We start from the raw sequence: 66,878 nt of genomic DNA, 5'->3' as shown, positions 1-66,878 counted from the left end.
GTGGCCGGTTTGCAGGGAGAGCCATATGAGGCGAGACTGAGGGAACTGGGTCTTTTCAGCCTGGAGAAGAGGAGACTCCAAGGGGATCTGTTGGCGACATACAGGAACGTGAGGGGATGTCACACGGAGGCGGATAGAGACCTGTTTTCCCCTGCAGAGGAAGGCAGGATGCATTCCAATGGAGCAGAGCTCAGTGAACCAAGGTCCAGTTTGGATGCCAGGAAGTACTTTCTGTCAGGCCTCCCAGGGTATGGAATGGGCTTCCACGGGAGATGGTTGAGGCCTCATCAGTGAGGTTGTTTAAGGATAGGGTGTATGTGCACATGGTGGGTATGTCATGAGCAGAGCCAGCCAGTGTGGGAAGCCCCTTCTGACTCGCTTTGTTTCTATATTTCTATGTTTTGGGGGAAACATGGCATGTGGTTACTGAGTACATTAGAAGTACAACAGTACCAGCAGCTCACGGCTCTCTCTGTGGAGTAACTTGTTAAGAATAGACAAATAATACTCAATAATCGAAACATAGAATCAGAGCAAGTCAGAAGGGTCCTCCCAGGCCATCTAGTCTGACCCCTGGCTCCAGCTGGCTCCGCTCACGACATGCCCACCATGTGCATGTCCAGCCTATCTCTGAACACCCGCACCGATGGGGCCTCAACGACCTCTCGTGGAAGCCCATTCCACACCCTCGGGGTCCTAACTGTCAGGAGGTGCTTCCTGGCATCTAAATGGAACCTGGGTTCCCTGAGCTTTGCTCCGTTGGAGTACATCCTGCCTTCCTCTGCAGGGGAGAACAGGTCTCTACCCGCCTCCGTGTGACACCACCTCACATACCTGTATGTCGCCAGCTATCTAAAACCCAATACATGAATTTTACTGTTACTTACCTGTTTGGAACTAAATATATACACATGGGGTTGTTTGTTTGCTGGACGGAGATTAGAAACAGGTGTTATATACTTGCATTTCTATAATATTTTTGAAACTGTAAAATAAAGATTCAAAAAATCAAGAGATGTGTAGCACCAAAACTTCCTGCATCTATTTCCCCTGAAATTGGCAGCAACAATTTATTCCAGAGGTGAAATTGAACTTGCAGCTACCCCTATTCACTTTTGCTGGGGGAGAGAATTAAAGACATTTTTAAATTTCTGTGATAGCCATTGGGGAATACAAAGCCTTAGATTTTATCACCTTGAGTTCAGTACTGAGTCAAACTGGATGGACTCCAAATTGTCTTCTTTGATTATTTCCAAAGCAGGCAGAGCTGAATCAAGCCATTTTCTATATCATTAAATGCAGGTCTGCGTCAAAGTAGTAGATTAGCGCAGATCTCAACCATTTGACACTAGTAAGAACGCATGTTTGCTCGGGCTGGGGAGAATTTCATTCAGTTCAGATATTGATTTTAAAAAAACACCAAATTTGCATTTCCTCATTCAACATGCAAACCGGAATGCATTCGGCACTTCATATTTTAAGATGCAGTTTTCCAAACTAAAACACCATACAAAATGTAAAGGAAAACTGCACACAAAAATTAGGTATTAGTGAAAGGAATATACAAATTTATATATAATATAGCAAAGAAAACCACTTGCAAAAATTGTGCATGTTAAGGATAATGGCATACAAGAATCTCTACACATTTCCAAGTGAACGTTTGAAAGGGCTGCTCCCAGAGCCTGGGGAGTCACGCCCGGGAAATCCAATGGAGTTCCATCCCCAAACAATTCCTCATACATCCTTCGGGAAGAGGCTGAACGCATGACTGACATCTACAGGCTAGAACAAGAGATGAATGCAGGGGGAAAGGGGAACATATGGAGGAAAGCCCTTTGGCAGGATTCTCCCTTCCATCATCCTTAAGATACCCGTCCTTTTCTACAGATGCCTACTTCTTAGCATACCACTTACTCTTCCCCTCCTCTATCCTTGACTGTATGCTGCAGTCCCTCTGCCTCCTAGCCGAGACTGCTTTTGCCCAGTTTCCTTTTCCTTTGCCTCTGCATAAACTTTTATAAAGCTCTTGTCCTTTCTGCACTGAAGCAGTTTGATTTGCTCTTTTACTGAGCAGTCAGAATGTTTGCAAATATCCCCTAGGACATCACACCAGTTGAGCCAATGGCTACTGGGTGGGATCCAGTCAACAGCATTTTAGTTGCATGTGTGATCAAAGAAGTTCAGGCTCCATGTAAAGGACTTTATTGGGGTGGGCAGGGTGGATTCAATATTTTTTTAAATAAGCTTTATTCAAAATTATAATCCTAAAAACAAAGAAAAACTGAAAACAACATCAATCATCAGAAACATCAGGCCTGCTGGGTTAGCCCCCATATTTTTTTTCCATTTATGATAACTTAGAAACATATTTAAATCTATACGAAGTCCTGTTTCTCTAGCCAATAATAAAAAGAGTTCCAAGTTTGATCGAAATCAGTATCTTCTTTCTCCTTCAATGACAAAGTCAATCTATCCATTTCTGCACCGTCCAAGATCTTTTTTAGAATCAGTTCGTCGGTGGGTGGTTCTTCACTTTTCCAGGGTTGAGCAAATGCAATCCTCGCCGTAGTAATTACATGTAAAATCAAATACATTTCTTGTTTACTAATATCAGCAGGTATAATGCCTAATAAGAAGACTTCAGGTTTAAAAGATAAAGGTTTTTGTAACATTTCCTCAAGCCATTTATGTATTTTAATTCAATACTTTTTCATGTTATGATTCAATATTTCTTGAATTGCTGCTTTCTTGAATTCGTCTGGTGTAACTGTGAAATTCAAAGGAAAGTTAGAAAATGGATGCATTACAAGCACAGTTACAAAGGACATATATTTATACACATATTTATGGAAAGGATAATTTTTAGATAAAAACCTGTCCCTTCAAGCTCACTGAAATGGGATCTGCCTTTTTCTTACAAGGCTTCTGTGCTTCTTCCCCAGCACAGCTTACACCTGTTTAGACTTAATCCATTTAAAAAATGGAGTTTACGATCTAGTTTGCTTTCTGAAATGTGAATGAAGTTTTCTACAATTCAGCAAAAAAAAATGTCCAGACAACTTTGTGTGTGGTAATAACCACTGTTATGACTTTTTAAAGGGCTGAAAAACCTCAACCCTTTCAGAAGTCGTAATAGCGGTGAGTCCAAGTACAAGAGATCAGGCCACAAGACTGTCGTAAGTGAAGCAGGGCACCCAGCCACCCTAGGTTATAATCTGCTGCGTCAGCCTGGGTACCTGGCCATTGGGAGGCTTCTCTGGAGGATCGTCAAAGCAAGGGGGCACCAACTGCCCCCCACATTGGTCAGGGAAAAGCACCTGCAAGGGCTTGCCTCCCCTACTTTCCACCAGAAGCTACATTCAGCAGCAACTGTTTGTAGTCCAAGACCTGGAGCAAACAAGGTGCAAGTGCATTGTGGCCTAAGGAACAGGCATGGCCAATGGAGTTCCCCAGCAATGGAAGGTCAGGCTGGCTTGGACTGGACATAAATGCCCACCTGTAGTTTGCCCTGTTGGCTTTGAAGCACTGGTCTCCCTCTTCCCCTCCACTACTCCCCTTCCCTTGTGTATCATCTATTTTGAGTCTGTAATCCTTATGCTGGGCTCTCTCTCTTTTAAATTGAAGTTATACGAAAACAAGCAGAGCTGGATCAGATGAAGGGTCCTCCCAGTCCAGGATTCTGCTCGTGAAGGGGCTAAACAGCTGCCCACTGGGAACCCACAAGCAAGACTCGATTGCATCCTCCTCTCATGTTCCCCAGCAAGGGGGCTACCTGGGCACACTGACCCTGATGCTGGAGGAAGCATAGAGCCATGCGGGTTAGTGGCCTTCGAGAGCCTTCCCCTCCTTGAAGCTAAGTAGACAGTGATGATCTGAAAAGCAGGATAAAATAGAGTAAGTAAAGGCTTGTTGAAATGGTATAAGCAATATCTGAATACTCTCAAAGTAATATCTGGTTACTGTTAAAAATGGAGATCGAACTTCTGCATGCAGAAAAAACATGTGTGTGACTTCCGAACAACGACTGATCTCCCAGTAAGCACTGGATGGAGGAGGGAAGCAATCTAAGCATCCCGGGTGTGCAGTGAACAGGACTCTTCCCTCTTCATCAAACTCACAACGAAACCCTGGAAATACAGCTCTTTTATTGAAACTTAACAGGTTACAGAACGGTTAGACTCAAAAGGTTTCTCCCCTTGAGATGTGAGAGAAGCGCCTGCCCATATGGAGAGCTGAATCCAAACTCAAACTCCCCCTCTTCCCCTTCCTTTCAGAAAAGCTCCTGACTTCACCCTCAGGGTGGCTCTTGCTACTGGATGGCAGGGAAATGGGAGACTTCATAACTGGTCTGCTTGCATTTCCCAGTGGTGCCTGACTGGCTCAAGGAGGTCTTCTGGCATCTGCTTCCCATCCCACCCTGAAAAACCTTCTGCCCTTTCCAAGGAAGGCAGATTCTCCTGTTCTGCCTGAGAAACTTTGCTAGGTAACCTTGAAGCTGCCAAGCTCCCCCATCCCCACTTGCTCCTCTGCCTTCTCCCCTGTATCAGATGAATCTATCTGAATAGATAGCAATGTGCAAGACACCCCCCACCCACCCACCCACCCAAAACCTGAAGCTGACTCTTTGGTCCAATTCCACCTGGTCCCACCCTTAGTGTGACCAAGAAAAGAAATAGGAGAGGGAGAGAGAAGGGAGTTTGAAACCTTTGGGCAGCCTGCAAGAGAAAACGGTTAGGGGAGGCTGTGCTTTGCGTGCTAGGAAACTTCCTTGTAGGTGCAGAAAAACCATTCTTTCACAAAGGGCTGTCTCAGCTGGCAACACATGCAACACATTCTGAAATTGATCACACAAGAAAAGCAATCTATCCCCTTGCCTGAGCAGGATTTGGTCGAGGTGATATGTTTGTGGTTAAAAAGCAAACAAACAAGTTTCCATTGCAATAAGCAGGCCTAAAGGTTAAGAATCAGAAAGTGTTCTAAAACTACCATCCCAGAATGAGGCCTTTTTGTGGTCCCTCTGAATTTGTTTGCATAGCAATAGACTTGGGGCAATAAGAAATTTGCTGCCCAACCATACATTACATTTTCTGCATTGCAGTCAAGCATATAGGGAGTCAGTTACTGCATGTTTGTACCTCAGTCTCAATTAAAAGGGACACAGGATCAGGGAAATTACAGGTTAGTTAACTTAGTACCTGATTCAGGTAAATTGGCCAAAAGCATAATTAGATATAAAATGAGTAAGCATATGGAAGGACAAGCCCTGCTGAGAAAGGAATCAACATGGCTTCTGCAGAGTTAAGTCCTCTCATCAATCTTTTGGAGTTCTTCGAAAGTTTTAATAAGAATGTGGAAAAGGGTGGAACTTGAACTTCCAAAGGGTTTACTTGGATTTCCCAAAGCCCCTCGTCAAAGATTAAGGTTGGGACAAACTCTAGCAGCATCCATCCCTCTAGTTTTCATGGACTTCCTCTCCTGCTCAGCCCAGTCTTACAAAGAAAGTTGAGATAAGAGGAAGTCTGTGAACATTCTCTGAACAAAGGTTGTGCAACCTGCAATCTTCTTCTGCATCAGGTGCAGGAACACAAAGGCCAATGCAGGTGGCATGGAAGAGGGAGGCTGCTTGCCAGTGGTCACACAGGGCTCCCTTCCTGATGAGCCGTGTCAGGTGCAGTAGCCCAAATGTCTGTGATGCTTGGTGTGGACGAGGGACACTGCTAGCATTCTCCTGGAGCTTGATGCACAGTGAGCATCCTGGAAGCACTGGAAGCACATGCCGGGAACTCAGTCCCAGAGCCACTTCGAAGCAGGCCAGTGTCCAGGGAATCTGGTAGATTCCCACCCACAAATGGATTCCTCACTCATTCTTACCAACGTCTCCTGAACAAGCACAGTAGTCATGGAACAAAAGGAAATATCCTATTTCAGGTAGCTGAGGTGCCTGTATTGGAACTTACTAATTAGTGCTCCGCAAATAAGAATAAACAGTGAGATGGCCAAGTTTGTTGATGACACTACATTATTTAAGGTGAGCCAGTGTGGTGTAGTGGTGAAGAGCGTGGGACTGGGACTCAGAGGATCTGGGTTCTAGTCCCCGCTCAGCCATGGAGCCAGCTGGGTGACTTTGGGCCAGTCACACACTCTCAGCCCAACCCACCTCACAGGGTTGTTGTTGTGGGGATAAGATGGAGGAGGAGATGTAAGCTGCCTTGAGCCCTTTGTAGGAAAAAGGTAGGATATAAATCAATCAATCAATCAATCAATCAATGTGATTAAAATACTGTTTCTGGAAAAGTCCAGAAAGAAATCTCCCAGTTGGGAGAATGGGCATCAAAAAAGCAAATCTATTTCTCATTTCTGTGTAAGCAAGGGCAGAGAGCTCCACACTGGGGCAAAAATTTAAAAAATACAAAATCCCACCTTGAAACATAATCTCGTGGTGTCTGAACTAATGGTGACCAACTAAGAAAGAGTTCTTGGCATTGTGGTGGACAGCCAGATGGAGACAGCAACTTGATGTGCAGCAACTATATAAAAGACGATCACCCAATCATTGGACATAGTTAGGAAATAAATGGAAAAGAAACTTCCTCTCATGCTTGTACTGCTCTCCAGACCCCAGAACCCCCAGCTTCTCAGCCCCAGTGACAAAGCATCAGCACACAAGCAAATTAAGCCACTGTGTGAGAAGATGGTGAATGCTATTTACTAACCTATCTACCTACCTATATCCAGCTAATCATCCAAAACATATAGATTATCAGCTGGAAAAAGACACAGCAAAGGGAGTAAAATCCCAGAAGGGGAACCTGTGTAAACTTGCAATTGGGAGCTAAATCCCAGGGAGGAAACCCAGCAGCCATGTTGAGTTCTTACAGCCTTCCTCAAACAGAGTCCATGTTTAAACTAAATCCAAGGTTAGAAACAGAAAGAAAAGCAATACCAAAGAGCTACTGTCTAGGTCTAGCTAGTGGAAAAGACTGCTTATAAATGCAAAGAAAAGGCTAGCTTCACTTTGGGCCAGTGTAGGCTCAAATTTTTAGGACTTATAGAGATTCTCCCAAACTGTAGTTCAGAAAAAGAGCCATCCCAAGCCTGAGAGTCCAGGTTATTTATTTTAACATATGCACACACACAGGATCACCACATGCCTTCACAAATCACCTGGCCATTGTCTGTTGTCCCCTCCAGTGACCCACTTTGCTCTCCACTGAATGCAGTATCTTCACTTCCAGGGAGAACAAAACACACACATTACAGTTCGCTAGAAGCTAGGGAAGATCAGGCGTTCAGCCACAGCCCTCTTTGCCTTTCAGACAAGAGCCTCTGTTCAGACTGGTCGCAGCAACAGTGGGGCTCATCTGCTTAGAACTATATAAGGAGACGGGCTTGCAAGGGGCCTCGTTCTCTCCGTGTTAGGAGTCCCATTGACAAAGTAGCTGGACACAAGCAAGTTAAGCAGCTGTGTGAGTTTGGCAACAGGGCAAGGAGGCCAGGGCAGAGAACTCTGTCCTTGCTTCTGGTAGTAAGCAACTCTAAACTGTAAATAAGTAACAAAAGGTAAATGCTGCGATAAAGGCAAACTCTGTGCTAGGAATAACCAGGAAAGGAATAGAAATAAAATGTCAGTATCATACAACCCTTATAATTTGTGGTGCAAACACACTTAGAACTAATTGTGTAAAGTTGTCTCCACCTAAAAAAGGTCATGGTAGTGTTGGGAAGGGGGAAACTAATTTGATCAGGGTCAGCTCCCCTGTGACAATGACTCAGCCATCCTGAGATAGTTATATAATAGGACGGCATATAAAAGCTTTTAATAACAAATAAATAAATGACTATAATGTCTAGGCCTGTTTAGCCAAAGCAAAGGTGAGTAAGGGGAGCCATAACTGAAGCTCTGCAAAATAATGCGTGGTGTGTGGGATTCATTTTTCATAGCAATCAAGCTTACTTCTGTACAGTGGAAACCACATGTGATAATTGTATGCCTGGGGAGCCCACCCTCTGCACGAACCTCATATGTGTCTGAAACAGTTTATAAACTCTTTGCACATTTAAAGTTTAAATCTGCTTTCTTGGTGATAATTTCCTGATGTGAAAGAAAACATATACTGGCTGTTGTATATATTCAATTCCTCTTTTAAATTCTCTAGAAGTGTTTATACATCATCCAAAAAGGGTGAGATACTCTCATATATAAAAAAAATTCTTAATGCAACTTTGCTGTTTTGATTAACATGAGCAGTGACTTCCTGCTCTACTTTATTCAAGGTGGGTTAGATTTGGTTTTGTAATTAGTACATCCCCACAAAACACCTACTGCTCTTCTTTAATCATCCTACAAACAAGAATAGTTGGTAATAGACTAGAACTGAATGATTTCAAGAAATCTGAGCAAAATGATGATGGAAAACCCAGATTCACACAGAACACACTTAACCTCAAAAGGTGCATCCAAGATCTTAGTTTTCTGAAGCCAAAGTTAAGAACTTCCCTATTGCATCAGAGCAGGTAAGTCAGTGGAATATCTGAGGGATTATGACACATCCAGGACATATTCTTGCTGGAGTGGACCAAGAGAGAAGGAGAGAGGTCAGAGTTAAAAGTTGGAAAAATGCTGGGGAGGGTCATTGACACTTAGGATCTATTTTACTAAAGATACTGCAGCTGGTATTTTATTTAACATTATCTATTTTCCAATTGTGTTTCACAACTATTAGTTTATACCAAACACATACATTGTAATTTGACTGATGAATGGCAGCTTTTTGGAGTTGCCACTCAATTTTAAAGCATCTGTAGGATGTATCATGTTTTGAAATTCTGCTAGATAAGGATTTCAAATTCCTTTTATTTCATTGGAAGGATTTCAGCATGAACTTTTCCATCTCCCACTTGGAAATGATAAATTGTAAAACAGACATGGGCAGCATGTGACCCTCCAGGAGCTATTAGTCTCCAGTTCACATCTTCCTTGACTTCTCTAGTTGGAACTAAGGGGAACTGGATGGCCACAGGTTCCTCACCCTTTAAAATGTTTCATTTTTGCTGCCTTATGCCTATGATGTTCTGTGGAATCTAAAAGCCAAAAATGTTATTTTAGCATAGTTAATATTTAGAAAACTCTCTAATGACATGATTTTGCCAGATCCATCTTGCAGCAGATGACTCACACTGCTTGCCTTCCACACCACTGTAAGTAGCTCATAATGTATTGCAAGCAAAATTTACTTTGTCTGTGTGAGAAAAAAGGCCAATAAGCATTGCATTCAGTGGTATTTGACACATGCCCCTTCTGGGGCTTGGGTGCATCTTAATTTACGCGTAAGTTTCTGTGTTGATTAAGCCGCAAGTGCGTAACACTTCCTTTATGTTCTCCTGCCATGGCTGATGAAATAGTCTACGCTGATCTGAACCTCCCTGAGACTCAGCTGGCAAAATCCAGAAGTAAGTGTGGTTTTCTTTAATATTTTGAAATAAATAAATGAAATTATCTCATGCTCTCTTGTATGGTTTAAAGGCCAGATTAATGTAACTCAGCTGAGGAAGAAATACAGGGATGCAGCCTGAGTTTGTCATGGTGCTCTTAGTGAAGGAACTTCCATTGCTTAGAGATTGTAAAGGTACTTTTGAAGAAATTGCAAAGATTTTTTTAAAAAATCTTCTTAATTCCATCCACACCATCTCTAGAATCTAGATATGAGAAATGATATCTAAAAGATCAAACAAATAAGCATGAACAACTCCAAAAGAAGGTAAATATTGGAGACACCCTGTAAAGGTTTACTTTAAAGACAGCTTTAGATCTTTACTGCATACAGGATGAGACTGTGTTTGGGAGAACATGAGGAGTAAACTCTATTCCACTGGAAACTGGTTGAATAAGATATTTTATTTATGGAACAAGAATATTCCCGAATAAAAGCATTTCCTAACATTACATTCTGGAAAGTGTGAGATAGTTTTGAGATGTATGAAAGTATTTTACGGTTTGCTTAGAGAGCACCACAGCGGCCTCTATTTAATTTAAAGATTTATACCTAGCTTTCTAAGATAGTTTCCAACAGGTTTGAACCATAACCACCTCCCTCCCAAGAAGTACTAACAGCCCTTGTTTTAGTTTGGGGAAAGTGTTCCCCAACGCTTTAGCTAGCAATTGATGTGGCCGCAAGCAAATGTACCAGAAAAGAATAAACCAAGTCCAGTGCAAATGTAATAAAGATCAGGAAAAAAAATAGGAAAGGCAGTGAAAGATCCCTAATGCCAGGTGGTCTCAGAACTGGCTGACTGGCATTGCTAGCAGATATGGTCAGAGGCAACCCACCGATGTAGGAGAGGGCCCCACAGAGAGTGCTTTTCTGAGGGCTCCTCAGGTCTGGAGCCAGCCCTGTGAAGACACACAATGTCTTAAGCTTGCTGAAGCCAAGCAGATCAGAAGTCTGGACAGTGCCTAGATAGTATATCTCGTACATTCCGCTTTGTTTCAGGGGAGAAAAGCAGTGAATAAGATTTAAATAGAAAACACTCAGGGATTTAGCTTATATGCTTAATTAGTTGCAGGGCTGGGATTCTTTGCTTTAGGCTACCAAGTAGCTTCGGCTGCAATTGAAAATCTAATTTTAATTATCTGACAACATATGTAAAAACATGTGCACCTAAGGGTGTGAACAGACTAGAATTAGATCTTATCCCCTCTCTAACCCCAGATCACATTCAGTTTTTTCTTGCCTTTATGATGTAAATGGCAGACATACACACCACTGAATCCACTAGTTGAAGTATCTTTTTTTTCCTCCAACCATGTTCTAGCAGTCTGCCTTTTAAAAAAAATGCTAATGCATGTTTATTGAAATAATCATCTGTCCCATTAGTACCCTTTTGGAAAGAATTACGATTCAACTTTGGGAACATTGTGTGGGTAGGTTCACATTTAACAGCAGCCCATTGTGGTTATTTACCATGATGGGTTGGTTGAACCTACATGCAAGGACTGTTCCCTCCTCCTCTTGCAGGGGCAACAAGTTCCCTCACCCTGCAATTATGTGCTGATTGCAGCTTGCCATGGCTGTCCCTTTATTTGTTTTGCCCCCAAGATCACAAAAGCCGGTAGGAACTGATTCTTATAACCCCTTAAGAGGCAGGAATAAGCTGCTGTCCAGTGGCATCTTGGAGGGACTTCCCATGCCTGCTCATTTCTCTTTTTATTTTTGTTCCTGTGAAGGCATACTTTTTTATTTTCTCTTATCTGTCCTCATTATTCATACAGGACTTGTTCCCTGAAGTGCAATGAGGAGCAATTTCCAGCTGTGGCTGGGACAATGCACAAGTTTGACCTCAGGGAAAAAACCCTAGCAGATCAGCACGCTCCCAGCAGCTCCTCTTGCAAATATTACAGTTGTGCTCACTTAAGAGCTCATCAGGGTTTGCTCCAAATTATTCTGATGCACCTCAATTACGTCAGATGAATCCAGACATGGATGCTTTTCAAAACAGAGCAAGGATTAATTTTCTATAGCACCTGCTTGTTTAAACAGATTGTTGTTTAATTTATAGCCCATTGCAACTACATTATCAAATGAGACAATAATGGCAAATTATTTGATGTGAACCCTCCTTTTACGTTATATGGGTTTGACCAGGTTTCCACAGATGCCCAAGATGGCACCAGATTGCTCTGAGAGTTGGAGGTGTAGGACAGCTTGTCCTGCTGCTGGCTGTTGTGGTGCTTAGTGTTTTGGGTAAGTTAACACAGCTACATGTGGCTTCAAATATACATTTAACTACATGCTTGGGCTACCAAAATGCATGCTATATGATTCTTAAATGTGGAGAGATGAGCTTGCCCTTGATAAATAAAAAAACAGCCAGTATATTCCTAAGTGTCTTCGTCTTTTGACAACACCCCAGGAAACATTTTTATTAGGCAATATGACCCCAAATATATTTAAGATTGAGGCTTGCGTTCAATCTAGGGTACTACCTGATAAGAGACCTAGCAAAGCATAAGGTATCCCCAGTTTGAATCTTGTCTCTTCCCTGTTAGTAGCTTTCAACAAGCTACTTTTTCTTAGCCTTGGCCCTCAAATCTGAAATATGGGACTGTGAAGAACCTGGTGCTGGGGTGGGACCTGGATGTTAGGGCAAACCCACATTTATCCCATGGGGCAGCATATAAGTTGTCTAATAAATAAATAAAATAAATAAATAAATAAATCCCCCAATATGAAGGATCTCTCAGTTCATTTCTGCTGCCACCATTAAACACCCTTGTATTTAATATACTTCTGTCCCCTTCAATCATTGATTATCAGACATGAGACAAAACAGATCAGAGGTGTCAGAGAAGTAAGGATGTGTAATATTTTGTTAAAAAGAAAGCACAAGTATTTCATTAATCCCGTTGCTACTTTTAAATAAGGTATCTGTGCAGTTGCCACAAGCCCCAGTTCTTATTCCTAACCAAAGTTAAACAAGCATCTCCCTAACCCTCAAATGCCTCCTCAGCAAGCTCACAGGTATAAAATGAGAACATGAAAAGTCAATTCTGGCAGGATTTGGCTTCCACCTGGACTCTTGAATATTGTTCAGGAGGTTTCCCTTGAAGCTTCCATACCACCCACACAAGCTGACAGTCAGGCTTCCACTCTTTCTCCTAAAGGTTGCTCCAGGAGTCATCTTCTTTCCCCCAGAAAACCCTTCTAGAATTCTGCCTCACATGCCTGCAGCTTCGCAGGTACACTTCTTCAGGCTTCCTTTCACAAAGGCCCTTCCCCAGGCACCCCCCTGCTTTATACCCATTCTAGTCAGATCCCTCCAGCCAATCAGCTCTGGGGTGGCCAGCATGCCACCAGCCTATCACTGTGTCAACTTTCAGCCAATAGGCATCTTTAGAATGCTGAGCACTTCCCCAATCAGATGGTGCCTGTTTCAATCCTGCCTTCGCATAGAAAAGGGGGAGCTTATCTTCATTTTTGCCTTTTGGTAGAAAGAGGAATTACAACTCGGCCAGCACTCCAGGTGCAGGTCTCCTCAGGAATAAGCCTACATTTTTCTTCTCGCTTTAATTCCTTCAGACTGTTAGTGGTCGACAGTGTTTTTTTTTGTGGGGGGAAAAAAGGTGCTGGAACTCACATCGCTGCCGGCAGTAAGCACTCAGCGCGCGACGACACACACCAATCCCAAGCCAAGCAGCGTCCCAAGCTGGGCGGCGCAGACACAAAAACGGCCCACAGGCACTACATTAATGAAGTTTGCTGCTGACCTGCTATGCCGACAGGTGATTCAAAATCACTTCGTAAAATCCATTGGAAAAAAAGGTGCCGGTGCCTATACAGCTTGGGCCCAGGCTATCTCAAAAACCATATTTTTCTGTATGAGCCTGCATGGGCTCTAAGATTTTCAAGGGAGGCCCTTTTTTTCGTCTCACCACCCTCAGTGGCACCCTTGGCAGGAATGCAGGAGAGGGCCTTTTCAGTAGCTGCCCCAAGGCTGTGCAATTCCCTACTGAAGGAGATTTATTTATTTACTCACTTACTTATTTAAATATTAGGTTGGCACCTTCCCTGCTATGTTTTTGTAAGCAGGCAGGCTTTTGCGAATGCCTTGCAAGTTTTCCCTGGCATGGTTTTACTGTTTATATTTTTGTAGTGTTTTTAATCTGGGTAGTGATTCAATTTTAATATTTAATTGAATTTATTATATTTTAAATTTTTGTATACTGTTGAATGTTTTGATTGTATGAATTTTAATGTTGTGAGCTGCCTTGAGTCCCAGTCACTGGGAATAGGTGCGATATAAATAAATAGATATAATAATAAAATAGTCCCTGATAACCACAATGAGGTATTCACTGACCTCGAGCCAGACATCCTGGAATGTGAAGTCAAATGGGCGTTAGGAAGTCTGAGCAACAACAAAGCTAGTGGAGGTGACAGTATTCCAGCTGAGCTATTCAAAATTTTAAAAGACGATGCAGTAAAAGTGCTACACTCAATCTGCCAGCAAATTTGGAAAACTCAACAGTGGCCACAGGATTGGAAAAGGTCAGTTTACATTCCCATCCCAAAGAAGGGCAATGCCAAAGAATGTTCAAACTACTGCACCCTTGCACTCATTTCACATGCGAGCAAAGTTATGCTCAAAATCCTACAAGCTAGGCTCCAGCAGTATGTGAACCGAGAACTACCAGAAGTACAGGCAGGATTTCGAAGAGGGAGAGGAACTAGAGATCAAATTGCCAACATACGCTGGATCATGGAAAAAGCTAGGGAGTTCCAGAAAAACATCTGCTTCATTGACTATGCTAAAGTCTTTGATTGTGTGGATCACAACAAACTGTGGCAAGTTCTTAAAGAGATGGGAGTACCAGACCATCTTATTTGTCTTGTGAGAAACCTATATGCGGGTCAAGAAGCAACAGTGAGAACTGGACACGGAACCACTGATTGGTTCAAAATTGAGAAAGGAGTTCGGCAAGGCCGTATACTGACGCCCTGCCTATTTAAATTATATGCAGAGCACATCATGAGAAAGGCGGGGCTAGATGAATCACCAGTTGGAATTAAGATTGCTGGGAGAAATATCAACAACCTCAGATATGCAGATGATGGAGAATGGAAGAAAGTGAAGAGGAACTAAAGAGCCTCTTGATGTGGGTAAAGGAGGAGAGTGCAAAAGTTGGCTTGAAACTCAACATTAAGAAAACTAAGATCATGGCATCTGGTCCTCTCACTTCCTGGCAAATAGATCGGGGAGAAATGGAGGTAGTGACAGATTTTATTTTCCTGGGCTCCAAGATCACCGCAGATGGGGACCGCAACCAAGAAATTAAAAGACACTCCTTGGGAGGAAAGCTATGGCAAATCTAGACAGCATACTAAAAAGCAGAGACATCACCCTGCCAACAAAAGTGCATATAGTCAAGGCTATTGTTTTCCCAGTTGCAATGTATGGCTCTGAAAGCTGGACCATAAGGAAGGCTGAGCGCTGAAGAATTGAGGCCTTTGAATTGTGGTGCTGGAGGAGACTCCTGAGAGTCCCTTGGACCGCAAGGCGATCAAATCAGTCAGTCCAAGAGGAGATCAACCCTGACTGCTCTTTAGAAGGCCAGATCCTGAAGATGAAACTCAAGTACTTTGGCCACCTAATGAGAAGGAAGGACTCCCTGGAGAAGAGCCTAATGCTGGGAACAATAGATGGCAAAAGAAGGAGGGGACGGCAGAGGATGAGGTGGCTAGATGGAGTCACTGAAGCAGTTGGTGTGAGCTTAAGTGGACTCCGGGGGACAGTGGAGGACAGGAAGTCCTGGAGGAATGTTGTCCATGGGGTCGCGATGAGTCGGGAACGACTTCACAACTAACAACAACAACAAAGACATGGAAACTTCAGAACTGGGATCATACTGGCAATTATGCCACACCTGTGACTTCTTGCTCAGTGGCACACTTGTGATTTCCCATGATGGTGTATTACATCCTGTATTACATGTGTTGTGCTGCACTTGTACATGTTTGCAAAAGTATCAGTATAAACGTAACCAAAGAGAAAACAGAAAATCTTTTCTACCCAACTCTATTCATCTGCTCTATGTATTTTCAGTTTTGTTGCAGAATTATTTTCATCCACATAAAGAACTTTTCCTTCCTGCTCTTTTGCGATATAACCTCTAGGTGGAGTTGTGCCATAGCAGAATGATACAGTTGCATAAGAGCAAAAATACTTTTTTTCCAGTTTCAAAAATAATACTCCATTTAACCATGTTAGTACCCCCTGCCCCACAGTACCCTTAAAAAAACAAGCAGACCTGCAGGGTTACATCACAGACTATGGAACTTGGAGGCAACCGTGAGCAGGGAAAGATAAGTGCAAAAGAAATGCTTCATGTAGAAAGGCTCATGGTTTCTCTGAATGGAGAGCAGACTGCTTTGTTGGGAGCTTATTTAGAAATTCTCAGTGCTTCCAGATGAGCTCTCTAATATGCAATTACCCTGCTTCATTCACATAACTTTACTGGGGATGATGATCCAGAAGCCATCTTACATTTTTAGCCCTCCCGTGGTATCCGGAATTTTTTTCTTTTTTCCTTATCTGAAAAACAAGTTAAGGAAGGGGGAAAAACGGAAGAACAGCAAATGCCTTTAGATTGTTAGCACTCAGATTCCCCTGTTTTGAAGTCAGGTGACTTCTTACACACAGAGAATATACATTGGAAAAAAGAAAGAAAAGATGGCTGTGATTTGCATATGTTAATTTTTGAGTATAGAATGAAATTTCATTCATTCATTCATTAGTTCATAACCCCAGGCAACATTTTTAAGAAATTTCTGTTTGCGACCCGATTTGGGGTGTTTGTGAGCCCAGGTACCACTGTAGTAACTAAGGTTGTGATGAAGCTCCCCGGGGTCCATCCCTCTTTATTTCATGTACTTCTCCTGCTTGGCCCTTTCTTGGAAAGTGAGCCAAGCTGAAAGAAAATTTGAGCACACTCATGGAGGTCTAATTGTGCACCAAGCAGCTTCTTCTATGTTTGCTGGAGTATGTTTCCCTCTATGATTCATGGCTGTGAGGGCTTGGGCCAGAGTATGCAGAGCTTAGCTCAGAGAAGCCAAGAAATCACATACCTCCCCTGAAAATAGATTCCTCACACATCCCCAGTAGTAACCATCTTTTATGTCTATGTTGTCCTGTGAAGTTTTTCATAGTCAGACTACAATGCCTCAGACTGCTTCAGAGATATATCTTAGTGAGGCCACTACCCAAAGACGTGGAAATGGAACTGCCTGCAATGCTAGCTTGGAGAACATGGTGCATTGCTTAAAATATCATTTGTGTCAGGCAGAATCCAGACAACTGGAAGGTAAGTGTCTTCTCCTACAAGTGTCTTCTCCTAGTCAGTTATTGCTGGAAGCTAAATGCACCAAAGATCTGATTCAGCGCCACTTTCTAACCTTGGCACTGCCATCCATGCTGACATCTGTGGGAGAGGGGATAATGCTGCCTGAGCATCAGACCAAAACTTAGATATTTATTTCCAGCAATAGCACACAAATGCATGTGGAAACTTGCACACAGAGATAAGAGAGAGCCAATGTGCTCAACTGTTTGTTGCAACAGCTGATGATCAGGTGCATTCATTTTTATTTGTTCCTGAGACTGAAACTGCTTTGGCTGCAATTTATGTTGATGTATTTGAGGTCTAAACCACCTTGGGAGCTGTTGTGCCCATACAAAAGGTAAGTAATTAACTGGAAGTTGTTGATAGATGAATTCTTCCTGTATTTTTGTTCTATGCCCTGGCTCTAGCCATGGGCCTTCCTGCACAAGAGTTGCATCATGTAGGGGTAATATTTATTTTTTATTCATTTGTTTGGGTATTTTTATCCCATCCAATTACAACACGTCTCTGGGTGGCTTACACCAGTACAGTACAGTACAGAATATTCCAGAAGAATTACCAGGTGTGTAACATGCATTACCTGCTACTGCTAGGAAAAGGCTCTGCAGATTTGGAAGTCTGTAGAACCTGCAATCCCATGAATTCCTCCCCCACCCCTTTTTGTCCCTTTGTTCTGTCCTTCCAGAGGAAAACACTGGTCCTTCCAGTGAAACTGAGTGCAAACTGTGCCCCAGAAAATGGCAGCCCCATGGAAAGAAGTGCTACAAGGCTTTTGATCAGACACAAAGGACTTGGAACGAGAGCAAGGAGGAGTGCGCTAAGAAAGGCGCTCAGATGCTAGTGTTACATGACAAAAAAGAGGAGGTAAGAAAACCAGTAAAAGGTCTGGACAATGCAGAAGAGGATGAGATACCTGGCACAAGAAAGGACTTCATGGTTACTTTCAGTAAAAAATAACAGTTCCTATGGCCTGTAAATCAGAGCATCCATCCCTTCTTCTCAGGATACTTGCAGACGGAAGGTCCCAAGAACTAGGTATTGTGAAGTTCCCCCTTTTTTCACTTGAATGGATTTTCTTTGTTAAGGAAGGAAAGGAAGAAGGTGGTAGGAAAATTCAGGGGATTTGCAAGTACAAGATGGCCCCATCTGAGTGCCCCCATAAACTTCTTTGAACTCGGTAGAAATATGGCATCATCAGAGTCTTGTTGAAAGCCCCCAGACAAGCACTACACAATTTTAATCAAGATGTGGTTGGTTTGCACAACAAGTATTAAGAGCTTCTCTACGCAACTCTTTCAACTCGCCACTTAACCAAAGCTTCTGCTTCCAGATGTTTTGCAGGATTAAGACTGAGTTCTGTACAGATTTTTTTGGCATTTTTGTGAGCTTTGTGTGTGTTCCACCATCCAACTAACAGATGGCACTGTGGTACAGCACAGTTGCATAAACACACATGTGTTTCATGGCACCGTTTCTAAAATGCCAGACTTTTCTCACTCTAAAGGAAGACATGGGCAGGGTTACAGAGCATGGGAAGGGGCCCAGAAGGTGTGCCATAGTGTTGTGCACCCAACAGCTGCTGTGCGTGAGGAATGTTGACAGCATAAGAAATGCTTCTGGGTGAAAAGGTGCCATAAGTAGCACTTTCTTCAGTGGTTATTTTTGTGCAGCAGGGAGGGAGAGGCTGCAAGGGGAGAGCCCGTTCGTCTGACTCAGTGCAGCAGCCGTCGCCCTCTCTTCTAGCGCTGGACACCATTTCCTCAGACACACCTCTGTACCTTTGTGTGGGCAGAAAACACTTCTTCCCACACACAGGGATTCGCACCCATACCAAGAGAGGTGTCATTTCCTTCCATGGCAGGTGTATAATTTCCACATCTGGGGCTTGTCTGAACCAACTGATTTACTTATTCAGCATTCTTCTTATGTCAACGTGTTTCAATCATGAAAGTGCATTCTTGCGTATCTGCATTCTTTTAAAAGAGGGACAACACTGGGGTTCTCCAAGTGAGGGGGGTGGCCAACGGTTTTGCAATGCAACATGGTATCGTCATGGTTGGAGTGCTGGGCTGGGACCCAGGAGATCTGGTTCTAGTCCCCACTCAGCCATGAAGCTCACTGGGTGACTTTGGGCCAGCCACCCATGTTCAGTCTAGCCTACCTCACAAGGAGGGTGTGAGGATACAGTGAGAGGAAGAGTTCTTTCTCTCTCTCTCTCTCTCTCTCTCTCTCTCTCTCTCTCTAGATAGATAGATAGATAGATAGATAGATAGATAGATATAAAAGCCACCTTGGGTTCCTCAGAAGAACAAGAAGACAGGATGTAAGTGTGAGAATATGAATAACACCAACAGAATTACAGTATTTCTGGAAAATTCAGCAAAGTTCTTATGGGTTGGACTACCTTACTTGGGAGGAGGCTGAGGTGTGTGGATGTCTATTCTTATTTCATTGAACTATCATCTCTCCATCAGCATGGAGCTTCTTTGGCTTCCTGCACTTCCATTAAAACCCAGGGGACGACATAAGGAGGTGATTCTTCCACAAGGGCTCTTTTGGATCATGATACATGGGCAGCCTGGGAAATTGCAGATCAATGGAGACATGTGATCAAACAAGTGCATGCACATGCAGTATCCTACAGCCACCTTGCCACAAGCTCAAAAGCAGCACAAACAGAAATTCAAAATAATGTATAACATGCTCTATGAGTATGGAAGACATTTTTCGAAATTGGAGGAGCCGTTTTGGTGTAGCACTAGGGCTGCCTCTTTCTCAGAGCTGAGTACAACACTGTTCCCCTCACACCTGCAGTATGGAGGGGGCAAAATGGGGGCCAGGTGGCCAACACACAGTGCATTGACCATTTGTGTAGGGCAGCACGACCCCTTGGAAAAAGAGGCAGAAGCTGTCAGGCAGCTCCCATCAATGAGAATCCACTCAAGAATTGCCAGTGAGAAGCTGTTGAGGTATTTCTCCTTTGACTGGAGAACCTTGGCTAAATTGTCCTCTCAATTTCTCTTCCCACAAACAGGGTGGAGAATTCCGAGCGGCCTTTTGTATGCAACTCTAATTAAAGCTTTCTTGCCTGAGTTAATATTTATCACAGTGGATGAGTATCAGATGTGTGCCCCATATAAGCTAGTCTGCTGCCCCCAAGTGGAGTGGAAGATACTGGCCTAAAGGTTCAACATTCTAGTCAGGTTCAGGCAGTAAAATGGCTTCAGATGTTCCCCAAGAAGGATGTTTAGTAAAATCTTGCTATGATACATTTTACAGGAATACATTATAAATAAATTAAAGCCTAAGAACTCTGTCTGGATTGGGCTTCAGTTCAGCTCAAAGGAGAAGACATGGATGTGGGTGGATGGCTCTCCCTTAATGAAATACCAGTGAGTACTCTCAGAATTTATGCATTTGGAAAATGATTACAGAAATGGAAGTTTAGTATTTTAATCATGTAGTATTTTAATCATGCAGGCTATTTTTCATTAATACAGTGCTCACTGCTTTGTATTTAGATGAAAAGAGCATTTCAGTTTTGGGATCCAATGACCTAAAATTGCATGGAAAGTGTATTTGTGGGTAGTATCTTAGCTTCAGCTACCTGCCTGAAGAGAAAGCCCAAGATTTTATGCTTTTTTAAAAAACAAAGTTGTTCCGTCCATCAACAATGAATTTGCTTAGCACATCAAAGTGACATATTTAATCTTATGCCCTGCATAAAGACAATACTATGCACATAATAAACAAGTAAATTATCATTAGTGTCCACAACAGTAGTTCCCAATTTCTTGAGTTTCTGGCCAATTTAGACATTGTCAGCATGTATGTGAAGTTTAAGAATTTTTGTCCCAGTGTACTTCATTTTGCATTTACAATCCCATTGGCTTGGGATTGATGGATACCTTCATGGAACATGACTGAATAAATGACAGAACCATAAACACACAATAGGACTTATCACTAAACCAATCCAGATTTAAAGAAAGAAAATGCAACATCCAAAAACTTTTGTGTCTCTGGATATGTTGTTTAACATACCAAAGGGCCTAATTTAAGGTGTTAATTTTGATATACAAAGCCTTAAACAGCTTAGGGCCTGAATGTTTGGAGGAACATCTCTTTCCATACACAGCTGCCCAAACTCTAGGATCTTCCACTGAGGTCCTTCTTTGGGAGCCCTCTCTGAGCTTGGAAGAGTGGCTACCTGGAGAAGGGCCTTCTCTGTTGTGGCACCCCAGCTTTGGAACCTGCTCCCTGGAGAGGTGAGCCTGGTGCCAACACTTTATTTTTTTGGTGCCAGGCCAAAACGTTTTTATTCACCCAGTATTCTAAGGGCTGATTGTTTTATTATATAATTGGAATTATTCAATTGTAATTTTTATTGTGCTTTAATTTGCTGTTATGCTTCTGGTTTGCAAGCCATCTTTAGGTCTGTTTTGAATAAATACAGGATAGAAATGTTTTAAATAAAGAAATACATTATAGAAATGGGGAAGCAAGGAAACGACCTCAGTGCATCCAGCTACTAGTTCCTCTGATCAATCTAGCTAGCTGAATGTTCTGTTCCACAGGTTGCATGAACTTGTAGAAGATAAAAGCCAACAATGTGGAACCTTCAAGACTCAGCTGGGGACTGACCTCTGCTCAACTAGGCTGACGTGGATTTGCCAGAAGGAAGCTCTAATAATATAGAAAATGGCCGAGCTGTTTTGTGTTCATGTAACTGAAAGCTGTATGGGCTGCACTTGTCATTTAGGAACTCTAATTTTTAAAAAGATGTGTCAGTTCTAGAGAGTTCTGGAAAGCTCTGGAGCCTGGATAATTCTTTGAACAATCATGCTTTGCCAGGAAGATGGATAAAAAATTACATTCAACAGGCTATCCCTGACAGAGTTAGTTTAAAAGATCTTTGAAGGAAATTCTGTGAACTGGCTGATTTCTGCCCCTGTAGGATTCTGCTTTTAATTTTTAGGCATTTTTAGTGCCTACTGAAAGTATATTTTAGTTCTTTTAGAGAAATCATCTTGTATTTGTAAGAAATGATTATCTTGTTAACCAGTCGACTCAGAAAAGGTGGAATTGAGCATTCACTACTTCTGTGCTTTTGGCTGCAGTAAATATAAAACCATATTGTACCACATGACATGCAACTATGCAGTTGAATAATAAATACACCATGCAGGCATATCCAAACTGCGACTGAATCATAAGCATAAGAAAAGAGGGGAAGCAGGTGTTTTACTGGCGTTGTGCTAAAATCCCCACCCCACCCCATCTCCCCCCGATCATGCTCCGTGCATTTAATAGAAAGAAAATTGTGCTTGAAAAATAATTCAGAAAAATTCTTATGACTTGGATTCACGTTCTTGTGCTTCCTTTGCATAGGAGAAGATGTGAGGAATGCGCACAATTGCTCTGTCTTTTATTGCAATCATCTTGCTAGCAGCCTTTCACTTTCCCAAGTTCCTACATTCCAATGGAAGTCCAGGGGGAAACACAGTGTAGTAATTTCCTCCATGTCCTGCACTCTGGCATGATCCAGAAGAGACCCTGGCCTTCCTCTGTGTAGCCACCCTTCAGGTCCTTGAAGAATGTTATCATATCTCCTCTCAGTCATTTTTTCACCAGACTAAGCATGCCCAGTTCTTTCAATCTCTCCTCATAGGAGTTTGTTTCCAGACCTTGGTCATCCCTGTCGCTCTCCTCTGAGCTGCCTCCAGCTTGTCTGCATCCTTTCTGAAGTGTGTTTTTCCAGAACTGGGCACAAGATGGGGCTGAGCTAGTGCCAAACAGAGAGGAACCAGTACCTCACGTGATCCACAAGCTGTACTTCCACTAATGCAAATAGCATTTGGGGTTTTTTTTTTTTTTGCAGCCATATCACACTACTGACACCTATTCAGCTTGTGATCTCCAGCAATGCCAAGGTCCTTCTTGCTTGTAGTATTCTTGAGCCAAGTATCCTCCATCATGCAATCGTGCATTTGATTCTCTTTCCCTAGGTACAGAGCTCGGTACTTGTTTCTATTATATTTCATTCTGTTGCTTTGAGTCCAGCACTCCAGCCTACAACAATCAATTTGACACATTGACATAAGCATCTTTTGCACCGTCTCGTCCAAATCATTAATGAAAGTGACATAGAGCCCTGGACACAGGACGGAGCCCTGTGATATCCTGCAGATGCTTTCTCCCATGAAAAGGTAACTATTGATACTCAAAGCTACTCTTTGCACCGATTTTGACACCAAATGTGGATCCGCCTAACAGGTCTTCTACCTTGCCCATTTTTAGCTAGTTTGCTGATCAGAACATGACGAGGTACTTTGTCAACATCTTTACCAGTGTCAAGATATGTTATGCCCACAGCATCCCTTCAGTTCATGAGTTGTACTCAAAGTGCATACAATGGAAGAAAGTGGTATAGAGAATTGATGCAGATTTTCAAGCAGTTTTTTTTAACAAATCCCAAACTGATCTAGAACTTGGATGGAACAGACACATGACTGAATGCATGTGAAACTGAAATGGACCATCACCAATCCCTGTATTATCAGGGAAGTAAGCTGTGAATAAAGATGGAGGTAGCATTTATATGCTGTCGAAATTGCAGCAGACACGAGCTGTGCGTTACAGTTGCATGACATTGGAATCATGTTCATCCCCCTGCACATAAAGGTCTGTTTTGCTGCAAATCCAGTTCTTCTTGGTCTTGCACCATGAGGACATGATGGCGTTGTCACTCAGGTAGGCACAGTCTCCTCCTTCATCAATGGGAAACCTGTAACAAATTGACAAATCAAGTTGATGTAGCCACAGCGGACTCAAGGTGTGTAGGCAACTGTCATGACTGTTTTTGCAAGAGGATGCTTTAACTCTCGGCTCATATATCATTGTTATGCAGGTTTTATTTAGGTTTTATTGTTATATTGTCTTATCATGTGTTGTGTTGTAAACCACTTAGAGAGTGCCATGGGACTATTAGAGCAGTATACAAATTTAATAATGAAAGAATGAATGAATGTTGGGAAGCGGAGGCTGCCAATGACGCAGCTCACATTAATTCCATCCCATACCAAGACAGATTCTCAATTGGAGAAGTCCATCATACAGTGGAAAAGTCCATGCATTGCACAGAGAAGGGCTCAAGGTCACCCCAGGCATCTCCTGATCATTCATTCATTCATTCATTCATTCATTCATTCATTCATTCATTCTCCCAAAGCCAAATAGAAGGCAACTGTCAGAATTGTGGCAAAATGTGCATTTTTTTCTCTACAGTGCAAGCTGCTGGACAAGCTAACCAAGTTTATTCCATCACTCGGTGCGTTTCATAGACAGGAGCAGCTGAGCTGTGTCAGAGAATTGGAATGGTCCTAGCTTATATGAAGCACGGGGAGTGATGCACACAAATGTAATTGTCCAGCTTATTCAGAGAAAGGCAATGCACACTTGCACTGATTTCTGGCACCAACATATTCTGAAGTGTATAGCTGATTATATCTGGAGTATATGAGGCACAGAATCATAGAATAGTAGAGATGGAAGGAGCCAGAAGGCCATCGGGTCCAACCCCCTGCTGTTGACAGACAGTAAGTTGCAGTTAGATGACTGTCCAGATGCTTTTTGAATGTCTCCAGAAGGGAGAGCCCACAACTTCCCCAGGTAATAGGTTCCATTGTTGTACTGCTCCGACAGTGAGGAAATTCTTCCTGGTGTCTAGTCTGAATCTGCTTTCTTTTAACTCAAGGCTCTTATTCCGTGTCCTGCACTCTGGAATGAATGAGAAGAGACCTTGTCCTTCCTTCTTGTGAGAGCCTTTAGGTACTTGTGGAGTGCTGCCGTATCTCCACTCAGCCTTCCCTTCCTGAGGCTGAACATGCCCAGTTCTCTCCACCTTTCCTCACAGGGCTTTGCCTCCAGTCCCTGAATCATCCTTGTTGCCCTCCTCTGTACACTTTGTTTCTTTGAAGCATCTTTTTAAAACCTAGGTGCCCAAAACTGGACACAGTACTCCAGGTGATGTCTGACCAGCACTGAACTAATACTTCTTGTGTTCTGGAAGTGATGTTTCTGTTAATGCATTCCAAAATAGTATTTGATCTTTTTGCAGCTGCATCACATTGTTGGCTCCTAATTACCTTGTGATCTACAACCCCAAGAGGGCATCTCATTTGCACTATTGTTGAGCCAAGTGTTCCCCATCTTGCAGCAGTGCATTTGGTTCCTTGTTCCTAAGGGGAGGACTTGGCATTTGCCCCTACTGAATTTTGTTCTATTGTTCTCTGCCCAGTGCTCTAAACTATTGAGATCATCCTGTGTTTTATCTCTGTCTTCCAGGGCATTTGCTATCCCAGCCAGCTTTGTGTCATCTGCAAATTATCTTTCCTTATACATCCTCATCTAAACCATTAATAAAACTATCGAAGATACTGGTCCCAGGCAGAACCCTGCAGCACCCTACTTGTCACCTCTCCCTAGTTTGACTCCAATTTTGCAGCCAGTTGTGGATCCACTAGACACACATGGCCTGCTGCATATTGAGTTGTTCAGTCAGCTCCTGCCAAAGAATGAAAAAGAAAGAACTCACCTGTCGTTGAATGCTTTCCCATTAGCCCATGTCCAAGGCTTGCTTGCATCCTTGCTAAGGCCAATCCAGTGATAAATCGAACCCTTATAACGCAGGAGGAATTTCTACAGAGTGAATAACAAGTTTAGATTAATAGTGTCTCCTTACTAATGTAACTTGATTTGTACCGGAAAGAAGATACTACCTGTAGGACTTGGATACTACTTCAAATTAAAGGGGCACTAGCAGGATAAGGAGAGTGCAGAGAAGGTGATGTATGTATGTATGTATGTTCTGCCTCTGCTTTCACAGGAGAGAATACAAAACAGATACCTGTTCCTGATCTTAAATATTCCAGAAGGGGGACTGAGACATAAAGGCAGATTGTAGTGACAAAAGATGAAATTCTCAACCTTACTAATGAACTGAAAGTAAATGACTCATGGGGCCCAGATGGTGTCCATCCTAGAGTTCTTGAAGAACTCAAATACGAAATGGCTGACCTTCTCACCAAAATATTTACTATGCCCCTAAAATTAGAAACTGGTGAATGGCCAATATAATACCAATTTTTAAAAAGGGATCTATGGGAATCTGGGGAATTACAGGTAGGGATATGGAAGGAATCCATCAAATTCCCTGGGCTCAGCTCCCCGGAATCTGGTCTGCTTTGACACATCTGAGAGTCCAAGTTCCTCACAGGTGCGCCCAGCATTTGTGCCGCATAGAATCATAGAATAGAAGAGTTGGAAGGGGCCATGAAGGCCATTGCGTCCAGCCCCCTGCTGGTGCAGCACTTGCCAGGAATCCCGCCTTGCACGGATGCTGCACAAGCAGTGTCCCTCTTTCACAGCAGGTGCAGCAGCCTTAGACACAGACACGCAGTGCATCCCAGGAATGGCGCCCTGTGCGAATTCTGCACATGCAGTGTCCCTCTTCCACACCACGTCTGCATACGGCAGTCGCTGAGGAGCTGGGCAGGAGGAGGTCTTGCACCCCTCCTGCTTGAGGGGTCCTGTGGGCAGCTGGTGCGGCACGGTGCGTATGGAGTGCAACTAGATGGACCCTGGGTCTGATCCAGCAGGACTTTCCTCATGTTTTTATATTCTTCATTTAACTGTGAAGATAAGTGAATTGTAAGTTCTCAATTTATTTCTAGATTTTAGGTGCCTTCCTTGCATTCCTGTTATTTGTAGTGTGTGTGAGAGAGAGGGGCGGGAAGGGGGGAGTTTCCAGCTTCTTGTGCCAAGAACTGTTTAATTCTACAAAATCATCAGTATTTTTATATTTATACCCCAAGGAAGAATCCAAACAGTAATCTGTGCTAACCTTCTTGTCCCTCTCCTCTGGAAACCAACACTGGTGCAATGCCAACAGTACTTGCTAGCACAATGGGGTGACGTGCTGTGCCATGTAGCCACTACTGATGTTATGCAGCTGTCAGTTTCACTACTGCTGCATTCACCGTGCTTGTGCATTTGCATGAGCATCACTCGACCCTTCTCCAGATGACCCCAGGAACACACACTCATGACCTCAGAAATCTTCCTTTTCCTCGGCATTCTGTTGCTTAGTGTGACTTGAACTGCACTGCATGCCGGCTTCAGCAGAGGAACTCAAGTTTAAACCAGGGCATTTCAAAATCATGCAACCAGCCATAAAACCCACAGGTGGCACACCTCACTTCAGGGCTTCCTGCATCTAGCTGGGAGCCCTCACAAGAGACAGCAAAGCAATGGTGTGAGCATCTCTCCTCACCAGTTCCAGCTTGGTTTCTATCTCTGACAGGGAGGCATTGAACGAAGAACAATTGTGCTGGCTGGCAAACCAATCTGCTTCCTCATCAGAGAAGTAGTAGCATTTGTTTAGGTATCCAACCCAGCCACGAGGACAGAGGGAGCCAGTGCTGCCTGCCTTACATCCTGGAAGTTCTTCTCGTTGCATAACTGAAAAGGAAAAACCAGAAGCGATCATAGAAACAGAGCGAGTCAGAAGGGGCCTCCTGGGCCATCTAGTCTGACCTTCGACTCCAGCCAACTTCATTCATGACATGCACAAGTCTCATTGTGTGAATGCAGTGGAGCAGATTAACCAGCTGCAAGGAAATGTTTTCAGTCATGAGACCCCAGTTATGGAACAGGCTTCTCAGAACACTTCTGGCACCAGGCAAAGGCCTTTCTGTTCAGCCACCCCTTGGAAATAATTCATGGAGTCTGAGTCTCCCAGTTTGGAGTGCTGCGAGTTTTATTTTACTTTAAGGGGCTTTTAATCGTATGGTTTGCTACACTGTTTCAGGGCTGGCCTAAAACATCTTGCTGCCTGAGGCAAAGGGCAAGATGGTGCCACCGCATTCCACATGCAGGGGCGGCTGGGCTGGCAGCGGAGGCCTTCCATTGAGTGGCACGCACCAGGGGATGTTTGGTGGGCTTCACCGCATGCCCAAGTCTCTCCTCCAACACTTCGCCACGGCTCTGTCGCACCCAAGTGGTTACCTCGCTCAGCCTCATGAGAGGGCTGGCCCTCTTTCAACTGCTCTTAAATTATTCACTTAAAGACTTGCTTAGCTGCTCAGGGGCATGAGGGGACGACACATCCCAGGAGTTTTTTTTCTTTTGCCAGGGTCTTTTCCAGAGTTTCCAAAACTTTCCAGAGTTTTCATTTACTGCATGTTTTAGCTGTTTTAAAATCATGTTAATGTTGCTTTGATTTTATGGTATGTGTATTGATTGGTTTTATGCATTGCTATAAACTGCCCAGAGGGCTTCAGCCATGGGCAGAATATAAATAAAATTAACAATGAGAGCAGCAGCAGCAACATACAAGGAACTTACCTGTCCAAGCAGTTGCCATGGTAATTAAAGTAACACAGAGAAGCACAATAACTGCACCATGTACTGTCTTCCTGGACACATAAGAGGTGGTCAGGGCTCGAAAACCTAAGAAGGAAGGAAAAAATGTTCTTGGGACGACCCATGGAAGGCATCTCTGTTGGATTCACACATTATGATAAGCCATGGTGATTTGTTGTGCTGTCTGAACCCTGGCAGAGCAGTTTGTTTGTAGTCAACAAACCATGCTGCTGCTCTCACAGGAGGTAACAGACTAAGTCACAGAACATCGCACTGATGAAATGAAATGCAACTGTGCATTGATGAATCACAGTGCAAAAAGGCATCCTAGTGCAATTGTGTAATTGCATCAAGACCCCACCCCCTGGGTGATGATTTAACCCATGGCTGCATGCCCTTATGCACATTAAGAACCTGCAAAGAAAGGGAAAACACAAACTAAAACCTTCATCAGAGTGGGTGAATGTTCTGAAGCTGAAATTCGTTTCAACAATTCTCTAAGTTAAATCAGACAAACTGAAGCAAAGACAGGTTAACAACAGCACATAAAAAGTAGCAAAATGGAGCAGGAGGCATCAGGGGCCCTCTGTACCACTGCTGACATTTATTCCAGTCTGTGAGCATTGCGTTTGTCCTTTCCCTTGTCACATTACCTTTCTCTTTTATGCCTTCCTCTGGTTTATTACTGTTGCAATGAATGATAATTTCCTCAGATTTGCTGGAGTTTAGTGGCTTTGCTCCTTCATCCATCTTCTTATTGAGAGATTAGAACAGATCCTGTTTCGCATCACATGTTATAATTTATGAGGAGCCTGAGGTCCAACATGACTGTCAGTATTGTGTTCTCTGTAAAATAACAGTTCATATGCAAGTCTGAGGAACACATTTGCTGTGCCTGTGAGTTTCCCTGTTCTCAGCACTGCTTGTTTTCTCATTTTCTTTTGCTCTTGAGAGTGAACAGAAACAGTAAGCAGGGCAAGATGCAAAGCAGAAGTGAGGAGCTTGTTTCTTTATATGAGTTGTCAGCTGTGTTGGGAAAATTTGGATAAATCCTGGCAGAAAAACATTGCTTATATGTGCTTTTGTGTTATAAAATCAAATCTGCTCTCTTTCTCAAAAGCATCAGCTTTCCAAGCCAAGTTACTGTTTAATATTACTGTTGCCTTAAGAGAATGGCTCTTCTTCTCCCCTCTAGCTGTAAGCCAGAGCAGACAGGCCATTCAGTCAAATACACAATCACTGCTACAATGTTGCTGCATAGTCCCTGTAGGAATTCAGTTTACCAAGAAGCATTTAGTTAGCTAGTCCAGAGCACTTTCCGCAGTATAGCCAATCAGAAAGGTGTGGATCCATTACTCAGGGTCTAAGTCTTCCTGATAACAGAATGCAACAGATGAGATGAGTTTTGTATTTTGTATTTTATTTGATGTTGTAAGCCGCCCTGAGGCTTCGGCAAGAGGGGGCATAGAAATGTTTTAATAAATAAATAAAAATAAATGAGTTCACAAATGGTTTCTTAATAGCTGGAATTTACATGTCTAAGCAGACCTGGAGATGGGTTCAAGTTTCTGGAATTTATGCAACTGAAATGTCAATAATACACTGCAATTAGAAATATTGTCACTTGTATGTTTGGCTGATCTTCCTTATCTGTCCTGTTTATGATGACCTCAGAATTTCATTGTTATGTCTGCATTCTGTCATTAATTGCTCTGTACCTGTGTACGTGACTGGCAGAATATAAAAAGCTCTGTACTTGTATTGAAACCTCACAGTTGAGTTTGCCTCTGCCTGGTAGTGCATTATCATGAGTAAAACCTGCAGGGAACCTGGGGTTATGTTAATAAAGCAGCGGAGGTTCGAAAGTTTGATCTTTCCCATGAACCCAAGTTTTTATTTCCTCCTCACAAATTGAAAACTGAGATTCTGTCAGCTGCTAAAGAGGAGATGGTCTGCAACAGTAAATGGGCTGAGGGCAGCTTGTCTCCCTTTTATACTCTCCTGGGTGTTCAGGGGCTTCTCTATACAAGGCATTTATTTTGCACTCATAATCCCTCACTCACAGAAATTTGCAGCGTCTTTTCATGAAATTGTCATCCTTCAGGGACTCTACTGAGTTTTCCAACCATTTTCACAGCTTTTTTTTTAAGTGCAAGGAAGTTCTGTTTGTAGGATGCTCTCATCCTCTAGCAAAGAAAATGGAAGAAGCCATCTTGGATTAGCATAAGGTTATAGGCTTCATGCAAAGTTGTTCTGCTCTCTCAGCTCAAGGAGCAAACTGGTGGTTGCAGGCACTTTAACGTGAGGAAACCCCAAAATCCTAATGATCTCTGCTCTGATTTGCAAAAGGTTTGCCCAGCAACAGGCCCAAGGAGATAACAAAGTTAGCTGGAGGTTCAACTGGAGGTTAGAGGAAAGACTCGGGATAAGAATTTACCAATGAGCAAGAAACTACTTTCCTGTTTGGTTGGAGTGGAAAGGAAATGGGCTGTTTTTATGATATAAAAGCCTGAGGCTGAAGGGCAAAACTTAGATTTGAGGATAAGAAAGCTCAAAAGAGAAAATCAGAAAGATAGAAAACAGAAAGAAATCCAAAGCCCAAGAGGAAGGAAAGAGTGACTGCAAATAAGGAATTGGTCAAGAGAATGGCTGTGGCAGAAGGTATTACAGGGAGGGGAGATCACCTGTCTAGGTTACCTAAATGTGTTTATCCCCAAGTATTTTATTACCTTATTGCTATAATATGTGCATGTGTGTGCATTACATTCATGGACAGATAAAATGCTTTTTCCTATTAACAGTTTTCCTAAATAGCCATTAAAGGTAAATGTGAATACTTCATTATTTGAAACAAAGTGGGGGCGGGGGATTCTCGTTGGCTTACCTATGTCAAATAGCCCACTTCACCAGACACACGCTAGGTAAAATAGATACCTGGAGATCCAAAGAGTTTTAAAGTTGGTTTGATGGAGGGAACCATGGATGGGGAAGGGAAAACACCAAAGGAAAGGAAGAGCAGAAAGGAGTCCGGCACACAAGTTTGTCTGGGATTCCTTCCACACATGGAAAAGGACACAGGCTTCATGACACCAGTGGCAAGAATACTTGCATCATTGTTACTGCTTTTGAACAGTCAGTGCAACAATTTGACATATAGTTAAGCTTTCACTCAATTATCACAGTCCATACTTTTTTCCTTTCCTTTCCTTTCCTTTCCTTTCCTTTCCTTTCCTTTCCTTTCCTGTCCTTTCAAAATCAGGGTTTCTAACCTCCTTGTCTCCCAGGCCCACATGATCGATTCTCCGGGTGTGTGTGTGTGGGTAATGCTGGTAATTTCAGCATCCAGCATATAACCTTGAATATGTATGCATTTATTTATTTAAACTCTTTTTATCTTATTCTAAAGCAGATTGGAATCTCAGGACAGCTTACATTAGAATATACATACATACAAATAAAACAACAATAACAGGGCAATGAAATTCACACAGCACTTAAATGAAATCACAGTATAAAATATATACTAAAAAGATGTTGGCATGGAACTGAAATGAATAAAGAGTTGGTACCAGGTGCACCTCTCTGGCTCCACAGTTGGGGGGCTGCCACTGAGAAGGCCCTTCCCCTAGTAGTCACTCTTCCGACCTCTTTCAAAGAGGTTCTGGAAAAGGACCTTGGCAGAAGATCTTAAGATCCAGGCAGGTGCAAATGTTCCTATGCCCTAAACTGTTGAGGACATTATGTGTCAATATAATATAAGAATTATATAATATATCCCTATATTATTAGGGATGTATCTGCTTTTGTTCCATTTTAAATATCATACATACCATTGAAAAATATTTTGAAAGAGTTCAGAGTTTTTAGGATTTCATTTGTAAGCTAATAAGGGGAGAGCCCCAGTACAACCTCCCTGGCTGATTTAGACTCTAGCTATTTATTATATTTATATCCCACCTTTCTCCATGTAGAACTCAAGGTGGCCCATGCAGTTCCCAGCTGGTCTCCCCTTCCAAGCTCAGGCGAGCCCCAGACCAGCTTACTTTCAACATGGTGGATGCCTTATGTGCCTTCAGACCATACTCTGAGTCCAAGGATTTAAGTTAAATGATGCTGGATCATAGTTCCATTTCTTAATGGCTAGGCCTGTGCCCTTCCATCTATCACAGGTCCCAACATTTGGGATTGACCCAAAGGAAGCCTGGCTAAGCTCTTAAAAGGCTGAAAAAGCCCTAAGCATATCCCATTCTCCTCTCACTGCAATGAACGCGCGGCATTCTACTTACCCACATCCCCGTTGCTCTGCTGCTTCGGAAGACTGCAGCTCTGATAAATCAGAACAAAATGTGCATCCTGTTTTCTTATATTGAAATACTGTGACGATTGCCTGTTACCTTGCTATTACAGAAACCAGAAAAGTTTCAGTTCCAAGTGCACTGTTGACAAGTCAGGATTTCCAGGTTCCTGTTTGAAAAGCCTGAATAATGCTGTGACATTGAGTTCTGCTTGTGATTTGAGCTGCTTCAGATTGATCCAAAAGTTGTCCAAAACAAGGCAAGGCTTTTCCAAGGCAGGCTGGATCCAAATCCTCCCAAAGCTATACTAGGGATTTGGATCCAAAGGGACAAGACTCTCTGTCCTGCAAGAACTGGGACTTTTCTCTCCAAGCATTCCATTTTTATGTGGTATTATTTATTTATTTATCAACAATATTTATACTCCATCCTTTACAAGACATCCCAGGATGGCTTACAACAATAAATCAATCAATCAATCAATCACAACAATAAATAAGTACAACAAAATACAACAGCACATAGCAAACATAACTGAGCATAACTGAGCATAACAATGTTAAAACCTATTAAAATGATTTTAATGTTAAAATAATTAAATATTAAAATGATGGGCAAATAAAAAGGTTTTTGCCTGTTGCCAAAAAGAATATAATGTTGGCTCCAGGCAATCCCCTCTGGGGAGTCAGGGTGCCACCGCAGAGAAGGCCCCTCTCCAGGTATTCACCCTCCTAACCTCCTTCAAGGAGGGTTCCCAGAGCAGGGCCTCTGCCTCAGATCTTAAGAGACCGGACGGTGTATAAGGAAGGAGGCATTCCTTCAGGTATCCTGGTTCCAAGCCATTTAAAGCTTTATAGGTCAACCCCAGCACCTTAAATTGGGCCTGGACTTCCATCGGTAGCCAGTGCCATTGATAGAGGACCAGCATTATATGAGAATAATGACTGGACCCCATCAACAACCTGGCAGCTCTATTTTGAACCAATTGAAGTAGCTGGACCATCTTCAAGGGCAGCCCCACATAGAGCGCATTACAACAATCCAACCGGGAAGTTACTAGACTGTGTGTCACCATTGCCAAGCAGTTAACTGGTATGTCAGTTAGTGTGTTGGAACAGCACTCAGGAGATCTGGGTACTAGTCCCCACTAAGCCTCGAAATCACTATGTCTGGTATGAAAGCTGGACAGTGAAGCTGGTGGGAGGACAATGGATGCATTCAAAACATGGTGCCGGAGGAGAACTTTGCAAATAACCTGGAATGACGGAAAGACAAACAAGTGAGTCCTAGATCAAATCAAGCCAGAAACAAAAATGCTTTGGCCACATCATGAGAAGGCAAAACTCACCAGAGAAGACAGTCATATGAGGGAAATTCAAAAGCAGAAGAAGAAAAGGATGACCCAATATGGAATGGTTTGACTGCATAAAGCCATGAGAGTGAGCAAAGTAGACAGATACTTCTTTTAAAGGCAGAATATGGGGAAATATAGATTTCCCCAGTCCTATGTACAGTCTTACACCTGAGATTTCCCATCGTTCCAAGCATTCTCCAGTCAGCCATGCTGTAGGACCTTGGACCCTGAACTGAAGCTAGTGATGAGGGTATTATCCTGCTAAAATGGAGTACTTTTCTCTTAAATACATTTAATTTCATCCCACTGAAATCCAAATGCTTTAATTTGGCTGGATTATATCCTGTGTTTTATATGTATTTCCCTCTCCCATAGGATGAAATATACTAATTGTACTTGCATCCCAACACCAGCATCTATCTAAAAAGTGATACAGTGAAGGAATATTTTCATGCTGTTCCTATGAAAAATATATCAACTATAAAGTACAGATTCTGCTCTTCAATGGACTACAAAATTCTGCCACCACATACACTTCTCTATTATTTCCAGGTGTGTACCAGCAATTCCACCAGTTCCACAGTGCCCAGTTCAGTCAATGCAACCATCCACCAGACAGCTCTGCTGCCCACCTGCTTTCAGCCCCCAAACCCATCCTGGGAATCCATTGGCATCAAATGGGAATTCACCATTCTCTGGAGAAATATTCCTTTCCTCTTGTACCTAATAGATAATTGCAATGGAAATGGAAGCTCCCACCAGGTGTGGGACAGGGAATCTAACTTGGAGGAAGAGGTGCATGAGAGAAACTGGCAGCAAGCTGATACCTTCAGGAATGGCACAGTGATGATTTTTCGTGTGGGTGTAAAGGATGCCGGGATATGATCCTCAGATACATGAACCTTGCATGCAAAGAACAGCAGAACAGCAAACCTTACAGTGATGAGACCAAGAGGTAGGAGACAGAAGTTAGTGCAAGCAAATGTTCTGGGCCTCACACTTTTGAAGCAGTACTTTCTCTTTGTGCTCTAACTCAGTTGCTAGGGCTGGAATCCTCTGCATGATTTCATCCAGGTAAGACTTTCTCCAGAGCACACTGGCATAGAAACCCCTCTTGTCCGTTCCATTTGCCCATGGCAAGCATCCCTCCTCCAGACTCCTGCTTCCTTCGCTGACTCCAGGCGCCCAGGTCTCGGCAGGGATGCCGTTGCCTTGGTCTGGATGAGACGGGTTTGGCTGGACCAGTTGAACAACATGTCAGGACAGGCATGCTCTCCTTTGGAGTATTGGAAACAGTGAGTTACATAGCCCGGGAGCACACAACATAAGTCGTGTGGGCTGTGAGTAGGGATGTGTGAGGAATCCATTTTGTGGGTGGGAATCCACTGGAGTCCCTGGGTTCGTCTCCCCAGGCTCTGGATCGCTTCCTTACATCTATGAGTCCAGCTCTCCAGTGAGTGCACTGAGCATCCATGCGGGCTCCCACCAGCAAGTGAGCCGAAGGCTGGGTAAGCGGCACCCCTTTTCTGCACATGCAACTTGCAGCCTTTGTTTCTGTTGCATGCACTGCAGGAGAAGGTTTCTGGTTGCACAGCAGGATTTCATGTATTTCTGCTCACCTTACTTCCTCAGTGAGGGCCAAGCAGAAGAAGAAGCCTGAAGGACAGAGCAGGGCCAGATTCTGTGGCAGATCATCACAAGCACAGTTGTGAATCGTAATTCGCTTCAGAGCAGGTTGTCATGCAGTCTGAACCCAGCAGCATGGTTTGTCAACCACATTGAAGCCACCCAGCTGGGCTCATAGAAAACAGAATACTGCTGTTGGAGGGAGCCAGTAAGGCCTTTGGGTTCAACCTTCTGTTCAATCAGGACTCCAAGTTAAAGCAGCCCTAATAGATGGTGGCCCAGCTGCTCCAACCATCAAGAAGTTTTTCCTGATGTCCAGCCCATTATTCTGCTGAAAAGTGCTATCATATCTCCACTCAGTCCTCTCTTCCCTATCCTATAAAGACCTAAGTCTCTCTCATAGGGTTTGTTTCCAGTTCCTTGATCATCTTTGTTGCCCTCCTCTGAGCCTTTCCCAGTTTGTTTGCACCTTTCTTAAACTGTGGTGCTCAGAACTCCAGAGGAGGCCTAAGTGCTGGGTAAAAGAGAGCAAGTTCCTCACATGATTTAGAAGTGACTCTCCTATTCATATAGCCCAAAATAGCACTTCCCTTTTTTGCATCAGCATGTGATATACATGAATTGTGAGTTTCTTGCATGAAGTATCATTGAGTCAGATAGATGCCATCATGTGACTGTGCATTTAGTTTCTTTTTCTAGGTGCTGTGCATTTAGTTTTTTTTTTCTTTTTCCTATTAATTTTCATTCTGTTACTTCCAGACCAAACTACCAAGATCACTTTGATTTTTGCTTCTGTTAGCTCACTATCCAGTTCTGTGTCATCTGCACATTTGATAAGCAATCTGTGAACTTTCTCATCCAAAACATTAATAAAATTGTCGAAGAGCAGTGGCTGCAGGAGTGAACCCTGCAGCACCTCATTTGTTACTCCTCCTGAGTTTGAGAAGGTGCCATTGATAGGACTCTTTGGAACAAATTCTGTAGCCAACTCTGGATCCACCTGATGGTCTTTCCATCTAACTCACTTTTAGCTAGTTTGCTGTCAGGATATCATGGGGCACTTTGTCAGCAGCTTTGCTGAAGTTATATTATGCCCATAGCATTCCCACAGTCCACAAGGTTGGTTACCTGATCAAAAAATGAGATCAGGTTAATCTGGTAGGATCTCTGAAAAACACTACATTGTTTTCAAGGCATTTGTAGACTGACCACTTTTTACTCAACTCCAGGGACTGATCTCTGACCAACCAGGTTCCAGTTTTTTTCCCTCCACCAGTTATCTGGCACTTCTGCTGTCCTCCATGATTTCTCAGAGGTAACAGACAGGGGTCCTGAGAGTTCTTCTGCCAGTCCCTTTACTCCAGGATACAGTTCATCAGGTCCTACAAATCTGAACTTCTTCAAAGAAATGAAGTGTTCCTTGACTGTTTGCTTGTGAGTGTTACGCTGTAATCCTGCCCCTTCACTGTGTACTCCACCTCTGTCGAGGAGGTCATTGAACCCCTTCAGAGAGGCAACTGAGCCTAAGTAGGAATTGGACACTTCTGCCTTCACTTGTCATCTGTTATTGTTATTGTTATTTATTTATTTATTAAGAACTTTTCTATCCCATCCCCTACAAATGTCTCGGGACAGCTTTCACTATCTTCATTAAGCAGTTGACCCTCCCCTTCTTTCCTCTGCGTTTTATGATCAGAGGCCTGTTTTGTTCCTTTTGTTTAACATCTCCCACTAATCTCAGCTCATTCTCAGCTTTAGCCTTCCCGATGTCATCCTTGCAATTCTGTGCTGCCTTCCTGCATGATTCTTTGGTAGCCAGTCTTCATTCCACTTGCTACACACATCCTTTATTGTTTTCAGATAATCTCTAAGCTGTTTGTGAAGCCACATGGGCTTCTTCAATTGTCCTCTACCTTTTTTCCAGACTGCATAACAAGCCATTGTGAAAAAAAAAACACATCTCACAAACCACTGAGGCTTATTATTTTGTGCAATCCCAAGACGCAGCCTTAGCTGGAACAATAAATTTGCCACAACTGTTTTTGTGGGAGTTCATCACTGCATCGCTGGATCACACTGTAGCTACGCACACCACGACAGCCAATAGTATTGTAATTTCCTGTGTACCATATAAGGCTTGTGACCATATAAAGCTATGTGTAAGCTTCCTGTATTCTGCATCTGCACAAAGCACTAGGGTGTTGGCTGCCTTGTACTCGACGGCTATTGGCTGTAGGCACATACCTATGTAACAAACTGTGAAGTAATAAAAGGAGGTGCCGGAGGTGACGGGGAGAGGAGAGAAAAAGAATTTTCTTGTTCCCCTGAGAACTCAACCGAACATGCTTTGTACCTAATCTCTTGACTGCAGTTTTTCTTTCTCATAAAAACTTTCTTGTGCCGTTTGTCGAGGCCGGTTCCTCGGCAAGTGGTGCCCCGTGTGAGGCACTTTGTGAAGCACTTTGTGAGGCAACTTTGTGAGGCAAATTGTTTGCCTCGATTCAACCTTCGGCTGCAAACAGGCGGTTCCCGCGATCGTCACCTCCCCACGCCCGGCAAGGGCTTCAGGCGCCACGCATCTACGGATCCCAGGTGAGTGTGACTGATCAAGTTAGAACATCGATACGATGGGTTCTTCCTTATCCACTGAACAACAGGCGTTTAAACACGACCTCCATTTTTTACTTACTAAAGAGGGACATTCTGTCACTGAAAAGGAGGTCGAACAATTAATTAAATCAATTGATGATGTTTGTCCCTGGGTGCCTGAGTCTGGCACGTTGAAACTTGAGGATTGGTGTAAAATTGGCAACTGTTTTCAGGATCACCCCCGAGTAACTTCCAGGATTTTATTTATGTGGTGTAAAGTCCGGGCTTGTCTAAAAGGACTAACGCCAACTAATATATTATTTAATCAACAACTGGAAGCTGGAATCGCACCACCTGCGCCCTTGCCGCAGTTATTGCCACCCGCGCCAGTACCAATTCCTAGAGCCCCTCCTCAATATGAAGGGCACCACCACCTTCCGCCATCAAAACCGCCTGACGATATGGGATCAGATAATGAGGAACCAGTCTTAACTCTGGCCCCTGCTATGCAGCGTACAGCTGCTTTAGCCGCTGCTTTGCAAACAGCAATTATGGAGGAAGGGGATCCGGGATCACAAGAAGTCCCAGCAGCGTTCCCAGTGCTCAGAGGGGCCCCTGGGGGAAGAGGCATGCAAGCCATCCCGGATAGATTTGAACCCTTACCGTTACAGACACTAAAGGAGTTACAGCGGTCTATCAGGGATAACGGCATACAAGCTCCATATACCAGAGCTTTGCTGGAAGGCATGTCTCTCCAGAGGCTAACGCCAATGGATTGGAAAATGATTCTCCGCTCTCTCCTCCCCCCTGCCCAAGGTCTTCTTTGTATGGAGGCCTGGCAGCAAGGGGCAGCTGCGCAAGCATTGCAAAATGCAATAAATAATATCAATATTATGGAAGATATGCTGCTAGGAGAGGGAGCCTTTGCAACGGCCGTGCAACAAGTTGCATTAACAGACCAAGCCCTAACTCAAGTGGCAAGTATAGTCATAAAAGCCTGGAAAAAGATCCCAGAGCCTGGAGACAATTCTTTATCCAGCTTCGCTAATATAAGACAAGGCGCTACAGAGCCATATACAGAGTTCATCAATAGGCTGATGCGAGCTGTAGAACACCAGATTGACAGTCCCAAGGCCTGAAAATTGTTACTCAAACAACTAGCATTTGAGAATGCAAACGAGGATTGTAAGACGGCCCTCACACCCATTTATAATAATCCAGATACCGATATACAATCTATGCTTCGGGTGTGCCAGAATGTTGGATCACAAACCCATAAGGCACGTTTGCTCGCAGCTGCAGTACAGACATTTCAACAGTCTAATAGTCCTGCTGCTGGAAAGAAATGTTTTGGGTGTGGCAAAGAAGGCCATTTCCGGGCACTGTGCCATTCTGTTCAAAGAAGCGCAGCCCGTCCTTCGAAAAAATGCCCTATTTGCCAGAAAGGTTTCCATTGGGCCAATCAGTGTCGCTCACGCCCCCAGGCGGGACAACAAGGCTCCGGCAGTAGCCAGGGAAACGAGAGGGAGGGCCAACCTCGGGCCCAGAAAAAATAATAGGGGAACTGCAGGAGAACTCGTTCCCTGAGCTGCCCCCTGGTGGGGAATGGCCGTTTTGCAGCCTGTCAAATCCTCGCCTTTATACTATAGGGGATGATGAGAAGCCACATGAGCCACGTGAGCATAACCCAGGTTGTTCTGGACTACCTGTTGTTCTTACCTCATCGGTTATGCTTACTCCGGGATTTGCTGTGCCTGTACCTGCTCGAGTATCCCACCCGGTACCAGCAGGTCATATTGGCTTATTGCTCCCTATCATGGGCCCGGATCCTTGGCCTGTGGTTCCTGGATTATATGAGCCATCTGCTTCAACAGACATTGTGCTGCATCTCTGGGCCACTATGCACATGGAAGTTCTGGCAGAATCACCTGTAGCTCGTATGCTTTTAATACCATTGTCAAGCGAAAGGGACTCTCGGCAGTCTTGCCAGCCTATGCCGAGTAATTTGCAAACTACTCCCATTGCTATGGCAACTATCCAATTGACAACGGACAGACCTTATTTATCTGTCACCATGGCAGGACGCTGTATAAAAGGGATGCTGGATTCAGGGGCAGATGTGACTGTTATAGCAAAAAAGGATTGGCCTGAAAAGTTCCCCACAGTTCCTGCGTCTCCTGTTTATGGAGTGGGAGGCTTTACAGCTGCTTCCCGGAGTGTACAGCAAATTACTTTTCACTCTGAAGGCCGCATCGTGACTTTACGACCTTTAATAATGGACATCCCAATTACTTTATGGGGCAGAGATTTACTTTCTTCCTTAGGAGCTACCATCAGTACAAATTTATCCTAAGGGCCTCCCCCTCAGCGCCACTGCATGCATTGCCCATTCAATGGAAAACAAATGCGCCAGTATGGGTAGACCAGTGGCCACTGCCTTTACAAAAGCTCCAGGTGGTGGAGGCCCTTGTTCAGGAGCAACTTCAGTTGGGTCATATTCAGCCTAGTTCCAGCCCATGGAATACACCAATTTTCGTGATAAAAAAGAAGTCAGGAAAATGGCGACTACTATAAGATTTAAGAAAAGTGAATGAATGTATGCAAGTGATGGGACCTGTTCAATGTGGGATGCCAAATCCAAACTTGATCCCACAAAATTATAAATTGAAAATTATTGACTTGAAAGACTGTTTTTTAAATATATTACTAGCCCCTCAAGATCGGGAAAAAATTGCATTTACAGTTCCAGTGCTGAACAACGATCGCCCTACGCAAAGATATGAGTGGTGTGTTTTGCCTCAAGGAATGGCAAATTCTCCCACCCTCTGTCAGCTATTTGTTGCTTTGGCCCTGCAACCATTTCGATCAGCATTCCCAGACTTGATGGTGTATCATTACATGGATGACATCTTAATAGCAGGGAAAAATGTTGATAAATGTCACCTGGACTTTCTCGTTGTTTCGTTGGAAGCATATGGACTTTATGTAGCACCAGAAAAGGTCCAAGAAGTCCCTCCTTTCAAATACTTGGGACACCAGCTCTCGGAGAAGGCCTCAGTGCCAGTGTTGCCACAGTTTCATATTCCAGAAACGTTGACTTTGGTACAGCTCCAAAGTTTGCTGGGGAATATTAACTGGGCTAGGCCATCTTTAGCCCTTACTACTGATGACCTTTCACCACTATTTTTGGCCCTGGCAGGTCATTCATCTCCAGCAGATAAAATCCCTGTCACTCCAGAAATGAAAGCTGCTTTTAGGTTAATTGCTCAAAGGCTTCGTGTTCGGGCAGTTGACCAGCTGCCAAAAGAGGATTCACAACTGTCTTGCTTTATTTTGTCAACAGCATTATTACCAACAGCCATTCTTTACGTGCCCAAAGATAAAGAGACAATCTGCATAATAGAATGGATATATTTGCCACATACACCGTCACGAAATTTATATCCTTGGATGGCTGCAGTGTCAGACTTATTCTTTAAAGCCCGGCATAGAACATTACAGCTTACTGGGAAAGATATTGACTGTGTGTTTTTTCCTTTTAAGCAGGAGGAGGTCAAGCGACTGCTGGTGACGTCTCCTGAATTTCAAGTTGCATTCGCTGGATTCTTAGGAAAAGTACTCCATAATCCACCGAAAGATAAACGCTTGCAGCTATTTTCACAGATTATGTTTAAACTAACTTCTTGCTTTTCTTTACAGCCACTGTCACATGCAATAACTTTGTTTACAGATGGTTCTCCTACCCAAGGAGTGGTTACTTGGCAGATGCCAGATGGCTCTTGGTCATTGAAATTCGCTGAAAATCAATCATCAGCACAGCGGTCTGAACTAGCAGCTGTAATTTTAGCATTTCAATTGTTTGCGCAAGAAGATTTTAATCTTATTGTAGATACTCAATACGTTTATAAGTTGTTGCTGCATTTGCCATTGTCGTATTTGTCACCTGCTATTGATAGAGAACTTTATGGAATGTTTTGCAAGCTGCAACAATTGATCCAAGAACGATCATATTTCTGCTATGTGGCTCATATTAGATCCCATATAGGATTCCCAGGATTTTTGGCAGAAGGAAATGCTCGAGCTGATGGTGCACTTAAACATAATGTTTTTTCTTTATTTGATGACCCCATCCTATCTCATGATACATTTCATCAGTCAGCTAAAGTTTTGCATAGAATGTTTTCTATTCCTATGTCACAAGCAAGGGACATTGTATCAGCCTGCCCATCATGTTGTAAATCACCGATAAACTTTCCTTTCGATGCAGTGAACCCTCGAGGAACGCAAGCTAATCAGACTTGACAAATGGATGTTACTCATGTACCATCGTTGGCTCCTTTCAATAAGTTACATTTAACTGTTGATACCTACTCAGGATTTATCTGGGCAACACCCATGAAGGGGGAAACATCAAGACATGTTATTCAACATTGCATCAGGACATTTGCTGTGATGGGGAGACCATTGGCTATCAAAACGGACAATGGCCCATCATATTGTTCTCATTCATTTTCAGAATTCTGCAATTTGTGGGGTATAAATTTATCTCGTGGTATTCCTTTTAATTCCACAGGTCAAGCTATTGTGGAAAGAGCACACCTCACCTTCAAATCTGTGCTGTATAAGCAGACTGAAGGGAGAGGGATATCCACTGCTGATATTCCAACTGTTGTAGCTAAGGTCCTTTATACCTTAAATTTTTTGTTCACTCCCCATAACAGGTCTCATATACCTGTTGAGCTTCATTTCAGGACTGAAGAACAACTTCCACGACCGCTTGTGAGCTATCGAAAATTGCCTGATCCTGAGTGGAAGGGACCTGTGCCGTTGATAACTTGGGGTCGTGGATATGCGGCAGTAGCTTTGGATAACGGCCCCCTTTGGATTCTTGCGCGATGCGTCCGCCCATGGAGGTCTTCGTCCGGGTGTCTGTGATCCTTCTTTTTGTCACCGTTGCCCGGGCGGGATGGCATGAGAACGTTTTTCACCAACTGGTCCATGACATCTCGTCCTCTTTTAATCAATCCGAATGTTGGGTTTGTTCCCATGGCCCGTCTTCCGCCCTTCAGGGATGGCCAGTGGTGCCCACTGCCACGCTGAACATTACGGGCTACGCTGCTTTTAGAGTGCGCAAGTCTCCTTGTACTGGACAGAGCCAGTGTCGGTTTCTCGACGCCTCTCAGTTCGTCCTTACCAGACAATCCTCCTGGCCGGTTGCGAGCATCTGCTTTCGCTGGCACAATTTTACTCCTTCAGGCTTCTCCACTTACATGGGCCAGGGTAATAAACGCGTACGCGTGCCCCTCTCCCGCGTGTCTCTGGGGGACTATCCCGCCTGCAGATTTACCGTAGACCTTTGCGAATCCTGCAGCACAGGCTCCCCTTGCAATACCACGCTAAAGAACTCCTCCCTCGGCCTTACTATCTCCAGGTCCAGAGACTGTATGACGACCCTTAACAACTCTTTTAGTGGCTCGTCCATTTTTGTGACCCTCTCTGAGCAAGCATCCATGCACGCTGGTACCTATGTTTATGGCCTGCCTGCTGGGTACCTTTGGGCGTGCGGTGAATGGGCCGGCTCGGTTCTGCCGGCTGTATGGAATGGCACCTGCACCATTGCTACGGTGGCACCTGCGGGTCTGGCGTTTCATCCTAAGGATCAGCCCCCTGCTGCATGGGACCCTCACTTCCATTGGACTCATTCTAAACTCGCCTATGACAAAAAGTTGGGATATGACCCTGATGATACTTATTTGACAGAAGGGAAACGTTTTGTAGCTATCGCTCTTCCATGTTATGGGGTGGCTCGCAATGTTAAACAGCTCCGCATTCTTTCCTATACTTTGGAGGCCCTGGCCAATGTTACCGCAGTGGGCTTGAAGACCCTCCAAGTCGAGATTGAGTCCCTCGCGGGACAGCTTGCACAACATAAATTAGCCTTAGATTATCTCCTTAGCAAGGAGGGTGGCCTCTGTTTTTGGTTAAACACCACCTGCTGTCATTTTATTAATCGTTCTGGTGTCATAGAAACTGACTTAGCTAAACTACCTGCGATTGCCCGCCAGGTTCGCAAAACATACTCAACCCCTGGCATGTCATGGTGGACCTGGCTCTGGTCTTGGTTGCCTGATCTTTCCTGGCTTCGGGCCCTACTCATGTCTGTTATCATTTTTCTCGTGATTTTAACTATGTTCTGCTGTTGTATTCAATGTGTACCTACTTTTGTAGAAGTACTCAAGCGTTGCTTTGCTCGTATGCCTTCCCCAGCTGTTAATCTTACGACCTAGCAACTGTATCAGATCAAATATCACGTTTTGAACTCGCGTGATGATGGAGATCATGATCCTCCTCTTCCTCCTTATGAGGATGTGGGGTACCCCCCACTTGTTCGTAGAGGTTCTCTGGAATCATCTCTTTCTGACGTGTACAATTGGCAAAAATTGACTTCGCCAGTGCAGAAGTGATTGTCCATTTAAATAAACAAAAGGGAGGCGATGTGGGAGTTCATTGCTGCATCGCTGGATCACGCTGTAGCTACGCACGCCGCGACAGCCAATAGTATTGTAATTTCCTGTGTACCATATAAGGCTTGTGACCATATAAAGCTATGTGTAAGCTTCCTGTATTCTGTGTCTGCGCAAAGCACTAGGGTGTTGGCTGCCTTGTACTCGACGGCTATTGGCTGTAGGCACATACCTATGTAACAAACTGTGAAGTAATAAAAGGAGGTGCCGGAGGTGACGGGGAGAGGAGAGAAAAAGAATTTTCTTGTTCCCCTGAGAACTCAACCGAGCATGCTTTGTACCTAATCTCTTGACTGCAGTTTTTCTTTCTCATAAAAACTTTCTCACGCCGTTTGTCGAGGCCGGTTCCTCTGCAGTTTTTGCTAAAATGGGTTCAGCAGTGGCACAGAGTGTGGCCAACCTGCCAGCTACCAATTCTCCTTTCCTGGTCCTCATGCCAGGAGAGCTGGTGGTAAGCGCAGCCAGGAGCTCACCACAGCCAAGAACAGAAATGCAAATCCCTTTCCGCCACTCTGGATGTGGCCAGATGGGAGCTCCCATATTGGACTGGTCTCAGCTCCACATCCCTGAGGTTCCTTGCTGGAATATCCACCATGGGAGAGTGGGGAGCCCAATCCTGCTTCTCCTCATCAGTGGCCCCAGCCTGGTGTCTATCACACCTACCTTGTTGTGCCAAATGTTATAAAATGAAGCACCTGCAAGGAATTTACTAACATACATTTATTTATTTATTTAAAACCTTTTTATACCATTCCATACTTAGATGTGTCAGGACAGTTTGCAGCAAATTAATTATAAAAATAACAGTTGCCCAGCATCCAATGTTAAAATATAAACCCATTAATTGAAACAAGTTAACAAATAAAATACTGGGAGAATAAAAAGGTTATCGCCTGACACCAAAAGGAAAGAAGTGTTGGCACCAGGGGGACCTCTCTGAGGAGTGTGCTTCGCAACTGGGGCACCACCACAGAGAAGGCCCTCCTCTGGGTTACCACCCTCCCGATCTCTTTCAAGGATGGCTCCCGGAGGAGAGCCTCTGACTCAGATCTCAGGGGGCGGGAGGGCACATAGGGGAGAAGGCGCTCCTTCAGGTATCCAGGACCCAAGCCATCTAGGGCTTTATAGGTCAATGCCAGCACCTTAAATTGGGCCCAGACTTCAATCGGTAGCCAGTGTAGACGATAGAGGACCGGCGTTATATGTGAACACCTGCTGGTCCCATTAATATCCTCTCAGCTCTGTTCTGAACCAATTGAAGTATCCGGACCAGTCAAAGTCCAGATCAACTTATTTACAATGGAATTGATCTTGCAATGGGACAGGCAAAGAGCCCTGCACCACCTGTGCCAATTGATATGCCAGCAAATTCCCTCCCAACCCTATTAACTGCCAACTACTTCTGTCCGTGCAAGCCATTTTGTCAGCTGGAGTGAGTAGATCATAGAATCACAGAACTGTAAAGTTGGAAGGGACCAGAAGGCTCTCAGACACAACCCCCACTAAGTTACTCCATCCCATTCAAATGACTGTTGAGTCACTTCCTGGATGTCTCCAGCGAGGAGGAAGATCCCACAACTACTCCGGGTGGTAGGTTCCACTGTGGTACTGCTCTGATGGGAAGGTGTGCACTGCTGCCATTTAGGGGAAGTCTGCCTTTAGGGGCTGAACCAGTGGGAGAGCGAACGAGAGTGCTCTCACTCCTGAAGGCCCACCCCTGTCAGAGAGCCAACAGGCCCAGCTGGGGAGGTTTTGCCACCGTGGGTGGAAAGCTGGTCCTCACCCGTGGGATGAAGGCAAAGTTGGAACCACTCCACGGATATCAATGAAGCTTCCATCCTTTGGCTCAGTCTTTTAAAATTGCATTCTTCGTTGGCAGCATGTTTAAAGAAGCGGAGAGAAGGCCTGGCTATGCGCTGCTCTCCCTTCATCTCCTTTGTTAAATCAAATAAAGGGAGAGAGGACTTGCTAGATGGCCTGGCCAAAAGTGAACTGACCGCTTTGCAGGGAGTGCTGCTGCTTGCACAGCATTTCTCCTCCGCACTCTCATTGCTCTGTGACTGATAAGAGGTGAATGAAAGCCCAAGTCTGAGAAACAGGAAGAAAGACCCAGAACCAGAAGGACAGAAACAGTTGTTCAAAACAAAAACAAAAGCAAGACAAGAATAAAAAGGAAACCCACAAGCAGAAGTCAAAGCCAGGGTTTTAGTCAAAGAAATTCCATTGATTGCCGAAAGGGAAAGGAGGAGTCTATCCGTGGTCCCTGTGCAAAGCCACTGCAAAAAGCTCATGCTTCAAGACAAGCTCAAGCCATTCCTCTCAACATACGTGTCTCACCAAATTTGCCCTTTTAAGAACATAGGAAGAGACCTCCTGGGTGAGGCCAAAGGTCATCTAGTCCAGCATTCTGTCTCCACAATGGCCAACCAGACACCCAGAGGAACCTCACAAGCCGGTCTTGAGGGCAAACGCTGGAGTTTTCCCCCAGCACGTGGCATTGAGAAGCATAATGCTGGAGCAGGATATGGTCATCATGCCTAGTGCTTGCAATGGGCTGGGACTGAGTTGAGCTGGGAGGAAGCATGAGTAGTTAGAGAGTTCACCCTCCTGAACATAAGGAAGGTTACTGCAATGTTATCTGGGAGGGAGGTGGCCTGGGTTTTTTCAAAACTTTCCAAGAATGGAGAAAAAATTTAAATCCTGCTCTACACAGCAGAGTTTGACATAGATTATTTTTATTTACTTGAATGCAGAACAATGTCTCTGTTCATGAGCTTCCTTCTGTCAAATCCAGGCCAGATGAGCTGTGTGAAGGTCAAAAACAACCTGATTCTCCTGTAAGGTCCTTTTGACATTTGGGTGTTCCAACAACCGGCGGGGCAGCAAACCACATGGTTCAGTCGATTGGAACAACCTTTTCGAATGCTGGACTCACACAGACAGGCAACGTTCTAATTTGTACATTATACATAATGTGTACATTTATTCGTAATAACACTGAAAAGAGATACTACTCTACTACTCCAGGAGTAGAAACATTAACCTGGGGAAAGCTGCCACTGAAAATATTGTTCAAATGATTTTGTCCTGCCTTATCTTGCACTTTCTTCAGCTGTTGGTGGTGGAGATGAGTGTTGCAGAAGCAAAAGCTTTATTTGAAAAAAGTTAAAAGGGATGTTGGTTGTCTTTGATCTCCCTTTTTTCTTCCTGTGGGAAGCACTTCTGGGTAAGAGAAACAACATTTTGGTGAAAAATCCGCCCACAGTCACATTTCTAAGGCTGCACAAGTAGGAGTGGGGGCTGCCGTGAGGCACCCAGTCAGAGTTCTGCCCTGAAAAACTGTTCAGCTTGGAGGAGAGTGATAGAGAAGGGGGCGGAGAAGGCTACCTGGGCCCAGGGCCTCCTGAGTGTGATAAACGAGAGGAACAGCAAGGGGCCACATCCAGTCTGGCAACATTCAGGGGTGGGGGCTTCTTTCCACCTGCTGACAGAGCAAACTTCTGCTTCTCGCTTATTTCCAGCCAATTTGAAAGCAAGCAGGAAAGGTCTTCTGCTTGACCTTTTAAAAATGCATTTACTTTTATGGGATAATTATGTGTTTTATGGAATACTAAGAATTATCAGACAGCACTTTAAAGCAACACTCCAAATACCAAGGCTTGGCACGTCTATGCAGAAGTAAGCACAAACAGCACAAATTTGCTCACATAACCAGGGCAAGTCTCTGCATAGCTACTCAGAAGTAAGTAGGACTATTTCACCAGCAGGCTTCCTCTGCAGGCCCTGCCTCCTCACCTCTCCTCTTGTTTTTGGTCAGCAGTTGACTGGAAATAAGGGCAATTCCCTGCCAATATGAGAAAGGGAGCAGGGGGAAAGCATCTGATCAGGTGCTATGTTACAGATCTGGGTTTTTCCTTGCTGAGGAGAGGAGCAGGCCCTGGAGGAGGAGCTGGCAGGGCAGATGAGGAAACCCTGCAGGCCATATCTGGCCCAGGGGCCAGATGTCCCTCTTGCCTGCAGATAGTCCTCTTGCCAGCTGCTATTCCTGTCAGATTTACTTCCCAAAGGGGGAACACTGCATACAGTTAAGCTGAGGAGAAACCCCCCTCTCAGCTTCTGACCATCGGTTCTAGAAACTCACCTTCACATTCCTTTTTCGGTATCTGGCTTTTGCCTGTCACATCACCACTTCTGCCCATTGACTTGGTTGACACTGCAACAGCTCATCAGTTGAAGTATCAGTGAACCATCAAACACAAGTGGGGATGAGCCAGTAGCCCATGCCTTGTTGTTGAGTTAATCACTGGTTTGTTTTGCCCTGAAACAACCCAGTGATCCAGGTTGGCACTTTGTTTCTTTCTTTGATTGTTTGTTTGCTTAAAGCTTTTATATACTGCTCAATTAGCCATAGGATCTGATCATGCAATAAAGAAGCCAGTTGAGGGTTGTGATTTTGTAAACCAGCAGGTTGTCATTACGTGCAAACAGGGACAATATCAGTCTCTGACTTTTCCTTCCAATCCTGTTAACACTCCCAAACTTGGGTTGTAAGCTGTGTAGGCAGGGAAAGAGCATGATTTCTACACTGCCCTCTTCCTAGTAAATTGTTGGTACAAAACAGGGCAGGATCTATTTCAAAACCTCTATAGTTTGGGGGCCAGATGGGATTGAAAACTTCCCCCTTTTTATCTTGGCATGTTTATGAATTGGGAAATGGCAACATCTGCCACTGAAGGAAGATTGTGGGCCATCCTTGGAGATCACATGTTCACTGAGCATGAGGAGGGTTCCCACATGGAGGCGACAACAGGATTGGTATGAAAGAAGATGTTGACTCGCCATGGAGTGCCACATTCTTCAGAAATTCCCATGTTTCTCTACAAGTACGAGGGAAGGGAACTTTCCCCTGGGGTGAAGCAGGAGAAATAAAAGCTTAGAAACTGCGGTACCAGGGAGCATCAGACTGAATGGCTGGAATCTGAAAAGTTCCCAGATCTGTTCAGGTGCTCCCCCTCATGGGCCACTGCTCAACTCATGGGAGTTGTAGGACAAAACTCGGAAGGGCAGCAGTTTTCCCACCTCTGCTCTGGGCAATGGAAGGACATAAACTGAGAGCCATTAATTCCTGGCTCTTCTGGGAATTTTTTTCTGGTTAGGCATCCACTTGTGACTTGGTGCCTGATAGCAAAGCATGACATGCCTTGCATGGACTTCTGCAAACTTTTTTTTCCTCCTGCCGTGCACCTGCACAAGCAGCCGCAAAGAGAGTCTACAACTTCAGGCAATAATTGCATTTCCCCAGTAATTACCAGAATCATAGTGATTGATTTGCACTGCTAGTACCAAATTCTCAATGGGTTTCCAGAAGCCACTTTTGGTGGTGACAGTGGCAGTGAAGATGATAATGTTGTTGGTAGATTGGAACCCAGAATTATTTATCATTTCTTGCAGTAAATTTAGAAAGAGATATGTGAAGATGGTGTAATGTGGCACCCTGCAAGAGCAGGGGGTTGGATTTGATGGCCTTCATGGCCCCTTCCAACTCTACTAATCTATAAGATAAGTGCAGGGCTAGGAAGGTTCAAGGCTGGCTTCAAATCAGCTGGGGGGGGGGGTGTGCCACAATTGGATATCATCTCCAATTGTGCTGGCACCAGCCTTGGGTTCTGCATCCGTGAAGTCCATCTCAGGATGGGGCTTGCAAGGGCTTGCACAACTTTCCTGATAGAGTCCTCTGCAAATGCTCTTCCTGAGCAGTTCACTTGTGTCCTGCCATCCTCTCAACATGCTGCTGCTGCTGTTACTGTTGCTTTATTTGCCCTTTGGGATTGTGAGGCAGGAAAGTTTATGGAAGAATCCATATAATTATTACAGACCAGGAGATTACCTCTTTGCTGGTGTTATACCCACACGGGCAGCCATGCAACCAAGTCATCGTTTCAGGCATGACCCCATCCATGATTTCTTCCCGTAAGTGCAGTTAGTTTCGCTGTTGGTTTCCACTTGTGATTTCTGCCCTTGCTTGCTGCACTCCACATCAGTCTCCCCCAGTTTGGTTCCTACTGCATGTCTTGGACCAAGACCAACCCTCACTGCACCAGTGTTAAAGGCTACACGTATAAAGGAAGAGCAAAAATTAACAGCCTCCTGACTAAGGAAGTTGCCTTGCTGAAAATGAATGCTCTCCAAGGATATTGCTATTACCAGTACCACTATTCTTACTATTAGTAGTTGTGCAGTACTCTAGCATTAATGTAGGATTTACAAACGTAGCATGACTGCTTTCTCTGGAGTATCTAGAGTGGTGTTGCAAGGTGTTGCCACATGTCTGCAGTGTGCAAGGTGTTGCACATGTCTGCAGTGTGCAAGGTGTTGCACATGTCTGCAGTGTGCAAGGTGTTGCCACATGTCTGCAGTGTGCAAGGTGTTGCCACATGTCTGCAATGCACTCTGGCATGTGTCTTTTGAAACAGGTGGCTAGAGACAGCCTTGCTGTGATTTCTTCTGAAGTGATCCTGGATATGGCAGCGATATGGGTTAGTGATAGTTAAATATTGGAAACAGAATTGGTTATGCAAATGCATGAATGGTATGATGAAATATGGAATATGGTAGTTAATGATAAATTGACAACAGAAATAAAAAATTAAAAGGGATAATAAAAGTAAATAAATATAATGAAATATGGGAAGACTTTGTAAAAGCAGTATTGATAGAAGGTAAAGGTTGTAAGCCTAATCAAGAATATATGAATTTCTGCAGGGGATATGGGTATAACTGAAGTATATTATATACTGTTAATTGTTATAATGTGTGAAATGAAATGGAGGTAACAATTGGTCTCCTGAAGAGTGGGTGCACAGTGTTAATTGTTATTTTTAGTTATTAGTTGGGTTCTAGGTGCTAATATTATTGATATATTTTGAATGGTATTACTTGTATTGTATGTACTTATGTTCTTTTTTTCTGTTAAAAGAATAAAAAAGGGGAGGAAAGAAAAAAAAATGAAGTGCTCGTGGATGCTCAAACTATTCAGGAGAGGATTACATGACCCATGCAGGAGCAGATTTGTAGCTTGGGAATATCCTAGAGTTGTGCTTGCCACCTGCAGCTCATGTGGCCTCAGGGCACACAGTTCCTTTGACCAGCTTGGGCTGATGTCCCAGCTGTGCCTCTGTCCAGACAGAGATGGCCTGGATTCGGTTGCCTGCACTCTGGTAGCCCCCAAGTTAGATTACTGCAATGCGTTCTACATGGATCTGCCTTTGAGGTTGGTTCAAAGCTGCAGCCTATGAAAATCCATACTCAAAACCATTGATATAAAGTACCCAATTAGCTTTCTTGAAATGTCTGTAAAAGGAAAAGAACCTTCCAAGTAGAAAAGCAGGCAGTCACTCTGAAACCCTGGGGGTGGTAGATGGGCAAGAGGAATGGCTGGTACAGTGTGTATTTATCTTGCAAACAGTGAAGCCAAGGAGAAAGCCGGTCTCCAACTGGAGCCCTTAGCTAGGAGCCATCTGGCAGATGTTGCCAGACACAGGATGCCGGACAGCAGAAGAACATAATGGAGTGGAGAAGTGATGCATCAGGCCAAAAGCCTCCCTGCTCCCTTGATCTGTTCTCACAGCAGCCATGGATTGATCATTTCATTCAAGACGGCAGAACTTAACTCGTAAAAGAATGTAAAAGTGAATAGACCTGTTCTCCAGATGCTCAGCTCACTGGAAATCGGCCTGCCACTTGCAGGCAGTTCAAGGAGCAGGAAATGAACGTGGCACTTTTAAGCAGATAGTTGATATTACACTTGTCTATCATTCTAGGTTATTGGAGAGGAACTACCAGCATGTTCTGGCCATCTTGTTGGCCATTAAGGAGATTAATCAAAACTCGGAACTCTTACCAAACATGACTCTTGGCTACAACATCTATGAAAACTGTTTCAGCTTCAGGATAGTCTATGAAGCCACCATAGACCTGCTCTCTTCTGCGCACTGGATGGTCCCTAATTTCCAGTGTGGAAGGCAAGAAAAACTTGTGGCTGTTATTCAAGGAGGGGACTTTGACACTTTTTTCCAGGTGGCAACCATGTTAAACATTTATAAGATCCCTCAGGTAAGGGCAACCAAGAAGGTCTCAGACCTCACTCTTAACACTGCTGTAATTGCTGTATCTATTGGAGGTAGGGGTGGGGAGTGGCATCATGGAGCTGGAATGTCCTGGTGCCCTGCTTTACAGAAGTTAAGAACAATAAATGTGATACATGGTCACACCGACTTTATGCCAGCTTGCCTACTGCTTCATGGAATACCTCCTTTCTCAGTATTTGCACTCCTAGCAATGATGATGATGATGATGATGATGATGATGATGATGATGATGATGATGATTTCTTTAGCCAAAGCTGTTTGGGCATTTTACTGCAAAATATAAAAACAATAAAATAGAATAGATAAAACATTAGCAGAAATTTAAAAAAATAAAATACCAGGTTACAACTAGTTAAAGGCAGCTCCACAACCAAACTTTAAGAAGAGGCAAGAGGCTTCTCATTGAAAGCCAAGTCCACATGACTGCTCTAAAATAAATAAATAAAAGCAATACCCTAATTACTATTTCACTATAACTACCAATGCTCTTTGTAAATAAGGTTGCACTTTGAAAAGCATTTGGATATTTTGAATCAGTACATCAGGAGAACAGATAAAAGGGCAGTATATTCTCTGTCAGACAGGTATTCAAATCTGAATGTGCATCCTGTTGCATAGATTCGGTAGGTTTGCTAGAAAGCCCATTTTCGCTTTGCAGGGGGCCTGCAACTGCAGCAACCCTGTGCCTGAGGTTCTCCCCGTAGTGGCGTTCTGCAGAAGAAGCTTCTTTCAGGATTTCTTGAAGTTCCTCTGCATATGACCCATCCATTGCTGCTCTGTGACTTTATATACAAAAGAATAAAGAAGACCTATAATTACCCGGTACCAGATGAGAGAGAAAAACAGACTAATCACCTATAGACATTCATAAATAAATTCCAAATGCCAAAAAGGCAAAACACACCCAAAAAAGTCAAGTAAAACTTTTTCACGAATGAATTCATAAACAGCAGTAACATATAAGTACAAAAAGACAAAACAAATGCAACACTCACTGAAAGAAAGACCCCTCAGGGCACAGTCGGATGTGCTGCACAGAAGATGCATGGAAGCTGCTGAACACGGAAACTCCAGATAGAGAAGCGTGGGGACAGTGGTCTCCATCAACCCTGCCCTGTGTTTCTACTCTAGGCCAGCTTTTCTTAATCTTTTTACCTTGGAGGAGTGCTTGGAATAATTTACATGTCTTAGAGAAACCATGCATCAAAAATTATAAAGGTAGACCTTGGATTTAATGTAAGTGAAGATTTTAAATTGATCATAATTAGTGATTTTTTGGCAATTTTGAATAGTACAGTGCAGTTAGTACAGTTACTGAAAACCATATGATAAATCTAAACAAAAATATTGGCTGACAGTGTTATTTTTGAAACTAAAATAAATAATGAATTTTGTCTCTTTATTTATTATTGCTTATTTATGTTATTTGACTTGAATGCCACTTCCTTGGCCATAAGGCTCTCTGGGCAGCTTGCAACATATTGTACAACAATTAAAACAATACAATTCATAATGCATTAGACATCTCATGACATAAAAGCCAACAATAAAAATAAAATCAATCAATAAAATAGACATAAAATTGGACAATCAATATATTAAACTATTTAAAATAATGCCTGAAACCTGTGATATGAAACCTGTTAATGTGAAACCTGTCAAGATGAGGGTCTGAACTTCTTGTTTCATTCTAGATTGTTTCATCAGAATGTTTTCAAGGTAAAACGATTAAGAAGTGGCTTACCATTACCTTCTTCTACACAGTACTAACCAGAGTTAGCATGAGCATCACTGCTGCTGTCTGAGAAAGGTCCTCCACCAGTGTTGCCTTCAACTACCACTGCTGCCCAGTAGCTGCCCTCAGAAGTTTCTCTGCCCCATCACCATCAGCGATCTCTATTCTTTTCTGCTGATGTGACCAGTATTCCCAAAGAGGGTGGCTGCATCTTATTCTGGTATCTGCTTTGCCCATGTTGCCTGGGGTGACCCTGCTAGGAGAACAGCCTAGTGGGAGAGGCTGGCCACCTGGCAGAATCATTCTCAGCCCCTCTGACACTCTCCATTCCCCTCACCTTGCTAAGGTGTGCAGCCACAAGAGGACATACTTTTAATCTACCTTATACTTTAGATGCATTTTTGGCCATCTAGATGAAACACTGCAGAGAGTGAGAGAGCAAAGCTAGGGTGCTGTTTGGATACAGCGTAAGCTCTTGACCCCAGTCTCCTCCCCACTCTGCCCTGGACTCATGACCTTTCCTCCTCTCCAAGGCTGATGTTCAACCTTAGAGCGACAGCAACCAAGATTTTTCCACCCTTGCTGTGTGTGGGGGGGGGACGGGGGGGGATGCATGGCAGAGCCTGCATGCTCAGAGTCCCAGCTGCAGGGTTGCAGGACCTTGGAATTGAGATAATCCTGCAACCCATCAAACAGTGTTGGGAGGCCATGGGATTGTACCCTTATTGTATTTTCTTAATTTATAACTATGCTACACTCAGCTGTTTCATGATCTTTCCCTACAATCCTATATATGTTACTCAGACCTAATGCAACTTAATGAGATTAATCCCAGGTAGGGATGTGCAAGGAATCCCTTTTGGACAGATAGTCCACCAGATTCCTTGGTTTTCCAGACTCTGATCTGCTTTGCAGCAGCCCAAAATCTGAGTTTCATAATTCCTGGGGTGTTCACCAGGAATCAAGCCCCACCTGCTGCACAAGCAGCACCCCTTTTCCATGGCCACCAGTGCCACCAGCAGGAGCAGGTGAGCAATAAGGTAGGCAGTAGGGAAAGAGAAGTTTGCCTGTTGTGCAACCCGGGTTCTGCAAGTGTTCATGGGCTTCCTGATGGCTCAGTTTGCTTTGCAAGACCAGACGGAGCATGAGAGAAGTCTGTGGATTCTGGAGGGGCAGATTCAAAAAGGTTTTGTCCCAGCCCTGCTCCTCAGAAAGTGGGAGTACAGCTGATGCCCATATACTTGGGAAGAAGCCACACTGAAGTCAATGAGATAGACTCATGTATAGATTTGTGTTGTCAGGACTTTTGAGCAGCAATCTTCAAGTGTTATTGTTCACTTCCATTACTAGCTCACTTACAGCTTTCTCAGCCAGATTCTGAGCGATAAAACTCTGTTCCCCTCCTCCTTCTGGATGAGCCCAAAGGAAACTCCACAGTACCTGGGGATAGTCAAGCTGCTTCTGAATTTCAGATGGACGTGGGTTGGTCTCATTGCTTCAAAAAATGACGGTGGAGATCAGTTTGTGAGAACCATGGAGACAGTGGTCTTTGGGACTGGGATCTGTGTAGCCTTCAGTCAAGTGATTCCACTAATGTTTAATGACAACTTCTATCCTCAGAAACTCTCATATTTTATTGCACCCTTTATACAAAGGAAAGCCAATGTGCTTGTTTATTACGGGGATTCCGATTCCATGCTTCTGTTGCCTCTTGCACTCTTTGAAATTGGGAAAGAAAACTATGCTTCTACAGGGAAAGTTTGGCTCTCCACAGCTTTGTGGGGCTTCACATTAAGCACATCCTTTGGCTATGACGATGTAAAGTTCTTCCACGGTGCATTGTCCTTCACAATCCAAATGAAGAAGTCAAAATTCCAAGACCTTGTTTTGATTTCAGATGAACCTTCCCTTGAACATCTTTGGTCAGAAACATTTGACTGCTATAACTCCAACCACAAACTGTCAAGGAAGACATGGAGAAGGTGCACAGGGAGAGGGGCACAGGAGGGCCCTTCCCCAGACTGGCTGAACAAAGGAATGTCTGCTGAGAGCTACACCGTTTACAACGCAGCCTATGTTGTGGCACATGCCCTCCATTCCATGATTGTGACCTTGTCTAGCCACATGGGGACTGCAGAAGTCGACCCACTGGATTTTCCAAATATAATGCAGCCATGGCAGGTAAGAAGAAGAGCCTTTGTAATTGCAACTAAAATGAGCGATTGCTTTCCTTCCTGATGCCATTTTATTTCACTCAGATTGTATGACTCTTGGGCTCCCAAGGCACATTCACCACACCTGCTCCCCTGATTATGAATGGTAGCTGCTTGGCATGCAAAAGGTCCCATTTCTGTCTCTGGCATTTCCTGTGAAACAGATCCAGATAAGCAGGTCCTGCAGAGCAGTCCCCCGTCAGACTAGACAGCCTAGATGCTGGCCTAGATGCACAAATACTCTGATCTAGTATGGATCTTTAAGTCCCTAAGTTACATTTGATTATGTGGCCTTGCAAAATGAGCAATTACAAGATGGTGTGCTGGGCCCAAATGTAGCATAAGATGAGAGAAAGGGGGATTATATCATAAAAGGTTTTTGAGATCCAGTCTAAATGACCCACTCACACAGGGGCTTCTCTGCAATCACTGTGTATGTTCTACTGTTCTGTCCTTTCAATTTCCCCAAAAGTCTTTTGACTTTTCCATCAGATGGCACCTCAAGGTTTAGGGAGCAGCACCATCAGTCTCCAGTGGGGCTGCTCATTCTGTGACATCTCTCCACTGGGGGGTGATTCTTTGAATTGGCTGCTTATTCAGCAGTGGTGCCTAAGGTAATATTCAATTTTGGCTTCACAGTCTTCTAGGAGGTGTGTGTGTGGGGGGGGGGGGTGCATTTGCATTACTTACTTCAAAGTGTGTTATGCCAGTCCTGCTATTTTTGGAAAGGCAGAAGCCACATGCTGGATTTTGCAAATGTATGCATTTTATCTCTGTTCCTAGCTTCACCCTTTCCTGAGAAATATCCGCTTTAACAGTACTGCCATGGATGATGTGTACCTTGAAGATGGGGAGCTGGTGGCCAACTACGATATTGTGAACTTGATTGTATTTCCGAACAACTCTGCTGTAAGAATGAAAGTGGGAAAGCTGGAGACTCGGGCTTCCTCTTGGCTCGCACTAACCATTCATGAGGAAGACATTGTGTGGCCCAACTGGTTTAATCAGGTGGGAAATGTACTCATCCCTTATAAGCTGCTGTAAAGCGGTGACTAAACATGAGAAATTTATCAGGTTGCTTTATGCAAACTGTGTTCTCTTATTCTCCATCCCTCATGGATAGACACTGTTTGCTAGATCCTTGTTATGTCTAGCAGGGAGAGGGTGACCAGCTTGCCATCAGCTGGGTCCAGGAGATGACTGGCCTGACTGGAGTCCAGCAGGAGAGAAGCCTTCACAGTCGCAGTTGGAGGTCAAGCACCCTCTGCCACCAGGCTGTTTCAGCAGCTGCTGAGGACATCTCTGTTCTGGGAAGCCTTCTGTGTCCACCAGACATGATTTTAGTGTTGACCTGTTTTCATCTACTGTTTTCTTTTATCTAGGTTATTGTTCTTCACTTGGGAATCAGCTAGATATGGAGCGGTATACAAACATTGTAAATAACGCATTTATTTTAATGCCCTACAAAGCTTGTGGCCATACCGAACAGAACACCCCCACCAACCACCATCTACCCAGAGACTATGATCCAGATCTGGAACCTGGCTCTGACTGCCACTCCCAGGGGAGGCTTGCTTGGTACCAGCAACAAGAAGGGCCCTTTTAGTGGTGCCCCCCCCCCCCCCCCCATCATTGTGGAATGAACTTGTCACTGAGACCAACCCTAATTAGGTTTTACATTTTTTAATGTAAACTTTTCATGAAGTTCTAAAATGTGGAGTATTTTATAATGCATTTTTAATGTGTTGTTGTAAATTGCCCAGAGAGCTTTGGCTATTGGGTGGTGCAGAAGTTAAGTAAATAAATGCATTTTACATTACTCCTTGCAAGAGGGAGTGGCTCCAGTTTCCTTAAAGGAGGCATGAGTGAGACCACTGCTGCAGAAACCCTTGCTGGATCTGGAAGATCTGAATAAGCATAAGCCAGAGGCTAACAGTCCCCTCCTGGAGAAGTAGGTAACAGCTGATTAAATCTCAATAAACTCTGATTAAATGAACTTTCTAGGCCCACCAATAAGGTTTTAGGCCACTGGGGCACTGAAACTGCCTTGACTGCCCTGTGGGATGACCTTTCCCAGGAGAAAGAGTGGGCGCACAACCTGGCTGATTTGCCCGGACTGTTCAGTGGCTTTGATACTAAGGCCATAGTACCCTTCTGGAAAGTATGTCTGAGCTGAAACCAAGGAGGGAATCAGTGGTTGGTCCTGAGGTTTCCATGCGTCATCGTGGCCCAGGATTGCCACACAGCACCATAGAGTCCTAGGAAAGAGTGGCTGCTTCCAGCTTTCCATCTCTACTGCCCTCAGCATCCTGGCAATTGACTCACCATTGACACATTTTATTCCCATTGGTGGAGCAATGTGTCTGTCTCCCGGTTTACTTCTGGAAACAGAGACAGTGTGAAAATGCACTGAGGGAGAAGGAAGGAACTGTGGCAAAACAGAGTTTTTTTTCATTCAATAGAAATCTCAGTGGGGGCTGGAGCAGCTGGGAAGGGCTACAGACATGCAGGTACTCTCAGGAGGAGGAAGTGGAAACCCACCTCAGGCCCACAATGGACCAAGCAAGAGGAGGCTGCTCAGCCCACAGGCACAAGTAGGGAAAGGGCATGGATTTTGCTCACACGGGCTGCTGAGATGTGAGGCAGGGCTGGGAGGGCAAAGCAGGGAGCCTGGAATGACACTGCTCAGGTCTCCCCGTGAACCTGTGACCAGTGGACACAGTGCAAAGTTGTTTGCCATGTCACATGAACCCAAGCAAGGTCAAGTTTAAAATTCACCCACTTACACCACAGCCTGCTGGGTAAGAGCTGCTCAAGCTCTTTGGAAGGTGCTGCACTCCTTCCAAAGGGCCAGTTTTATAGCTCAGGCATGTTCATCTGTTCTTTGTAATTTGAGAAATGGCGTGTTTCCTGCTTCAGGGCCCTGCAGCAGGATGTGTGGCTAGCCAGAGCAGGGCCTTTTCAGAATCAGCCCCCAATTTTCCCCAAAGAAGTCCACCAGGCAGCTAATTGTTACATTTGGGGTGCCAGACAAAGTCTTTTTATTCTTTCAGAATGAAAAAAAACCCATTCACCCTCTATTTCTGCTGTAAATGCTGCATTTTGAAGTAGCTTTACCTTTCATAGTATTCACTACAATGTCTGTTTTTACCCTCTGCTGCCTTTGGTTGCTTACTGCTTTTAAATGATTCTTTTATTCTGCTTTTGTTTTGTTTTTTCTTTGGCTTTCAGTTATGTTTTATTTGTTGTACATTGACCTGAAAACTACCAGTTATCACCCTACCAGTAAATCTTGAGGTGGGACAGGGGAGAGATAGTTGAATATTGGAAAATATTGGTGGCTTATTATGGGTTAACTACTCCGACCACATACTTTTTAATTTTTTGGCAGCATCTTAAACATTAAAAGCTTAAGCTTTTGTGGACTAGATGCAGATGAATCCAAGCATGTGCATTCCAGTCCACATATGTGCAAATATGTTAGTGTTTGGGGTGTTAGAGAACTTCTTTTTGCTGCATCGAACCAATGTGGCTATCCCCTAGGGCAGGAGTCAGCAACCCACGGCTCCGGAGCCGCATGTGGCTCTTTCATCCCTCTGCTGCGGCTTCCTGTCCCTCAAAATATGCGTCACAACTGCCAATGAGTGACACCCACCGGCACATGATTTATTGAGCTTTGCGACCCCTGGTAGGCCAGCCATGGATAAATCCAAGAAAAGAAAAGTTGCAGAAGAAAACAGAACGTTTAATGGTACATGGGCAGATTCATTTGGTTTCACTGCTGACGAGACTGGTTTACCAGTATGCTTAATATGTGGTGAGAAATTGGCAAACAACAAAAAGTTGAATGTTGCAAGACATTTCCAGAATAAACACACAGCCTTTGCTGAAAAATATCCGGATGGAGATGAGAGGAAAAAAGCCATTTCAGAACTGATGTGGAAGGTTGATCTGAGCAAAAATCATTTCAAGAAGTCTTCAAAGTCAACTACATATGCTAGTTTTGTGGCTGCTCAGGAAATAGTCAGGCACAGGAAGCCGTTCACAGATGGAGGTTATATAAAAGAATCATTCATTGATTTCATAAATGCAACACACTATAGTTTTTTTATACATAGCATAAAGGTAAAAAAATGATATATGCAGTGTTATCTTCATTTTAGATGTCAAAAGGGTTTTGCGGCTCCCGGTGTCTTCTTTTCTGTGGGAAATGGGTCCAAATGGCTCTTTGAGTGTTTAAGGTTGCCAACCCCTGCACTAGGGCTATGTATTTTGAACACAATGCAGAAGGAGAGTGAGGTGGGGGAGAGAAATGTTGGTTGTTCTACAAAAAATACATCCATCAGCACAAAAAGATATTTTACAAAGAAAGTACAAATGCTTCTGATGCTGTTTACTTTCTTAACAACCTTTAGACAAGACCCCGCTCTGCCTGTGCTGAAAGCTGCCAAGCTGGAAGCAGCAAAGTGGTCCCAGAAGGACAGCCACTTTGCTGCTATAGCTGCACCCCATGCATGGAAGGGACCATTTCTACCCACACAGGTCAGTGGCTCTGAGGAAACAGCAGGTACTCGGGAATAATGAGCAGGCTCACTGCAGAAGTCATTATGCCAGGTGTGAAAAGGTGATTTTGCATCAGGTAGGGTCATCTTTGCAAAAATTCAGTGCAAGGATTAAACAGCAAATTTTCTTTGCAATCAATTTAAAATGTAATATTCAGATCATGTGAATCAATGTTAGGATGATCATTTCCCAAATGCAAGGCTTGAAAGAACAGTCCCTAGGAGTCTCGTGTTTTGTTTATTTATTTATACATGTATTTATATGCTGCCTATAATTGCCGAGGCATTGCTAGGTGGTTTTAGCCTGTACCTCTGATTGCTTGCAGAGAGATTCAACAGTGCTGTCACTTTCACCATGCAAGGCACTCAACATCCTGCAGTCAGTTTGGACTACACAGCTTGTGGTTTCACAACCATCCTTTACAGCTGTAGTTTTGCAGAAGCATGGAAAGACTCTATGGTCATTTTACCATGGCTGAGTCTCTTGTTCTGTACCCATGCATTTGTTATAAGATGCTGCGGCAGTATCACATCACCGCTACTAGCACTGCTATAGTGCAAGAGAGAATTCAGGCTCACCATGTCCAGTTGGTTTGTTTTGTACTAGAATCCCCATGTCCACAAACCAGAGCCATGTGCAAGTGACACACACCTAAAATTGAAGAGCAGGCTTCCTGTGAGCACAGCCTGAGCCTAGGAATATCTTTTCAGAACTGAACTGAACAGTCTTTTCACAGCAAGGTCCAGATGACCTCAACCTTTCCTTATTTAATTTAGGTGGAAAATGTCACTTTGTTGTTGTCATTATTAATCAACAAGGAGTCTGAAATGATTGATGATCTATTGTGATTCATCCTTTCCTGGTCCCCTTTCTGTACACCCCTGGTTTAAGAGCCCTTGTTTTAGCACTATTCATCTTTTGACCTCCACAGCATCACACCCCACAAGGCTGGTCCTTCGCTACACTTTGCTTAAGGGTTCATTCTCCCATCCTCCAAGAGTGTTTATAGATTTGTTTTATTTATATATTTGCACCCCACTTTTCCCTTGCAAGGAACCCAAGGCAGTTTACATAACCCTCCTGCTCCTTTCCTTGTTATTCTCACAACAAGCCTGTGAGGCAAGATTAGGCTGAGAGTCAGTGCCTGGCCCAGATAAGTTTCACGGCCAAGTGGGAAATAGAACACAGAGCTCCCAAGTTCCACTCCAAAAGACTGACCCCTAAGCCATTCTGGATTACTGAACATGGTTTCCTCTTTGATTTGGACATGGCTGTAACTGCACCATACATCTGACACTTCCACTTTCTGCCTCAGCACTGAGCCTGGTTCCCAAAAATTGACTCTCTGCAACAGCTTGCCTCCATTCTTGATTCCCTGAAGATGCTCCTTAGAAATTGCAGTCAACAGCAGACTGTTGAATAAAGCAATATCCATGAAAGACAAAAAATGGAGAGAGAGAAACAAAGGCAAGAAAATCCCATGCTTTGCCAGTCAGTGTATAAGGAGTTATGCACACATAGATGGAGTCTGAACTAATGAAATCCTTGTTCATTTCAGATGCAGAGCATTGCCAGGAGTGCCCTGAAGATCAGTACCCAAACCATAACAGAGATCAGTGTATCCCCAAGAGCTTGGTCTTCCTGTCTTACAGAGAGCCACTGGGGATGGCCTTGGTTCTCTTTGCTCTCTTCTTGTGCCTGGCCGCAGCTTCTGTTTTGGGAGTGTTCATCAAATTCCAGGACACTCCAGTTGTCAAAGCCAACAACCGCAACCTCACCTACATCCTCCTGGTCTCCCTCCTCCTTTCCTTTTCAGCACCCTTCCTGTTCATTGGCCCCCCTCAGAGGGTGACCTGCCTCCTCCAGCAGACAGTCTTCAGCATCATCTTCTCAGTTGCCGTCTCTGCTGTGCTGGCAAAAACCATCACTGTGGTGCTAGCATTTGTGGCCACTGAGCCAGGGAACAGGGCCAGGAAGTGGGTGGGAAAGAGCATGGCAAACACCATTGTAAGTTTCAGTTCCCTTATCCAGATTGGCATTTGCAGTGGCTGGGTCAGTGTCTCTCCCCCGTTCCCAGAACTTGATGTGGCTTCCCAGAGGGAACAGATTGTGTTGCAATGCAATGAAGGCTCTGTTGTCATGTTTTACTGTGCCCTCGGCTACATGGGCTTTCTGGCTGCCATTTCTTTCACAGTGGCTTTTCTGGCCAGGAAGTTGCCCGGGGCTTTCAATGAGGCCAAGCTGATCACCTTCAGCATGCTGGTGTTTTGCAGTGTGTGGGTGTCCTTTGTGCCAACCTACCTGAGCACCAAAGGGAAATACATGGTAGCCGTGCAGATCTTCTCTATCTTGGCTTCCAGTGCTGGGCTACTGGGTTGCATCTTCTTCCCCAAATGCTACATAATTGTACTGAAGCCTCATCTGAATACAAAGGAGCACCTAATGGTGAAAAAGAAAAAGAAAGCTGGTCCATAATAAACTCTGCAGTACTGTGATATTCTTTGCAGACTATACCTTTAACAATACCAACATGATGACTATTAGGGATGCGTGGGGAATTTGGTAGGATGTGCATAAAAGTCTCATGGATTTTCATAATTCAACACTAGATTCTGATTTGCCTGCTCTGTATGCTGCCAGCTCACTATAGTGTGAGTTTAGTCAGCTTGTAGACTTCTGCCTTGAAGACAGAGCATGATTTGTGCAGTAACACACACATACACACAGAGGATATTTGCATAAAATTGTTCATTTGCACAAATCACCTGAAAATTAAGAAAATCTAGTGCAGTTTGCACAAATTGGCCAACTTTATGCAAATCACACCAAATCTTTGTGCTTCTCAGTTGCCAGTTTACACAAAGAGTGCAACATATTGTGATTTGTGCAATTTACATAAATTTCCTTTTTATTTTTTTAAGGCTGCATCAGCCACAGCATCAGTTCTAATCCATAGAAACACCCTCAGCCTGATGAGGCCAGAAGCATGCAAGAAATCCATTGAGGTCAAGCAAACCAAACTTCCCAACATTAGTAAATCCTATAATATAGACATGATTTGGGAAGATGATGATGATGATGATGATGCTGTGAACCTTTGTATACCAGAAAAATGTCTACTATTAATTTTGAATGCATTTCAGTTGAATAATCACAAACAATACAATTTTCTCCCTGTTGATACAATGTAAGTTTTATTGTGATTGATACACTGCATCAATATCTTAATTTAAATTGCAAAATCCTTGGGGCTTTTCCTGTTGTAAAGTATTGTGTATAATACCAAAATACAATAAATAAGAGAACCATTGCAGCTCTTTCAAGTTCAGTCATTCTCCCATTAGTAAAGTCACCTGAATGGCATGGTGTTCTGGCCCCTTCCAACTCTACTCTTCTATGATTCTATGATAAAGGATCCCGTCTACATCTACCTAATAAGTTGGATACAGGTATTTATTTATTTATTTATTTAGTAAAACATTTCTATGCCGCCCCTTGCCGAGGCCAGATATGGTCAGGTGTCTTAGAAATAGACATAATCGAGCTTCAGTTTGGGCTCAACGCAGGCACAGGTTTATGTCTTATACTGTAGCTCCTAAAAAAAGTTCAGAAATAGGCTCATCCCAAGTCTGAGAATAAACCTCTTTATTCCCTTTTTTAAAAGTCTAAACAAACTAAATTATTCCCTTGCATTTCATGTGGTGCTCAAACCACATGCATTCCTTAATCATATATCATCTATCCCCCCGTCCTTTGACTGTGGCCTTTTTCCCAACAGAAAATTTCCTCTCCTGGGGGGCTCAGCTGACCTAGATTTCCATTCCTTAGATGCTAATGTGGACCCGTAGTTGAGCCACAACCTCCCTTGTTTTTTAGAGCCTGCCCTCTAATGCGACTTGCTGAAATAGCAGAGGCTGCAAGCTAGCAAAAATTGCCCCAAGAGGCAGATTTGCAAGGGAGCCAGCCCTCCAAGTGTGGGGAGCCCCAGAGACTATGTATGTCAACTGACAAAGTGCCAGCACAAACTGATTTAAGCAGGCATGCAAGTTTAGCAGCAGCATGAGAGATCAAGGCCATCAAGACAGTGGTTGTGGTGCGTATTAGTGCCAAGGCCACTGTCGTGAGGCCATAGCACTTGTCCCAATTACTCACACAGATGCAGGCAATAAAAGTTTAAAGTCCTTTTATTCTAAACAACTACAAGATATTCAGGCAATAGTACAGGAGCTGCTGTTGATAGTTCTAAGCAACACAGTTGCCCCCTCCTTTCTGACCTCTCTGAGATTTACAATGTTGACCTAGCCCTGTGTGTTCATCCCTCCTTCCGGGGGCTAGATAAACTCCTCTCCCTCCCACTTCGCCTCTCTTCTAATTGGTCCAAGCGACGAAGTCTCCTCCTCAGCTGGGCATTCTCCATGGCAACGGACTGTTCTGCTGCATTACAAGGAACTTGTACAAAAACTTCAGAGTCGGGTGGCGGGGGGGCTGTTTGTGCCATGGGCTCCAAGTAGAAATCTTCCTGCTCTAAAGCCTGATCCTCACTGAGGGCTCCTGGCTCTCTTTTGCATGCTAACGACTCCTCCGAGTCTTTAGGCATGACATCCATGAGGAAAAGTAGTTGTGAAGTCTGGAAGTTGAGCTCAGGTTTATAGATGTGTTGTTACATGCCATCAAGTCATCTCCAACTTATGGTGCCCTTATCTTGGAAAGCCTGCCAAGATGCCCTGTCCGTGGCAGCCCTGCTCAGCTGTTGTAAACTTGGGGCTGAGGCTTTTTTATGGAATTGATCCATCCCATATTTGGCCTTCATCCTTTTCTGCCTTTGACTTTCCCTAACATAATTGTCTTCTCCAGTAAGTCTAGCCTTCTTGTGATGCACCTGAAGTACAGCAGCCTCAGTTTCATCAGTTTTGCTTGCAGGGAAGGTCCTGAATGGATTTGATCTAGGACATGCTTGCTCATCTTACTGTCAATTTTTAAAATTTCACATTTAAGTATGCATTCTATATTGCCCCTTTTTTATTTGCATTTCCTAATTTATGCATTTTAAAGTGTGTGCTTTCCGTGTTAAATTGTGACTATTTAAAAGTGAGCATTTTGTGCACACATTGCACATTTTTTAAAAAAGTATTCTTCTAAAATACACCTCAAAAAATCACGTTGTGCATTTCTTAATGAGCACATTTCAAAGTGTACATTTTTGAATTTGAATGAAAGTTCAGATAATTTGCCAACATCCAAGAACATTCATTCCAGTTTGTGTCGATGCTCAGGGTCAAAAATGTGCCATTTCTGACTGGTGTGAGAACAGAAATTAAATTTCCATACCTCTGCACTTGTTTCCTACAGATGTTCTCTGCACCTAGCACCCGCTACTGTTCCATTCCAATTTCTCTGTAAGATCAAGCCAACAATTTCTGAAAACAATTTTTTCAGTTAGGCTAGTGAATGAACAGCAGACAGGAATAAAATGTCCGTATGTCCTTAAAAAAAAAATCTGGTGAGGGG

General features: G+C 43.8%; 2 protein-coding genes across 2 annotated transcripts; one reads left to right on the top strand and one right to left on the bottom strand.

The window, feature by feature from the left end:
- Window positions 1-11,728: 11,728 nt before the first annotated feature.
- LOC123017940 (killer cell lectin-like receptor subfamily B member 1B allele A) lies at window positions 11,729-22,338 on the top strand. Its single transcript, XM_044419627.1, has 5 exons — window positions 11,729-11,744; window positions 16,697-16,861; window positions 17,586-17,764; window positions 20,180-20,292; window positions 21,478-22,338. The coding sequence occupies exons 2-5, from the start codon at window positions 16,717-16,719 to the stop codon at window positions 21,596-21,598; spliced, it is 558 nt and encodes a 185-aa protein (XP_044275562.1). The 5' UTR covers window positions 11,729-11,744; window positions 16,697-16,716; the 3' UTR covers window positions 21,599-22,338.
- Window positions 22,339-23,341: 1,003 nt separating this feature from the next.
- Window positions 23,342-32,660, bottom strand: LOC123017939 (C-type lectin domain family 2 member D-like). The gene is made up of 6 exons (XM_044419626.1): window positions 32,611-32,660; window positions 28,978-29,170; window positions 28,307-28,411; window positions 27,234-27,421; window positions 25,497-25,600; window positions 23,342-23,687 (listed from the first exon to the last, which is right to left on the bottom strand). Exons 2-6 carry the CDS (start codon window positions 29,072-29,074, stop codon window positions 23,537-23,539), a joined length of 645 nt encoding a protein of 214 aa, XP_044275561.1. The 5' UTR covers window positions 29,075-29,170; window positions 32,611-32,660; the 3' UTR covers window positions 23,342-23,536.
- Between the last annotated feature and the right edge of the window lie 34,218 nt (window positions 32,661-66,878).

The sequence above is a fragment of the Varanus komodoensis genome, unplaced genomic scaffold, assembly GCF_004798865.1.
Source record: "Varanus komodoensis strain SLA01 unplaced genomic scaffold, ASM479886v1 scaffold105, whole genome shotgun sequence".
Classification (NCBI taxonomy): Eukaryota; Metazoa; Chordata; class Lepidosauria; order Squamata; family Varanidae; genus Varanus; species Varanus komodoensis.
Note: the sequence above shows the minus strand (reverse complement) of the source record. Positions and strands in the feature narration are given on the sequence as shown.

What these genes read in the sequence shown, in the direction of transcription:
- LOC123017940 (XM_044419627.1), top strand. Translation starts at nt 16,717, where the DNA reads ATGCCTCAGACTGCTTCAGAGATATATCTTAGTGAGGCCACTACCCAA. An exon ending in AGAATCCAGACAACTGGAAG is followed by an intron (nt 16,862 to 17,585) that starts GTAAGTGTCTTC and finishes CTGTCCTTCCAG; the next exon opens with AGGAAAACACTGGTCCTTCC. An exon ending in TACATGACAAAAAAGAGGAG is followed by an intron (nt 17,765 to 20,179) that starts GTAAGAAAACCA and finishes TACATTTTACAG; the next exon opens with GAATACATTATAAATAAATT.
- LOC123017939 (XM_044419626.1), bottom strand. Translation starts at nt 29,074, where the DNA reads ATGGATGAAGGAGCAAAGCCACTAAACTCCAGCAAATCTGAGGAAATT. An exon ending in GGAAGGCATAAAAGAGAAAG is followed by an intron (nt 28,412 to 28,977) that starts GTAATGTGACAA and finishes CTTCCTTCTTAG; the next exon opens with GTTTTCGAGCCCTGACCACC. An exon ending in GGGAAAGCATTCAACGACAG is followed by an intron (nt 23,688 to 25,496) that starts GTGAGTTCTTTC and finishes AATTTGTTACAG; the next exon opens with GTTTCCCATTGATGAAGGAG.